At 47.7% G+C, this 71600-nt stretch overlaps 1 protein-coding gene and 1 long non-coding RNA gene across 3 annotated transcripts; both read right to left on the bottom strand.

The window, feature by feature from the left end:
• Positions 1–22217: 22217 nt before the first annotated feature.
• LOC144173302 (BBSome complex member BBS7-like) lies at positions 22218–70288 on the bottom strand. Of its 2 annotated transcripts, XM_077701783.1 has the most exons (19): positions 69868–70288; positions 69378–69446; positions 69207–69269; positions 48136–48311; positions 46396–46591; positions 44515–44578; positions 44166–44232; positions 42713–42762; positions 42518–42648; positions 40617–40701; positions 40425–40524; positions 38584–38779; positions 31821–31895; positions 31042–31250; positions 28042–28206; positions 26730–26839; positions 26335–26438; positions 25132–25255; positions 22218–22410 (listed from the first exon to the last, which is right to left on the bottom strand). In XM_077701783.1, exons 1-19 carry the CDS (start codon positions 69901–69903, stop codon positions 22274–22276), a joined length of 2157 nt encoding a protein of 718 aa, XP_077557909.1. In that variant the 5' UTR covers positions 69904–70288; the 3' UTR covers positions 22218–22273. The 2 variants fall into 2 exon arrangements, with proteins under 2 accessions (XP_077557909.1, XP_077557908.1); XM_077701782.1 differs by lacking the exons at positions 44166–44232; positions 44515–44578; positions 46396–46591.
• Positions 56729–60896, bottom strand: LOC144174671 (uncharacterized). The gene is made up of 4 exons (XR_013323507.1): positions 59708–60896; positions 59383–59519; positions 59173–59295; positions 56729–58684 (listed from the first exon to the last, which is right to left on the bottom strand). It is a non-coding gene; the product is annotated as an uncharacterized LOC144174671 (long non-coding RNA).
• Positions 70289–71600: the final 1312 nt, after the last annotated feature.

The raw sequence follows: 71600 nt of genomic DNA, 5'->3' as shown, positions 1-71600 counted from the left end.
TTGGCCAGATGCGCAACGTTCCCACAAGACATTCAAAGCAATGCTGACATATCTCCACAGCAGCGTCCTCGGAGCGATATTGTAGTTGAGGCCCGTCTGGCTGAACTTTTACACGTGTAATTTATACGTATAGGCATCTTTTATACATAGCCATTAATTAATTTCTCCGCCATCTTCATCTCTCTCATCCTTTATCCACGCTTGTTCTTCCCTTTCTACTTCACACACACAGAATAGCTGGCCAGGTCTACTGCCATCAGGCCGACCTTTCTGTGTTTTTTTTTTTTTCATTTCAATAAAATTCCTCCCTTTCTTTTTCTCGAGAAATAGGGCCTCTACCCCCTTCTTTAACTCCTACCTCATTGAAGCCATTAATATTTTATGAATTTTCCTAGTTCCCATAACCTTTCCTCTTTTTATTAGACACGCACGTAAAAATGGCGTCATTGTGCTCTCTGTAAATAATCAAACGGGTTGCCACCATCCCCAAAAATTTCCCCCGCCCCCTTCGCAACAGCGGATTTACTTTTTTTTTGTTCGCGGGCCATACCCAATTCTTGTCGGTGTACATGTTACTCTTTGACCTGGAAGCATCATCATCAGAAGGAGCATGCAGCTGAAGAAGAAAGACTCGAAAGTATGGCCAGCTTCACGGCGCCCGTTGTCGCTGATCCCAACGACGCGGCAACTTCCAGGAGCCCGACGCTACCTGGGCTTGCTCCTTCCTCGCTTTCATCAGCCCCGAACCAAGATGCCAGTTCTGAGCCTGAGCTTTGTCGCAAAAAGAAAAAGTCACACCGAGAAAACTGCACTTCACCGCGTTCAAAGATCGGAGTATCACTACCAAGAGAAAAAAATGCCGACCACAGCAGGATGTCCATCAACTGGCGGAGCCTGGAGGCTACTGCTAACCCGCCGAAAGCCACGGAGACAACAACTACGAAGAGAACGGCCACTGAGCGGAAAAACAACAGCCCGTTCGCCACACCACATTGCCAGCCCAACACAGCTTCCCTCGGACTCATGGCAGTTGAAAAAAAAGAGGAATCGAATACCGGTACCACCCGCCTATCGTTTACGATGAACACAGTGCCGAGGGGAGAGCCTCAGACTTCGGGACAATACTTTGATATTTCGGACGTGACGCCAGTGCACGATTTGTCACATGCGGACGGCCAGCCATCTCCGGACTTGGAAACGACCTACTCGTCAAAGCCAAGCGACCCTGGAGCCGAAAAGACCACGACAAGAGGTGCGGGAAAGGCAGACTCAGGTAGATCACAGCGGAAGCAAGTAGTCCGGTTCGGCTCGACGACGGTTTACGAGTTTACGGCACTCTCACAGTCCACACCGCCGCCGCGGACGAATCATCTACACCACGTGACGGTCACAGCGATTGCCTCCACCGCCGTTTCATTGACAGTTTTGGTGCTTTACATTGCCACGAGAAAGCGAACGACTGTGAGTAAATGGTTGTCGTGTGACTCAGATGAATGCAGAAGAGCGATCACCGATCTAGAAGACATGATAGACCAGGCGACACACCCGTGCGTGGACTTCTACCACCATGTCTGCGACAAGTGGACGATGAGGTACAACGTAGATACCATAGGCATAAGCAAGAGGAACGCCTTCAAGACGGTAACTAATGCGTTACTGCTTACATCTGCGAAGTCTACGGTAACCCTCCCAAGGTCTTTCCGCGAGTTCTACACGGCTTGCTACAGCTTCCTGGAATCGAAGCCGCGATCGTCGCTCTCCGCGCTGTTGCAGCCGCTAAGAGGGCACGCCGACATCCTAAGCATGGGAAACTTCTCCCTCTTTCTTGAACACGCCATCTTTCTCTCCCTGGAATGGGGCATCGACGTTGTCTTCACTCTAGGCCTGGTCGGCAGCATGGACTCAACGCATCTGCGAATTTCCCCTGCCAGGAACCTTTTAGGAAAGCTCGATCCAAATGGAGACAGCCCGAACTTGATGGACCAGCTACGGCCGCTGCTAGACTTTGCCTTGGCTGGAACTACACTCACGACATCTGCAGCCACCATCCTTGAGTTGGACAAAGCTCTGAAGCACGATGCCGCGGATGAGCCCGCAGCCTTCTCACCGGTCACAATACTGAACAGACTGGAGAATTTCCTACATATAACGCGATGGCTGATATGCATTAACTCCCTTCTCCCTACGGAAGCTCATGTAAACGCGCAGTCAATGCTGGTCACCGACTACTTTAACGCGATCGAGCGTGGCATCGCTACCATATACTCGGCTAGCTCCGATGGGCTTGTCTACGCCTTCTTGCAGGTCCTGGCAGAACTGGCTCGCTTCAATTACCACAGGAGTGTGCATAGTGACGATGCACCGAGTGCTTCAGCGTGTTTCTTTGCCGGTGCCGAAGTGTTCGGCCACTCGTGGGCGAGGATGTTCATCGAGCTTACTTCCTCAGGAAGTTCTTGTAAGCGCACTGAGACTATCTTTAGGCAACTGGTCACGCTGACCACGAGCAGTCGTGCGTTTGCTTGGACGGACGAGACGTCCAGAAACAGGTACCGAATTCTCCTGTCAGGTGTACGACTGTACTTGTACGGTGATACGGATGCCGCTGGTTCGGACGCCACGTGGGGGCCAAGCTTCGTTCGCTGGGAAGCGTTTCCGGAGGATTTCCTGCTAGCCAAAAGGGAGGCACAGAAACGGTCTCTGCGTAATCCACGCCCGCTGTTGACAAACGTCAAGGACTCCCTGCTGTACTCCGGCAGAGTCTCTTATTCCGGCTCCTTGAGGGCCGTGGTCGTGCCACCAATTTCATCCTCTTGGCCCTTCTGTACATCAGAGGAAGTACCAGTTGAGTTCGACCTGGGCATGCTGGGCGTTCTCATGGCCACCGAGATGTCCCGCGCCGCTTTTGCTCATTTCCGGAGCGGAGCTCGCCTCCTTGAAAACCGGAGCGAGCTTGGCGGGTTTTCGGACTGCATCAGGCCCATAGCTGAAGCTGTACTTGGGGCGCCACTCGGCGAACTGTCCGGGCGGGTTACGACGGAAGCGTTCTTATGGGTTCGGGGCGTCAGACTGGCGCAGCAGCTCCTCAGTGAAGCACTCTCCAAGGCTGCCACTGTAGACGCACAGGGCTGGCGAAACGCTCACGCAACTTTTTTCAGGCGCTTCTGCCGTCTGACATGCGGAACACGGACTGAGCCTGGTGGCCTGTCGGCAGAGGCCCGGTGTCTTTTGCCGCTGGCTAATATCCCGGAATTTCCCATTGCGTTTCAATGCCCAGTGCCTTCTAGAATGACACACAAATCTTGTGAGGTCCTCTGATGAGTGTTTGACGGTAATTTCGTTTGTTTTAACCCTTGTTTATATAGGAAACGCTGCCCTCGTCGGCCATTCGGAATCCCTTTCACTTCTCGCCTTCAACACCGGATCTAGGTCCTGGTTACCGTTTTAAATCGTTCTGTTTATATATTTATGTTTTTTGCTTAACAATATTAACTGTTCTTTAACGAGTATTCTCGTTGCTGCTTGGCGTTTCAATTCTCGTCATGGAACTTATGGCCCAGCAACGGCAAGCGAGGCAACCGTGCAGAGGCGGCCGCCCGTGCGGCCTACAGTTCTTTTGACGAAACACATGGGACTGGGATGAAAATACTGTCAATGTAATCTGAACAGAAGCTATCTAGTTGCAAACGTCATTGTTTACCTCAAAACGCATACAGCACAAATTGTGGCTGATTGGATTGCACCTTAATTTCAGTTGTAGGTAGTTATTGCATGTGGGCGTTGCTCAATCATATTGTGTCGTGTGGTATATATAATTTTATCATAAAATAGTACGGTTGTAATCTTGCAGCTATGCCTGGCACTGAACCTTTCATTTCGAATGCCGACATAATAGTTTCGGTTTACATGTATAAGATGATTTATTTATAAATATATCATCGAGCTTTAAGTAGAGGAGGGACCCCACTGTGAAGGAGCCATCCATATATATATTCCAGGATTCCTTGGTTCTGGCTGGATGTTCTGGCTAGCTACCCCCGAAAAAAAGAAGAAGAAAAAACAATACTGCTGGTTTTTTTTTATTTGTTTCAATTCCAATATCTGGAATTTTTTTTTGTTCATCTCCAAGGCCACAGTGATCACAGCACCCGTCCCCGCCGATGGTTATAGTACCAGTCCGAAAGTACCCAGCTTTCTGAAGCAATATTTTGCGGTGTGGAAGCAATCCAGACCGAACGGCCCTCCAACTCCATACCTCCTAACGACACCATAGGCCTTTACGACTCACTTGTCTTAACTGGATGCGGCCCTCTTGCACCGGAAGCTGTATACGGAATCCTGTGTATAACTTCGCTGTGCGCAGTGCGCATGCCTATAACGCACCGCTTAAAGGCCAACCTTACCGCGATCGCTATCTTTACAGCAAAATCGGCAGAGCTTATCGATGCAAATGAGGATGTAATTTGCACATTTGTGCCGATGTGTCCGTAAGCGACACAGACATGCTCATCACATGACCCCACAACCACGTGACCATCACGTGGACCCACCGTAAAACGCTGCAAGATTACTGGGTGGATAAGACTCCCTTTGGATAAAAAAGGACCGATAACCTGAAGTGCCGTCGCGGTGTCACCGGTAGTGGATTGACAAAAGTAGTGATCTCACTTCTGGTGACGTCATATATTGTGACGTCATCGAAGTGCAGTGAATCAGTAGCTTGTGCGGAGTCAGATGACTACGATTCAGTTGGCACGAAACGCGCTGCAATTTGCACCGACTGTTAAAGGGGCACTGACACAAAAATTTTGCATCTTGTTTTTTTTTGTTGCGATAAGTAGCTAGTGACCTACTTATAACCTGTAGAAACCTCATTTGCTTCAGCGTGCGACGGTTGTTTAATTAGAGGCCTTTTCAATGCGGCCAGTCGCAGTTTCGGTTTCAGCGAGTGCCGCGAAACGATGGATTTTGTGGATTTTGTGTGAACAAAGCTGACCACGTGACCGTCGGAGGGATATCACAGAGCAGAGCCGCCGTAGCACTGTCGAATCCGCATCGACGGCAGTTTCTGCGAATGCCCTCACGTACTGATCTAGTGAGGCGCTTAATTAAAAAGCGACCGTGGATGTGACGCAGGCGCTGCGAGTGCAAATGCTACCGCGGCTAAAGAACGACGCGCGACGCTCGAGACGGTGGGTGGCAAGACCCGCGCTGGGAGCAGCCGGCCGGTCTGCCTACAGGTCCGCCTACAGATGTGTTCGGCTTAGCACTGCGGCGGATATTCGAGTGCCGCAATCGTAAGCGGTACATATGACAATTTTTAATGCAACCCGCCATCGCATCATTAATTCCTTTCTCATGTAAGCCACCATGGTCGGGACTTGGAAACAATTTCGAGCAGCGGTAACAAGCTATCACTCGAGCTACCTGCGCCGGCCTGGGCCACTTCGCGGTCGTGGCCGCCGCCTGCACAGCGACCGTGCGGCTAGCTCAGTGGGCTTTTCGTGCCTCCGGCGCGTTTTCGCATCCACTGGTAATAAACAGTAATAGAAACAGAGTGCCTGGAATCGCTGTAGAACTTTGGTCGCGGCCAGCTGCCCGATTAGCTGACGAAATCACGGCGCCTCCGCCGCCAACAATCGGGTTGTTCGTTCTCGAGAGCAGAAGCTCCGCACTCCGGCCCTCCGATTGGAGCGGCGAGCCGGGCGAGCCGGCGAAAAACGCCGGCAGTGCGGAAGCGGCAAACACAAACTCGTGACGTGTTTGGATGTTGTTTATTTACAAAATATCTGCGGGATGTCGATTGCGCGTGGTCCTCTGCTGGCTGCTCGGTTGCGTTCCGCACACTTTAAAATTGATTTTAAACATGTTCTAGGCTGTATTCGCCGCTGATATTTTGCAGATGATGTATATGTGTTCCCACCAACCTATCTCAGAAGTTATCTCGCCTTCAAAATTTTGTGTCAGTGCCCCTTTAAGGTTTCCGCCGATCACTGAGACGACCTCAGGCGAACAGTCGTCCAACACTTCACGTCCTTGGGAGATCCCTATCATCAGCCTTGCGTCACAAAGGGACTTACGAGATCGGAGGCAACATGCTGTACCGCATCCGAACGGGCTCAGCGAAGACCCCAGCATGGCTATTCAAGGTGGGCCTCGTGCGATCGCCTCTGTGTTCATCATGTGCTGTGATAGGGGATTTATACATCACTATGTAATGTGTTGCCCAGAGCATGATGTCGAGCGGCCTGCAATGCTCTCAGCAGTTCGAAAGTTGGCAGCCCCACACAACACCCTGGACCACATCCTCTTCCCTAGGGGTCAATGGATACTGCGCAGGGATGTGTCGCGCCTTCTACTAAGCTTTCTTCAAGAGACGGAACTGGCAAACTCGTGGTGAAAGGACCCTGAAATAGACTAATTAGGAGGAGCTTGGGCGGAGCATTTGCCGGCATATCCAGCCAGGCTAACCCCGCCTGATCCCACACAACAAACACCACCACCACCACGATTAGGAGTGAAAACAGCCGGGAATAAGCAGAAGAGGTGCTAAATGAATAAAAATATTAATATGTAAACATTCAGCTTATGCTTAACTCGTGATGTGCTTTGCAACGTCTGTCAGCCATTTTGAAATGACATTTATTAAATGGCCATTTTTTAAAACGACGTGCAATATCTTTCAGCTGTTTTTGAAAGCCCCAGCGCAGGATCTGATTAAGGCAACTCTGTGTTCTTCAATTATGCTCTAACTTTTCCCCTTAAACGATAATGACGGAAATGTTTAGTACAGAAATCAAACGCTGCAATCCTCCTTTGACCATCGAGTCTTTTAAGACTCGACACTATAAGAGTATCGCCAGAATTGAAGGACTCTGGTATCGCGTAGTTCAGCGTCACAGCAATGCACTCGAGTGACTAGTCGATGCCGCGAAAAAAGCAAACTGTGCGAATTACCACAGCGTGCATACCATTTAGTCAAAAGTGTGATCTGCGCTGGGGTATTGCACAAAGCAGAAAGTCATTGCGCGGCTCCACAGCGCAGACCAAACTATCATCATTCGCCGAAATTTTATTGCTGGCTGCGTGGATTGGTCAACCATACGCGTCGTGATGAAGATGAACCACGCTATTGCCTCAAAGTAGACGTTCTAAATACCGCGAGCAAGGATACCCGCCAGAATGTAATTGAAAAGGCTTCTGCAGTTTTCAAGCGTAACCATAACCACGCTGACACAACTTCTTTTCCGATATGAAAATGACATTCCAGCGTTTTAAACGCAACTTTGATGTCATGTGATGTCCATGGCAAAATTGAAATTCATTATAATTCAGGAGATCTGCTTCGACTGTTACCAGAAATGCAGAAATAGAGACCGCTGCTAGATAAATCTGGGAAAAAAACAGACCCTTTTGTTTTACGGGAAATACCTGGGTGGAAATTGACCAAGAACATTCGGAGAATGCAGTGGCCATTCCGTGGACCATGACCACAGGATAATGTGCCGCATTAGGTAATGGACCAAACCACAGGTCGATATTCCGCTTTATTCTGTGGACCATACAACGGCATGCTTGAGCTTTATTCATCTAAACAGACCCAAAAGACACCAAACGATCCTTATTTACAAAAGTAATGAGTAGAATTCACTAAAAAGGACTTACAATTTGACTTGAAAAAAAAAAAAAAAAAACACTTTGAGCTGTTGGGGAATTGGAGGTTCCGCCTGCGGTTTCTTACCTTGGGACCTCCTCTTGTCTACTTACACTATGCAGCACATACCATTGTACTTCTGAAATGAACTTTAAAACTTTGAAATAAGGTCGTTAGCGTCAAAACCCATGAATCTTCCCCTGCGTCACGGAAGCCGACGAGCGTGGGGGGCCCTATTAACACTAGCTCAAAACAGAACATCGCCCTGTTGTTTGGTCCACAGAATAAAGCCGAACATTATTTTGTAATCTGGTCCACAGAATAAGCAGTGCGTTCGCATAACAGATTTAGAGAGCCACATAGTGCCCCAAAATTTCTCGATTTACTAAAGTCTGCTCACGTCCTTCTAAGGGGAAAGCATTCCGGCTTCCCCTGACGACATCGTGTTCGCGTCTGTCTATCCGCTTTCGTATCTCCCCCCCCCCCCCTTTTTTTTTGGCCCGAATTAGTACTTCGACAGACACACTGGCGACACTTCCCCCCCTCCTTAGCTTTCAAGATATCCTAGCTTACTACAAGGACGCCAGACGCATTTACCCACACCCGCACGCCTCACTCACTCGATACGAAACGACCACACTACGTCAAATCCAGACGAACACCCTTCCTTCCTCAGCACTGTACAGCAGAATACACCCTAGCTTATACAGCCCGTTCTGTCCATCCTGCGGAGTCTGGGCCAACATGCAACACATGTTATGGCAGTGCCCCGCTATGCAGACCGACAATTTTATTCACAACGAATCAGACTGGAAGGCCGCGCTGCTCAGCCCCAATAAGGACATTCAGAAGGCGCTTGTGGCTCTAGCGATCCGTGCGGGACCTCCAGTGCTCCAGCGAGATCCGCCACAGCAACCACCTCTATGAACAGCCCGGCCACAGGGGGCCATCGTCGGGTCCAAGCTGGGCTCAACCGCTGACCCTCTGAACACTATCGGGCCACTAAATAAAGTATCTCTCTCTCTCTCTCTCTCTCTCTCTCTCTCTCTCTCTCTCTCTCTCTCTCTCTCTCTCTCTCTCTCTCTCTCTCTCTCTCTCTCTCTCTCTCTCTCTCTCTCTCTCTTCCCACCATACCTGCCCCGAAATCACAGCTCTCTGCGACTGGATTGCACTAGTTCTACTCACGGGCCATCAGTTTGCCCTTTCACGTGATATGACATCAGCGCCGACTCTCCGACCGCGGGAAACGTGCTGATTTAGCGTGGTGTCAACGCGCTCGGCTCGTACTCTGGCGACTCGGCCGAGTTCGCTTTCCACACCAATTCCAAAGTATTGGGCTACTTAAACGCAGAAATTTTGTTCTGTCTGTGTGTCTGTCTGTCTGTCTGTGTGTCTGTCTGTCTGTCTGTCTGTGTTTCAGGCATTGTCAGTTTTATTTATTTCTTTTCCAAGTATTTTTCTTTCACTTTCATATTACTTTTATTTCTGTTTATTTATTTTTAACTTCTTTATTTTTACTGTTTTTTTAACCGGTTGTACTTAGGTGGTACCTGTTGGCAGCTTTGCCACTTTACTCCATGTCTGTCTGTCTGTCTGTCTGTCTGTCTGTCTGTCTGTCTGTCTGTCTGTCTGTCTGTCTGTCTGTGACTCGATTCAGCCACCCGGCCAAAGCGAAACAAAGGCTGCGCAATAGTCTTATATACTCACAGACAAATCAATCTAAACGTCGAATTCCGGTTTTAATGTTCATACTTCTCAACAGTGTTGAACAAGAACAAGACATTACGCAAATATAAGGCAGCAAATCAATACGTAAGTAATATCTGCAGTGTTCCTTTATAAAAAAATTAATGACTGCTTGGTTATTGCAATAGCAAATGAAATACTACATCAACGACAGGTAACCATGCCTGCTGTTGCCCGCGTCACCTCCTGGCGGCATTTAAGAAATCAAAGGCTATAGCAACGAAAGGTTCCACTCGATTGGATCCCCGTTGGATTTCACTAGAAAGGTTCCACTAGATTGGATCCACTAGTTTGGATCCAGCATGAGAGCTGAGCGGGAAAGAGAACGGAGGCATTTACATGGCAGGGGAACCAGTCGACTATCGTCTTTCGTCGACATTTGCAACGAAAGGACCAGATACGGGGCCGTTTTTTTTCTTCAAACTAATTCACGAACTTCATCCACATTAATGCACATGCGCAATTTGACCCAAATTCCGGCATTTTTGGAAGCGTTTTTCACAACTCTTTAGAGCCAAGGCCATTTTCTGTACAGCCCCGTATCGCTTCGTGACGCTACCGCCTTAGGCTTCACGGCGCATTATAGTGATACTTTTCCTTTCTTTTTCCTACCTTGCCACTGACCCCGAGTCCAGAGTTACATGAATGACAGTGTGCGCATTCCATTCCCGACATCGCGCTCGTCCTTCGACTTACACCGGCTATCAGTCACAAGCGAGCGATTTAGTCAAACGCGGCACTGGCGTGCGGAACAGAGCTCCGTGTCCTTTACCTTCCCCTCCGACATCACCCGTCCGATCGTACAACGCCGGCGCCCCTGGCCTACTGCACGCAGCGGGCACCGCGCGTCGGACAGTGCAACGCGACCCACATGCATCACAAGCGGGGCCCTCTAGCAAGCCCACTGCAGCTAACAGTGCATGCCGGCGGTTTATTTTTAGCGCGTGAAGCAACAGCGAGGGACGTAGTAGTAAAGCGCGAGACGCTGCGCACGCGTCTTCGGCGGAAGGAAGAAGGGTTAAAAGCGGGCCGTGCGCAATGTATGCGCGCCCGCGAAGGCCGCGGGGAAAGAGCGGCCTGCTGCAGCACGGCACGCTGCACTGTGCGGCGGCGGCGGCGTCCTGCCGAGGTGTGGACGGGCCCCTGTGCAGAGAAGCCCCGCGTCAGCGGCCGCCTGCCTACTGGGGCAACGTCACCCGCGGCGCGTGACCCTGAACGCCATCCTTGACGTCCTCGCTTTCCGCGCCGTACGCGCCGGCTGCGGGATGGGACCTGCCGCGTCTTTCTTCGCAGCTCCCCTTCCGGTAGATACATAAACCTCGTTATAGCGAAGTCATTTTAATCGAAGAATTTCATGGTCACCACCACAGTGTATAGAAAGAAAATCGTTCCCCCTTTAACGAAGTAATGCTTCTAACGAAGCCAAACAACTGTACAGAATACTTCATGGTAACGAGGGTTTACTGTTCGTCTGCCTCGGGATACTATACCACCTCGGGGTACTTCCCGAAGTCAGCAGCGCCCTGTTGCAAAATTAGTGAATTAAGCCTGGGATTGTGATGGGAGGGGAGAGAATAAATCGAGTGAAAGACAACTGAAAGGTCGGTCTGTGGCCTACTCTACAATGTCTCGCACCAGAAACGGAAACGTCTGGAAAGGGAACAAGACAGAAAGACGAAGGGTGATGATTAGGGAGCAGGTCAGCTGGATTATCACGTGGTCTGAGGGTACTGTATCTTGCGCTCCCATTTCACGAAATTCAGCTTGCGGGCGTGACAGCCGCCCGCAGAAAAAATAAATGAATACAAATATCGATGTGCACATGCTATATTTCTTTCTCGTGTATATCACATTACCTGAGCTACACTTTAAGTCGAGTTAGCAGTCCGGACGCTCTAAAGCAGTCGAGCGCCCGGACTTCGGCAAGAAAATTCGACGCGGAACTTCAACCAGTACTGCTGTATGTGAAGATGCTACAGAAAAAAAAAAGGGCTCCAATCCACGCTGTGAAGGTGGTCGTAAAGCAAAGCTTTAAGCGACACCCAGAACAATTGCCCATGCGATATCACTTGAACTCGCACACGTGGCTCTACAAAGACTAAAACCAGAGTCTGCCAGCCGTTACCTGGAATTCGCGGGGGCGGCGCCCCGAACGCAGCAGCAGAGTCGGCCACGGCTGGGCTAGAGCGGCGGACGCCGCCTCTGTAGCCCGGCCGCGAGCCGGGAGAAAGAAAACGGAGAGGGCGTCTTTCGAAGGGTGGGACAGCGGAACCTAGACATCCTGATGTGCTAGCTTGGTGCTACACCACCGCTCGATACAAGCGCAGACACCAAAACAATTCGGCATGTGAGATTAGTGATTCCCATTTATACCGATTTAAACTAGTTAGTTTACTAAGTTTGAGAACTGCGAGAAAGCTGAGGGAACTTTTATAGTCACTATTAATCAGAACCAGTTGCTACTTTCGCCTTTTGTAATAACTTTTAAAACACAACAGAATTGGTATTCACCAATTTAGAAAACGGAGTCCTATTCGTGGCAAGCGGTGCGCGAAAGGTAGCGTTTCTCTGACGGACAGATGTGGTTTGTACATTTTGTTTTCCCGCCCTGCAAACCAATACTTAACGTATGTTTGCTGTAAGACCACTTAATTTTGTCGGGTGCGGGTTACCCTGGAGGTGCTGTCGAACAAGTTAATCAAGCCGTGCGAAGGCAGCGCGCAATGGACGCGAAGCTGCACCAAAACAGGCCCAAAACAACCGTCACTAAAGCAGACGACAAAGCCGTACCGCCGACGCCACCGCCGGCGAGCAGGCACTTCCGCGCGGGGAACGCTGAGTAAATTCCCAGCGCCATCTACAGTGTGCTCCGTGAGCGAAACCTTCCCCCCCCCCTTCCCCCCGCCGCCGCCTCCGCCGCGTTGGGAGTTTGTTGTCCTGCACGCCGCGAAAGAACCGTTGGCTGGTAGAACTAGAAAGCTTTTCTTTAAAAATGGCGCAGCTTGCACCAGTGGTGCAAGGCTGGAGAAACAGCAGAGCTGGCGGTCCCTCTTCCTTCGCCAGAGAGACCCGGCTGTCGCACCTCCTCACGTGGATTTTTGAACTTGCTGCCGAAAGTTCTGCATGACTGGCAGGCCCAGATCGTTTTTCCCGCAGCCTTTCTTCAGATCAGGCTCTCCCAAAGTGGACCGCGTTAGCACGCGCTATAGAGCCGGCGGCAACTGGCTTCGCGAACTAGTCATCAGTGATGTTCCGAGTGGGGAATTCTCCCTTTTTCGGGGAATTTTCGTCTGTAAATTTGGCCAAAAGGGAAAAAGGGAATCTTTAATAGATGGAGATAATTTTAGGAGTCGTGGAGTAAAAAAGAAAAAAAATAATGTCGGTAACCGGACTTCGGATCATTTGAAACTGTTTTCTTTTAAGAAGTTTTCCTAAAACTTCGTCGGATTTATGTTCAAATATTCGCAGTCGTGCTCCCGCAAGCCACAAGCACCCAAGGCCGCTTCCAATACAGTTCATAAAACAGGAGTGAGCATAGAGGAAAGAACACTCCACGAGGAAGAGCTAGTAAAGCGTGAAGCGGCGGCGGATGAAGGGCTGCGCAATATACAAAAAAGTATCTCGAGTGCGCCTTAGTCCGCGTGCTCACCGCCAACGAGAGATGGCGCCAAAGTACCAACGCTGAGCTAAAATTACTTGATTACCCAACAATGTCTTGTTCTTTTTCATACGGGCAGTTTATACTTAGATCTTTAGCATGAAAAGTAAGCATGCTGTTTGGCACAAAACGTGATATGCATAGTCAAAGGGTGCTGAGCGGCAGATGTGCAGGAATTTAGTTAACGTTGAAACTCTCATTCTCTGAATGGCATCTTCGTCCGGTGGGCTACGTAAAGAAGACCTAGGTGTCTCTGGCTAACGCCGAAAACCGAACGGGAATCCACCTAAAGAGCTGTCAGCTGAAGAAAGAGAACGCAGGGAATTTGGCAGGGAACTCTTGAGAAACCCGTGGGGAAAATATGCTAATGAAATTTCTGAACCGAGAAATGGGAATTTTTCGCTTCAGTACGGAAAATCCCTCTCTGTAGTATGAAATCGGTGCCTGTGCGCCCCACTTTGGGTGCTAAAGAACGGGAACAGACGAGGAAAAAAGCCCGCGAGCACGAACGCTGACCATGGGCGGAGTGTTCTCGAAAGTCGAGCTGGCCGACATCGGGCGCTCCTCACGTGCGCTCGGTATTGCAGTCAATTACCAACGTTAGGTGTCAAACAAGCATGCATGCGAGTAAGAAGGCATCAAGCAAACAAGCGAAGGGATGAGCGCGACCAGAAAGATGCGAGGGAGTACGGGCGTACGACGACGTGAGAGGTCACTGAGCAAGCAAGGGATCGAATATGTGCCCTCATTTCTTGGTCGACCCTGGTCGGCAAGCCGCGCACAAAAACGCACATGTGCAGAAACAAAAAATATGTGTCCCTCTGGAGGAATTTCAGTATAAAAAAAAAACGGCTAAAAAGCATTTACCCTCCAAAAGGCTCCCTGACATAGGTGGTGCATTACCAAGCTGTCTCTGTACTTATGAAAGTGAAAACTGTTAGCAAGACCGCACTAACCGTGAATGTCAAGTGGCTAGGGAACTCCCCATTTACACGTAATAGCAACTTACCCCAAGCAAACGTTCTCAACATGCTTTTTAGGCAATTTCACATTTACCTTCTGTGCATTTCTTGCCTGCAATGAATGCACTGCATAAATTCCAAGTCTCTGGGTGTAGTAGTTAGGCTGGCTGTTTGAGTGAGTGAGTGAGTGAGTGAGTGAGTGAGTGAGTGAGTGAGTGAGTGAGTGAGTGAGTGAGTGAGTGAGTGAGTGAGTGAGTGAGTGAGTGAGTGAGTGAGTGAGCGATTCAGTCGGTCGGTCGGTCGGTCGGTCGGTCGGTCGGTCGGTCTCTATGTGTACATATTTCAGTGCGCCTATGTGCTTTTTCTCAGCTCCCCAGTTTCACAATAGTTAAACAAACTATGGGTGCGCTCAGAGGTCTTACTCTTTGAGACTAGGCCCATTCTTTGCAATGTACGTTGAAACAGCTTTGGAGACGTCTGGCGACGCTTCATCGCTTCAGCTTTATGCTTGATGAAATTTCACTTGCAGCTCCCTCGGGTTTCGTAAATCGCGTCAGCGTTGCGCTGGCTATATCTGTCTTGTAGCTTTTGCATATTCCTACGCCTACTTTTCATTTTATTGCTACTTGTTTGAATAAAATATCCTCTGGTGCAGGTAGATATTTCTCTAAATTTGCTCTAGGTCATGATTTATTAATCAACAGTGCTGAAAATAATTACACGTTTTCCTGTTAACTCTACTCGTTTTCTCATCGTTGTGCGCTAATTTCACCATGGCAAGGCAAGAAATGAGTCGGTTATTTAAAGTTGAGTAAGCAAAGATATTTATGGGCTCATGTTAAGGAAATACATTTTTTAGTGAGCCGATCATGCCTCAATGATTCACCGACTACGACGACCAACACGGTGATCCAATTCATTTAGTAATGAATTCATTGAATAAGGCACTCAGCCAGTGGATAGAAGAAGAAGAAGAAAAAAAAAAAGGAAAGGCCGGGAGGTCAACCAGGTGTAGAGCCCGGTTTGCTACCCTGCACTGGGGGAATGGGGCTCAGGGAATAAAAAGGGGGGGAGAAGAGGAAGAGATAGGAGTTGGAAAGCGCGCACTCTAGTCCCGCTTCGGGCACTATAGTCTTTCACGCAAGTTCGTTTCACTCAGGAAACGTAAAAGGGTTTTCGTCGCCTTCTGCGAGGTCGATGGTAAAGACCGATGACTTAGAATAGTTTCCACCGTAAATGGTCGATTGTCCAATCGGCTCAGCGCGGTGGCAAGCACGCTCCTCTCCGACGAGTATTCGGGGCAGCGACACAGCACATGTTCTATAGTCTCTTCCGCCCCGCAGGCGTCACAGTGGGCGCTGCTGGCCATCCCGATGAGGAAGGAGTAGGCTTTCGTGAAGGTCACTCCCAACCACAGTCTACAAAGTAAAGTTGACTGGGGTCGAGACAGCCCATACGGAATACGGCGCTGAAGAGGATCCTGAATATACAGACGGGGATTCGAAAAGTCCGGTGTGTTCCATTGCTGCATGGTAATCTTGCGTGCAAGGAAGCGAAGCGTCCTGGCGGCATCGGTCCTTGAAAACGGAAGCAGAATGGTGCGGTCGCTCTCATGGCCTGTACGGGCAGCTTCATCCGCCAGCACGTTACCGATGACTCCGCAGTGACCTGGAAGCCACTGGAAACTTACGTCATGGCTGGCTGTGATGGATTGATGGAATTTTTCTCTTATCTCTGTCACCAGTTGGTGTAGGGGGCCGTAGCGCAGGGCTGCGCGTAAGCTCTGTAAGGCAGCCTTGGAATCCGAAAAGATCGCCCAATTTTGAGGCGTAGCTCCGATGACATGATCAAGAGCCTCACGAATGGCTGCAAGTTCTGTAGCTGTCGAGCTCGTGGTATGGCCAATACGGAATCGAGTTGTTGCAAAATCTGCTGGCACAAACACTGCACCTGCCGAACTGGATTACGTTACTGAGCCATCTGTGTACACATGTTTCCGGTCGTTGTACCGCTCATGCAGTAACAGCAGCGTAAGCTGTTGAAGGGCCAATGATGACAAGTCGGATTTTTTTCGAATTCCCGGAACACTGAGACGAATCTCAGGTTGTGCCAGGCACCACAACGGGGAGGTCGGTGTTGCCGCAGGGGCGTACCTTGAAGGGATTTCAGCCCTGTGCGTTGTGATAATGGCTGCAAAAGTAGATCGTGGTCTACTTTGAGGAAGCTGCGCCAGATGGTGAGAAGGCAGCCTCGTGAGGAGCCTGATGTACAGGCGTAGCGTTTCAGTAGCCACGTACGTTGCTATTGGGTGCTCCTGAGCGATGCAAATGGTGCCCACTGTTGATGCACAACGCGGCAAACCAAGACACGTGCGCAGAGCCTGCGCTTGGACGCTCTGTATTACCCGCAGGTTAGTGGTACAAGTGTTGGAAATTGCTGGCAAGCTGTAACGCAAGGCGCCTAAAAAAAGTGCGGAGTACAGTTGCAGCATTCCTCTTACCGATGTTCCCCACGTCTTTCCAGCAAGAAATCTGAATATCTGGGCAATGGTGTTAAGTTTCTTCTTAAGGAAAGACACATGTGCGCTCCAGGAAATGTCCCTGTCGATGATGACGCCAAGAAATTTGTGATGCCTGGAGTAGGGAATCAACCTCCCATTGATCTTGATGGAATATCGAAACATGGGCTTGCGAGTAAATGCAACCAACGCGCACTTGTCACCCGAGATACTCAGACCTTGTTGCCGCAGGTAAGATGGCGTTACATTGGCCGCCTTTTGAAGTCGTGCCCGTAGCTGTGGTTGGGGCACGACTCGGGGCACGACCCCCGAAGCCCAGAGGCAAATGTCGTCGGCATAAATGGAGACGCAGACATTCTTGGGGAGAGCGTGCACAAGTCTGACGGTCGCTAGGTTGAAAAGCGTTGGACTTAGCACCGCACCTTGAGGAACACCACGTTGAATAAAGTGCTGTGATGTCGGGCCATCCTCCGTCATGACATAAATAGATCTTTCGGACAAGAAGCTTTCTATCCATCGGTAAACTCGCCCACCAAGTCCGAAGTGCTCCAGGGCGTCTAGAATAGTTTCATGAACGACGTTGTCATAGGCGCCCTTAACGTCGATGAAGAGGGCTGCTGAAATGCGTTTGCGACTTTTTTCTTGCTGTGCAAACGTTACCAAGTCCACCACGCAGTCTATGGAGGAACGCCCGCGCCGAAACCAGCCATAACTTCAGGGTATATATTGTTATGTTCGAGGTACCACTGCAGCCGCGTGAGTATCATTTTTTCCATGAGCTTGCATAGGCAGCTGGCCAGGGCAATTGGACGGTATGATGGAAGGTCGAGCGGAGATTTGCCAGGCTTGAGTAAGGGGACCAGACGGCTTACTTTCCACTCCGGTGGAACGATGCCATCCATCCACGCCTTGTTAAAGATGTCCAAAAGCGTTTGACGTGCTTGAGGACCGAGGTGGCATAGTGTGGAGTAGGAGATTTCATCGGGACCTGGGGATGAGCTACGCCGGCAGGTTGCCAGAGCCGCCTCTAACTCTTCCATGGAAAAGAGCACGTCCATGCGTTGATCGCGTGACGTGGGGACTTCACGGATCCTTGCAGATCGATTGCCATCAGTTCTAGAGGCAATCTTCACGCAGAAATCTGCGACTTCTATCTCCCGACGGTTTTCATGTAGTGCCAAAGCCTTGAATGGGTAGCGCTGCTGCACAGGTGTCGCCAGGCCACGCAGTACTCTCCATATAGAAGACAAAGGCTTCCGAGGGTCGAGGGTCTCGCAAAATGATTTCCACCGTTGTGCCTGAACCTGAGCGATGCGGCGCGGTATCTTCTTCTGTGTGCTTCTGGCTACCCTTAGGTCGTGTACAGCTTTTGTACGCCGGTACCGTCGCTCCGGAGGCGTTTAAGTTCGGTATCAAACACTGTCACTTTGGGCGGAATTGTGACAGTACGCGTGGAAGCCTGGGTTGCACTGCCGATAGCAGTTTCAAAGCTTGTGGAAAGGCCCTCACAGCAGGCGTCCTCCATAAGGGATTCAAATTTCGTCCAGTCAGTACGTCTGGACACGTTGGGAAATATAGGGTGCCGGAATCCCTTAATTTTGATGTATGTTGGAATGTGATCACTTCCGCGGGTTTCAATGTCCGTAAACCATTGGAGATGTCCTGCGAATTGCCTTGAAGCCAAGGTCAGATCCAGGCAGCTCGCATAGGTCGGGCCGTGGAGAAATGTAGGGCTTCCATCATTCAGTACACAGAGCCCATATTCTGACGCGAATGATGCAAGTCTTCGACCCCTGAGGTTCATCTTGGAGCTTCCACAAAGCGGGTGGTGGGCATTAAAATCACCGGTGAGGATCCAAGGGCCTGGTGTTGTTTCGAAGATATGCTTTAGTCTCTGTCGATCAAGGATAGCTGATGGGGATATGTAGGCTCCTAGGAGTGTGAAAGAGAGCTGTCGTTTTTTAACAGTTAAGCATACGTATTGGTTGGTGTCGTGCGGGCGTATCGAATGAACAGTATATGTGAGTTCCCGGCGTATTAATACCATGACTTTGCTACTGGTCCCACCAGTAGATGATTCGATGCCTTCATAGCCGGACAGTCGTATTGCAGTTGGTAGGTTCTGTTCGCAGATCACGAGAATCGGGAACGGATTATTGAATACAAACTGGCGAATATCAGAAATTCGTGGTTTTAGACCTCTGGCATTCCACTGAAAAATGGACGCTCCACGGACTTCCTGGCGGAATGATGCGGTAGCACGGGCCATGCTATTACGCGAGGCCTGCCAGTAGTGGACCCAGGGCATCCAGAACTTCCAGGGCGCTCAAAGCGGTCGGCGTTTTTAAGGTATCCAGAAGCGTACGAATGGCGTTGATCAACGCCCTGAGAACCGCGACAATCTCTACGTCATCCTTCGACAAAGCAGTCGGAGTCTGTTTAGATCTCGAATCTGACCGTCGGGGCTCCACCGGAGTGAGAGGCGGCAGCCTTGGCCACAGTTCCACTGGTGGCGATGACTTCCTGGCTTCGTTTATCTTTGCAGATGAAGCAGTGGCCGCGCTGTTTGTTGATTCTGCTGGTAGTTCTGGTGGTGGTCGTGGAGGCGGGTCTACCGGCGGTGGTGGAGGCAGTGCCTGTGAACCCGTGGGATTCCCGCATGAGTGGTCCTGGCTGTCTTTGACACCAACAGCATTCGACGATCTTCGCCGTCGCGATCGTCGGCGGCGTCGAACTTTCGCAGATGCGTCTTTATGCGACGAGTGATTCTTGACCATCTGCTGCAGAACCTTTCGTTCCTGTATGAGGCGAGGACAGGTCTTCGGCGAGGCGTCGTGTGCGCCTCGACAGTTGGCACATTTTAGCACACCTTCGTTGCAGTCTTTGGCATCATGGGTCCCAGCGCTTTGGAGCACACAGTACCTCGTCCGCAAACGCTGCTAACATGTCCGATCCTTAGACATTTGCGACACTGGAGTGGTTTCGGAACGAAAGGTCGCACTGCGTGACGAAAGTGACCCACCTTCAAGTGTGCAGGAATACAATCACCTTGAAACACAAGTTTAACACAGCGTGATTTTCTCAGACGACTAACCTGATCGATGATCGCACCGCCCGTTGCCGGTTTAATGAGGATGGGCAAGTCGGCATCCGGGATAGCGAGGTTCACATCATAGATGACGCCCACAGAAGCGCCCTGGCCTGGAGATAAGTAAGCACGAGCCTTCATTTGTCCCAGCATCGTGAGTTGATGTAGTGTTTCAGCTGCGTCTCGATGCTCGACGTCAATAGCCAAAATGTTCTTACGGTGGTTAATTCTCACCTCCTTAATTTTCCCGGGCAGAATGGCTTCCAAGGAAACAGAAATTGCCTGCCGATTGAGCATCCTGAGGTTGTCATCCTTGGACTCCGGTACGAACGAGACGGTATGAACAGGGGGCCTTCTCGGGGTAGTTACAGTCGATGCGCTCGACGTTGCAATGCCGCTGCACGCAGCCTCCTCTTCGCCTTCTTCCCGAGCACCAACTCGAAGCCGTCATCAGTGCTGTCGTCGCTGGGTGCAGAGTACAGCTCGGTGTCCTCGGAGCCCGCCTCGCTCGGGAGGCAGATTCGCTTCTTTGGCGTGGCACTATCCGACGGCGCATTACCCGGCGGAGTGTCCGCAGGTTCCACTTCCATCATCTCCGCTAGAAGGGAGCGGCGTCCCGACGAGATAAACGCTAAAAAACGCAAAAAACCTTGAGGACTGACAGAACAGCGATCCGCTAGAGACACACTTCGTCGTCGTCTTCCCAGCCAGTGGATAAATACAGCCAGTGGATAAACGTATTCAAAGCATGTTGGATCGACGACCGTGCAGGGACGTACAGTCTAACAAACGACGAAAGTAGTATGCATTGCACAGAATCTTTTTTAATGGACTACTCACAGCGTGCGATACAGCAGTCAACTTTATTTTAAGAACCTCAAAGGAGGGCCACCCCGCATTCCCCTTTCGGGACATCCTATATTCCCAAACGGACACGTGATCCTTTTGCGAGACATCTCGCGCATTGTCCGGCTTAATTTTGTGAAGGTCACAAACCTTTCTGACCTTTGGCGACGTGCCGCGAATAGTTTTAAAAGGTGCTACACAGAGCAGTTGCTGGCCCGCCTCGCAAGGTTAAGCCCTCCCGTTCACTTACAACTGACTCACTCACTTCACCAGTTTGGTTCATGAAAGTAGAACGACGGAGATACACATACAAAGGGCAGCGATCACAATTCTTTGTTCGCTTGACTCGCTAAAAAAAAAGACGCCCGTTCCTGGTGCGACCCAGTCACAGGATGCCAATTTTCTTGGTGCTCGTACGGTAAACCCGTTTGTGCTGTTGTACTCACTACACAGGAGCCTCGCAGCCTGCGAGTGCGCGCCCCACGCTATCATGGGAGGCTTTTGCATGATGTGAGCGCGCACTTCTCTGCCGAGCAAGTCTCTGAGGAGAAGCACGCTGAACGTGATCAGGTGGCGATCATGAATTACTCCGTTCATCGCAGCAAATGGCTTGTTCAGCTTGTGCTTTTCAGTCTGTAAAGTTGGCGAGGGTATACGTGTGCACGTGGTATTGAGTCTGCTAAACAGGGTACGCTCAGACTTGAGCTTTCGCACTTTTCGCAGGAATAATTCCCAGAGACAGCTGAAATCTGCCGTTGTATTTCTTCGGTAAAATACGAGAGCTTGATTTCTATCTCCTTACGTAGCCTAACTTGCCGCACCGCTGGTCTTGCTACTGGATAAGAACAGCGGATTAATTTCCTGCTGGCCGCATTGCGTGCGCAGATTGCCGACCACATGCAAAGAAGAGGAGGGTCGCGGATAACCATTGAGTAATTCGCGTCCCACAAATGTGGGTTGACGGTCATCGTCGCTCACAGATTTCTGCGCATCTCTGGTGCGGCCTTGAATTCTCGCGGCTCTTGAATTTGGGCCAGTTCAAGTCGGCCCAAAACGCATTATCGTGCACTGCTTAATGAGTTGCCTTAGGAAGAAACATGTTAAAAAGCATTGCACACGTCGGTAGGTGATGTAGCCAACAGAGAGCAGATGGGTAAATCTCGCTGGATTGAGTTCCAATTTTTCGGCAATTACAAATGAGCAAAAAGCTAGAATTCAGGTTTACGTTTTCTGATATGATGGGCTTGGTCATTTTTAGATTGATTGACGCAAACCACTGTTGTTCGAGATAAAAGTTGGTCGCCGTTAATACGTTACATTACAATTGAGTAAATTTTCGCCAGCCTCGCATAGAAGTGCACTACACGATTTTGGTATTGCACCCTTGAGTACATTCTCCGTCGGATGTACCAGAAAAATAACTAAGCTGAACGGTGAATAAGTAGTGGTTGTCATTTAAGCAAGCGAAAAATCAGTAGAATCTTTGCTTCGGTATAGTACACGAGTTAGGAATAGAGCTTTCGTTGTGTTTAAAATTCTTTCCCGACGCGTACAGGCACTCGTCAATGTGGTCAGAATTTCGGCTTCGGAGGCCATGCGCTTATTTTTTCTGAAGTAAGACCTTTGGAACAAATGGAAGTCAAGACATGACATGCCGTATCACGGCGAAAGCAATGTTTATGCTTCTGTGACGAGTTTAGGTGTTCGTTTAAATGGAGCTGGAACCATATACTCTTGTTTTGTGCATGTTTTATTCGAAAAGTCACCGTAACAGTTGAAGAAGCTCGGAAGTCGGGCGAGAAAGTCACATGTTGTTCATGAAGAAGTCGGTCAGTGCCTTGAACTCGTAGTGGTCGAGCACTTGCAACAGAGCAGGCACTTTGCTCTTGACATTGGTCCCCTTAAATTTATACACGTCAATGTACAAGTCCGTGATCATGCCTGCAAAAAAAAATGTTTTTTTCTTAAGGACAGTTACCGCGCTGAGGTATGGGTACATGTACCTCCCGCACATTGATTGATTGATTAATTGTGGGCTTTTACGCGCCGACGCTACGCAGGCGATGAGGCGCGCCGAAGTGAGGGCTCCGGATTAATTTTGACCGCGTGGGGGATCTTTAACGCGCGCCAAAATCTTGTCTCACTCATAAGAGGTCTGAAATGCTAGACCAAACCTAATAAACGATATGTACCGCGTAATCTTACACTCGTAAAACTGCCCCGCTCACTTTCCCGTACTCTTTGCTCGGTTTTGCCATAAAACGCGCCACTGTAGCGCGCGATTTGGGTGTATTGATGGACGCAAAACTACTCTTCAACTCGCACGTGAACCATCTGGAGAACTCCTGTCTCCGAACACTTGGCATGATTTCCCGAGCCACCAGGGAATTCACGAACTCATCATGCTTCGCATCCCTTTACCGCGCCCTAATTTTGCCGAAGCTAGACTTTGCAAGCGCAATCTGGAATTGTTTAAGTCCTTCATCGTCTCTTTGACTAGAAAGGATTCAGAAGCGCTTCACCAGAACCGTATTTTATCGATACTCACCAGTGAGAAACTATCTGCACGTTGAGGTTCTCAAGCTCCTGAACCTTGATGAGCTATGTATCAGGCGTTCCAGGCGTGACCTGATTTTTCTTTTCAAGTGCATTCATTATAAGTTTGACTGGCGTTGCCTTGTGAGCTCTGTTCTCCTGCGAGTGCCAAGCAGGCCACTGCGGCCGCATGGCTGCTTTCATGTTGACGAAATTCTGAGCTTGGTACCAGCTAACCGATGCCAACATGCCTTTAACTGTCTTTTTTTTATCTGCCATTGACATTTTTTTCAACGACATGGTTCTTTTTAAACGCTCTTTGAAACATTTTCCATCTTGAATGCACATGTTCTATAGCGCGGTCACACATGCACTTCTCCCTGTGTTCTTGTGTGTCGGAGCGAAGAGAATCACCACGATTGTGCTTGTATTTGTCGTTTAGTGTACACACAATCTCCGTGCTCTTGTTGCTCAGAAAATGTCTCTGTCTCTTTGATAACTCTCCTTCTTTGTGTATATATACCCATATAATTGTACTGTTACTTCCCTTTTCATATTCTGTCTTTTGTATGCCTTATATGTCTGTATTCTATGCATCACCCCAGAAGGCCATTGCGCTGTTGGTGAGCATTTCAAAAAAATAAATAAATAAATAAATAAATAAATAAATAAATAAACAAATAAATAAAGCATGTACAATGCATAGAGCAATTTGCAAGAGATAAGGAGCAACAGGAATTGCCAACTTTGTACAAAACGAATGTATAGAGAGAGAGAGAGAGAGAGAGAGAGAGAGAGAGAGAGAGAGAGAGAGAGAGAGAGAGAGAGAGAGAGAGAGAGAGAGAGAGAGACGTTTTCGGAATTTCGACACTTACAAGCTACTCAATGGGAAAAGGGAAGAAAGAAAAGGCGCGAGAGATAAGAGGGCAGTAGAACTACTAAGGAAGAAGGAAAAGAAATAAAACAGGACGTTCAGTTCCTGTGAGCAATGCGATGAAGCAGTCCGATGATTCTATTCTAAATTTTAGATGATTTCAGTGAGGCCAGTATCATTGAGGTAATCACACAACCCCTCCAGAGCTTTCCGTTGAGCGAATGGGAACGGCCATCTGCTAAGACGTACTTTCAGGGACATCGGTCGTGGGCTGAGGAGCTCTAGTTTTTGCAAGAGACTGCTCATTGCTTGCAAATACGCGGAGCACTCCAACAGCGGGTGTTCCACGGTTTCCAGGGATTCGCAGTTATCACAGGACGGGTTTGGGGTCGCGCCAAGTCAAAAGAGGTATGGCTTCGTCAGCGCTGCGTTTAGACGTAATCGGTGGTATAACATTTCTAGTCCGCGTGAAGGTATCTCTGGCAGCTTCACCCTGAGCTCAGGGCCTATGTTGCATCAGACGGCAGGGTAGCGCTTCGGAAGGGACCAAAGCTCCATTCCCTTTTATTGAAGACAATGTAGGGTTAAGGTAAATAAGCTTCAGGATCCGAAACGCTGTATTGGTATGGAGAAAAAAGAGACATTTACTTTTGCTCGAGAGCAGTACGTGCCGGAGGAAGGGCTAAATAAAATGAGCTGAAAACAGGGGTAAAAAAATCCCAGGCGAACATTATCATCTGCATCATGTATTGCACGGCAATGACTAAAATACGTGACTTTTGTCGCAAAACAACAGTGCCCATAGGCATATCATATTTGAAAGATCACTCGAAATCACTAAGCTGGGGATATATGGGGACAACATGAGTACATTGTTCTCATTCAGCATCTATTTCCACTATCAATGACGCGAAGGGTATCAAAGTGAGTACAGCCATGAGTAGGGTCATGACTCCGCACATAACGAATGGCAGCGACGTATAATCCTGTTCCACACCATCGAGATATTGAAGGGAGTGGGGGCTGAGGGTTCCAGGTCCTCACTAACAAGAGGAGTGTAATAAAGGTTCGTGTGCTGATTTCGCGACCAATCATGCGCACGCAGGGCTCACAAGCAGTCTCACATTCCTCGCCTAGTGCCCAGCAAAGCTTCCCCTTTTTTGGAAATCCCCGTTAGCGGTGGCGGCGTTTACGACTTGAAGTGCTTAAACTTTGTGAACGTAGCTAAATATGCATTCTATGGATAAGCTCACCATAAAGTCTCTCAAGATGGCACGGTTGTCTTTTGAACTCTGCTTCCAGCTCGTCGCTTCGAGTCAGTATCTCCTGGTACTCGGGAGCCAAACAATCCACACTTTCTTCGTACACTTTGAGGTCCTGAAGAGGGAAAGGCGAAAACGCGTCGTAAAGTTCGTCAATATGGGGCAAAACATGCTCCGTAGGCAATGAATGAATATCATAAAATGGCTGATGCACCAGCCGTCTCTCTTCCCTGGATCTATTAGCTTTGCTGTTGCACCAAAATCAATTTATGACAAACTTGGCATTGCAATAATAGAACGTGAAAAGGAGGCAAGCGCTGCTTGAACAGTTCTCGGTTTACCTGGGAGTGCCCCTAACTTGAAGGCAGTGCCAGTAAACGCTATTTCGGCAGTAAAGAAAACCACAATGCTGCTTTTTATTTGTTTTATTTTTAATTTCGGGCAAATCAAAGTTTTTCTTACCTTACCTCACAATGCTAATCAGAATGCCGGACGATTTATACGGAACACTCACAATCAAAGTAAACAGACGCAGTTAACAAATTAAAGAAGATGAAAATCATTACAGTGAGGTGACGGCTAATGTAGCGCTCTTGCGGGAGTGGGCAGAGGGAAGGGTCGGGGGAGGGGAGGGGGGGGGGGGGCGGGAACGCTGTTTGGTTCTGTGCGGCAGCAGGCGACGCGCTTGAGAAGCTCCCGCGTGCAGCACTGCACACTCAGTCGCACTGACGCTCTTGGAGGTTGCGTAGCGACGGGTTTGCTTGCTCGCGCGGCTTTTCCCCCTATGACCTTGGTGCAGGGGCTTCGCAGTCCCAGAAATTCAATCGGAGGTAGCGACTGGCGGTGCGTGCTCAGGACAGGGACGTAATAAACGCGAGCTTATGACTCACAGTTACTGGGAATGTCTTGTTCAAGGGGAACAATCGCGCGCCCATATGACACAATCAAGAAGGAAGTTGGAACGACGTTGCGTATACAACGCTCTTTCCTTGTCAAGCGGCATTATTTTTCTCCTTGATCTTGACTGACAGGCTTCACACACGGCATACGCGATTTTAGGAGGTAAGTTATCCGACTCTCTCGCTCTAAAAGATGGGGAAGTCGGGGTCTCAATCGCTCACATGAAAATCACTTAGAAAGTGACTGCACACGCGAAGCCTTCTATGCACAGTTTTTGCAGGCAGGTGGGATTACCTTGAGCGCTTCCACGAGCTGGACCTTCTTCGCCAGAATGAGGTGATGTTCGAGTTTTGGGTGAATCAACTTGAGCGTGTGCGCGATGCTGTCGTCATTTATGTCTGGAATACGTAAACCAATCATCACCACGCATGCCATCACAAAGGGTACGGGTTTCTTGGCCTTGTAGGCAGCCCGTTTGACAATTAGGTTGTGAAGACAAGAGAGATTTTACGCACTAATGAAATCATTAAGCATAATGTTGCTGGCTGACTAGTAGCTAGTATCAGATGGCAAGAGATGTCTTTGCCACTTACAAATGACTTTGGCATGAAATAATGTAGCTTACCAGTACTGCTACATCACTTGAAAAAATTATAAAGAAAATGTGCTTCAATGGCGGCGGGACATACCACACGAGATGTCCAGGCTTATTTTCTTGCGGGTGGCCTGCTTAGTCAGGACGTCCTTCAAAATGGAGATTGTGGATATATTATCCGATTTGAATATCGCCTCGCCACGCCTGAAAGGAAAATAATAAGTAATATGTGGGGTTGGGTCAGGTAAGCACACTCGAGTTATTTGTAGTCTGCTTCCGCTTAATCACATTTTTGTTTTAATCATAATATGTTGTAATTCTAAAGGTTCAGTTGAGAAAACGCGCACGCACGCACGCACGCACGCAAGCACTCATGCATAAAACAAGTTAAATAATAGGGAGAGAGAGAGAGTGAGGGAGAGGGAGAGGGAGAGGGAGAGCAACAATTAATATTCTCGTTAACAGGAGAACATCTAAAACGAATTTCCCAGAAAGCGGCTTAACATATTTCGCTGTGAACGTGGGCTTGCATTGTTGGTTGGTGTGGATGCCGACTGAGAATTTCAGCCCGGTAAACAGACAGGCTTTTATCGATTAATTTATCGATTGGTCGGATGTGTTTATTTATAGATGCTAAATGTAAAAAAAAATAACAGCGAAATAATGAATATCTTATTCGGTGGCTGTATTTCCTGTCAAACAGAAACGATGAAGCTTAAGTCCTTTCAAGCATCCTTGGGTTGCTGAGAAAGTGAAGCTGGTTCACTTCTTTCTGCCGTTGTATGTTTATAAATTACGCGCTTGTCTCGCAGCTAGTCTCGGTGGACTAAACAGAACCGATTCTCACATGGCGTTCAGGTGCCCGGGAGGCGTGCATATGTGGCAATATTTTCTGATGGTGGCAACGCCATGCTGGCCACCATTGCAAAGGACTTCCTCGGTCAGGGCGATTTTATCCACCGCCCGAACACTGACGTTTATGATTGTGCCTTTTAAAATCTTCCAATGATTGTAGACGACTTTACAAGCCCCCCAACACACACACACACAAAATAGAATCAGTCTTTCCTTTCTTTTTTGTGTCGTTACAAGCTTCATAGCATCATTCTGCTAAAGTGCAAGACCAGCAAGAAGGACGAACCTTTCTCTTTCTTGGTGTCCCCCTCCCCCCCTAGGTATTCGCAAGGCAGAGGAGCAGCCCTGCGCATGCCAAAGCGTTGCCTAGCAACGGCGGCACTCGCTCTTCTTTCTTGCTGGTTCGGAGGAATTTCTCTCAGGTTGGCTTCACACACAAGAGGGTTCTTTTTTTTTTTTTTCGCAAATGACGCAACTTTCTCTCTCGCGTTAAAAACGCACGCTTCCGTAACGTCATCGAGGTGACACGAGCGGCTTCGGAGCACGCGTACCTGTACGAGCAGCTGAGCACGGTTCCGAGGAAAGTGGAGACGAAGTAGAGCGTGGCGGAGTCCGTGGCCGGGGGCCTCTGGGACACCTCTGGCAGGCTGAGCACGAGCCAGGCGTGCACCTCGGCCAGGCTGAAGGCGCCGCGCAGCTTGAGCGCGTTCAGGGGCCTGTCAGGGGGAACGGAGGAAGGGGACGAGAAAGGCTTTCTTCAGGCGAGCGTAAACAGTCGACCGTTCCGTTTCGCATCGCGTCCTTCAAAGGGACAAATGATGGGCACGAATTAAAACATATTGAGTAAGAATAGACTCTGTCAACAAAGCAAAGCTTTACCGAGTCGGTCTGAGCAGCCTAATGCAGCGCAATGTTTTTTTGTCAGAGTCAGAGTCAGGGTCAGAAAAGATTGTTTTAGGCAGTTGATAAATCATAAAATGTTTGCATACAGAAGGAGGTCCCATAGTCAGAGACTGAATCGGGACCTCCTATATTAGTGAACATAAAAAATCTAATTGAAGCAGCAAACAGTACTACCGAAAAACAAATATTCAAATTAATTGTGGCAGCACAAGGTAGACAACAGAACAACAACAAAAAAGAAAAATAGCGAAAATTATACAGGAAAAAAATACAAGGCTAATTCATCATTCCTAAGTAATTCTGAGATTGTTACAAGCTAGAAAATGCAAAATTGCGAACACAAAAAAGGAACCACATCTATTTGCAGCGATACACAACAAGCACCAATGAAGTGCTTCATCGGCAGACGGTTATGGAAAGGTTGGCATGAAAGAGAGAGGGAGAAAATTACGCCCATCTTCCCGCGAGGGAACCCTGATGTGATGTGACGCATCGGTGGGTTCAATTGGTCGTAACGTTGCCTTGAGCGTTTGCCCTGACGCTGGTATTGGATTGTGTCAGCCCACTCGCTGAAGGGACCGTCGCTTCCATCACGTCTTCATCGGAAGAATCAAGTCAAGCACGGAGTCGTCAAGCAAAGGCACGCGGCGGCGAACGAGAGCGAGCGCTGACGGAACCGCCGCAGCGCGCTACCCGCTTTATATTCAAAGCGCCTGAAGGAGAGGAGACAGCGGAGGAGAGTCGCGCATGCGCGCACTTGCGCGCCGGAGCAGACGCGAGCGGAGCGAAGAGCGCGCGCACGTAGCTGTTGTTTATGATAATGAGACGGAGTGAGAGATGCGCACAGCTGTCGGAGAGAAGAGCGGAGGAGAGGCGCGCATGCGCAGGTGGCGCGCGGACGCCACCGACGCCGACGCCGACGCAGGAGGGACATGCCTCAGAGCAAGAAATGCATCGCATTTAGAAAGTAGAAAGGTAAAAAACGCGAGGAAAAGTAAAACGGGATGATCTTGAACCTTTTCCATCACGCAGGGACGAATCGAGCAAGTTTCGCTAGCGGCTACGACTACTTGATAGTAGGTAAGGAAGGAAAAACTTTACTGCGCCAGTATAGTAGTGTCGTTTCTCCAAACCCGGCGTTGTTCATTGTTGCCAGTAGGTAGCCTCGGCGAAATTGGAAAGGAGGATAGTGGAGTGAGGACGGTGGAATGAATGGGGGAGGGGAAGAGAATTCAGCTCAACAAATCGGTCACCCAAACGGAACATCATCAATAGGAATGGGAATCCGTAATTTTTGGAAGAAATTTAAGCCTACGCTTAGTAATACCCGTTTCTTTCATTGACACTGATCAGGACAATTCGAAATTGAAGCTGCAAGTCTTCCTCGCGAACCCCTCGCGACGGAGTTCGTCCCCTTCGCTCTGCGTGAATGATGGAAAGCGACGACGATATACGGGCCGTGATTGATATATATTTTCCTCTTTTATAATTTTACATCAGTGCCTCAGAAAGAAGCGCACAATGGCCCAGTGGGTGGAGTCCATTTACTTCATACCCTACACTATTGAAAAACCCGTCAGTTGCTTCACTGCAATGCACTTGCCCATGACCAACCATCTCGGTCAAAGAGGTAAAGTAGATAAATGACCAGTCATTGCTAGAGCTTTGGTTCGAAAAACGTGGACTGCTCTGACTGTACGCAATGATTTTTTCGTGCTGCATAATGTCAGAGCGCAGATCAAATTTCAGATTCTAATGGAACATGGGGGCAGCGATATACTTCGAAATTGTGCCCTTGCGCGCAGCGACTGTTAATCGAGCGGCTTTTTTTTACAACCCCAGCAAAAACAGAGAGAGAGAGAGAGAGAGAGAGAGAGAGAGAGAGAGAGAGAGAGAGAGAGAGAGAGAGAGAGAGAGAGAGAGAGAGAGAGAAAGAGAGAGAGAGAGAAAAAGAGAGAGAGAGATAAAGAGAAATGGAGGGAGAGAGGGAGAAAGACAAAGCGAGAGAGAGGTAGAGAAATAGAGAGAGAGCGAGACAGAGGGAAAGAGAGAAATACAAAGCGAGAGAGCGATAGAGAGAGAGGGGGAGAGAGAGGGAGAAATACAAATCGAGAGGGAGATAGAGAGAGAGGGAGAGAGAAAGACAAAGACAGACAGAGAGAGAGAGAAGGGGAGGGAGAGAGGGAGAGAGAGATGAAGGCAAAGCGAGAGAGAGGTAGAGAGATAGAGAGAGAGCGAGAGAGAGTGAGAAAGAGAGAGAGGGAGATAGAGGGAGACAGAGTAAGAGATAGAGAGAGAGACAGAGAGAGAGTGGAGGGAGCTAGAGAGAGGGACAGAGAGAGAGACAGAGGGAGGGAGAGTGACAGAGAGAGAGCGACAGAAAGAGATAGAGATAGAGGGAGGGAAACAGAGGGAGGGAGGGAGGGAGAGAGATAGACAGAGAGACAGAGGGAGGGAGAGAGACAAACACAAGAAGAGATAGAGATAGAGGGAGAGAAACAGAGGGAAGGAGGGAGGGAGAGAGAGAGAAAAAGAGATAGAGAGAGACGGGCCCTATGTCATTCTGCACATGCACCTTGGTCAGCATGCATCGTTAGTCTCACCGACGTGTGCAGGTGTCGAAAAAATGACGACGGACACCATCCTACCTGTCCTCCTCGCTGAGGGTGTGTGTGCGTCGGTGCAGCGAGAGCGGCCGAATCTGGAACTCGCGCAGCCGGCAGCACTTGGGCTGCAGGTGGGGCGTCACGTAGGCGCGAAGCACGCCCTGCTGGCCCTCGATGGTGCGGATCTTCACCTCGAGGCGAGACGTGTTCGCCTGGCAGCGGAAGGTCGCCAGCAGGTAGTTGCCGCTGGCCTGCGCAGACGCGCGTTCAACCCCCAGAGCAGTGTCAGAGAGCACAGGCTGTCGACGTTGAGCAGGAACGATTGCCCATCACGCAGGCCAGGGTTAATGCGGCTGTTAAGAAATTAGTCTCGTTTGGCGCGCTCAAGCGTAGTGACTGCTTGTTAGAAGATTGGTTCGCACGCAAACCGTATTTGGCAGAGGCGTTTGCCGGTAGGTAATAAAATTATCAAGGTTCTGCAAAAATTGCTACTTTTTCGATGTAACCTTATCGCTGCCGTTGAAAGAATGCCCGTGACCTTATCAAATATATCAGATAATAAAATATTAGCGGACCTCTAGAATTACCTTTCCATGCATTTAATCCCCGTGATTTGTGCCCAATGAGCTGAAGATTGCGTCCGTGTCCAAGGGCTCCAACGAGCGAATCGATGAGTAGCAGCTTTGATTAGAGAAATTGTCATTAGCGAATTACGCTCTTTCCTGACGCCTGTCTCACGGTGAAAGAAAATTCGGCAGTAAACACCCAAATCCACTCAGATTGTCATTGTTGTAACATCTCTCGCGTGCGCGTATGCTTACCTGGGAATCGCACGACGTGTAACTGACAACGGCCGAGTTTTTGTGGCTGTCCAGGAGGTCGACCGGCACGTTAGACTGCGAGACCAGAAAGCAGCATCGATCAGTAGGCATGACGGACAGCTCAACTGAAACACTCGAAGGTTCTCACAAACATGGACTGCGCAAAAAAAAAGCAACAACAGAAAAAAGCTGCAAAGCCAACGACGGTAATCATTGCCCGGTGACTGAGCTGTATTCCCGCCCTTAGCCACCTTTTTGTACTTTATCAAGTACTTTGAAAGGACTCTTTTAGTTGGGGCTATTGTGTCGCCTTGTGCGGGTGCCCGTTGCGTAGTAGTTCTGTGGAGCTCATGTGAGGCGTACTTTTTTTTTTTTCGAAATGAGCCAGATCCAGAAACCAAAACTGATTTTGGCTTGAGTCTTCAGACTGTTTCGTGGGTGTTTTCGGAAGGTTTTTTTTTTTTTGCGTTTCGGACCTGGCTTATTATGTATTCAGACGGCAACTAGGAAATCGGCGCAGTATCTGTTCCCAGATGTGGACGACGAAGTGAACGGAAGAAGTGAACGAAATGAAACAGAGATGTGAAACAATGATTTCATTTTGTCTTCCCGTTCCTACGAAATAACTCTGGTTATATATTATTTTTATTTTTTCACCCCCATATTTACCATTTCAGTGCTTAACTAAATAGCCACCGCGTACAAGCTCTGGCAGTGATTTGATGAATAATGTGGTGGACAGAAGGGTGGGTGGACATGGGATGACAAAGTTCTTGGGGAGCTTCATATGAGTCTGTTAGGATGCGAAGGTTGGGGGGAATGGGGAGATGGTAATCGTACATAAAGTAGTCGAGAGAATCGTGGATAGCGATGAGCTCCGCGTCCGTTGAAGTAATATTGGGAATACGGTGATATTGGGCTCCCATGATGGATAAATTGTCCGGGCTGATCCATGCTGTGCCGACGTGTGGGTTTATGTGGCTAGCGTCGGTGTAGACGTCAGTTTCACCCGGTCGTTTAATTGAGGCAAGACGTCGGCAGCGTTGCTGTCGAAGCTCGGGCTTCCTGCGTGCGACGGGTTGAGAGGTGACGGATTGAGTGAAGTGGGGCCGCTGCCATGGGGGTATTGGGGCTGGAAAATTAGGTAAGGGAATATTGCTTCGTTGATCCCACGCGGTGAGGAGCACGCCTTGGTGGGTGAGTTGTCGTTTAAAATTGTATTGATCCGTTTGTTCCTGAATGATGCGGTCGATTGGTGGGAGGGTCGCTGCTTGTTGGAGGTTTGCAATTTTTGTATGACGTGGGAGGCCAGTGATGGTGCGTAGGGTGGAATTGTGAAGAACTTGTAGCGTGCGTCGTTGGGTACAGTTGAGGTCATAATGTGTCCCTCCGTACGAAAGAATGCCCACCGCTACTGCTCTGCCGAGGGTGGTGATAGCCTTTTGTTTGGCTCCCCCATGTTTGTTTGAGAGCCGTCGGAGGGTGTGCTGCACGAAGTTCCATTTCTGCTTAAGGCGATTAAGCCATATTGTGGGGCTGTTTCTGGTTCTAATGTAGACTCCGAGGAGTTTAATTGGTTCCAGTCTGGCTGACACAGAAATGGAGGCGACACTGACTTGAGGTGGCACGTAATCGGTGGGGGGTTGACGGCCGAAGATGGCGAGGAATTCTGTTTTGTGAGGTGCGAGGGACAGACCAAGGTCGGGGAGGACCTTTTCGAGTCCCGTCACTGCGCACTGGAGGTCGGTAATCATGGCGTCTTGATTTGGGTATTGGGCTGATTCGGTCCATATAGTAATATCGTCGGCGTAGATAGTAAAGCGCGCTGTGGACTCAGTGGTGATCCGTCTTGCTATTCTGGTCATGGCTAAGTTAAAAAGAGTTGGGCCAAGTATGGAGCCTTGTGGTACACCCCTATCAAGGTAAAAGACTCGGGGAGACCAGCCGGGGTAGGTTCCGTGTAATTGAATGGGGCGAGCTTCAAGGAAGTTTCGGATCCAGGTTTGAGCTTTCTGGCTGGGAAATGCCTCAGCAAGTTCTTCAAGGATCGCTTGTTGGCTAACGCAGTCGAAGGCTTTCTGTAAGTCTAGTGCGAGAAGGTAGTCGGGGGGTTGTCCGGAGTATTTCCGGTTAATCACCCGTCTGAGGAGCCAGAGGCTGTCAGCGGTGCTGAGATTAGGGCGAAAACCTGTTTGTGAGGGGTGAAAATAGGGCCTTACGAATTCAAGATAGTGGGCGATTCGGTTATGGATGAGCCGTTCTATTAGTTTGCAGATAACGGGAGTAAGGGATATCGGTCGGAGGTGCGAGAAGTCGTCGGGGGTTTGTTGCTTCTTGTTTGGTTTCGGTATTGGAAATATAAGCGACAGTTTCAGGTGGTTGGGGACGAGTCCGGTTTCCCACGAGTGATTGAGCTGTTCGAGGAGGTGCAGCTGGGCTGGTTCAGGTAGATTTCGTAGGTGAATCCATTGAATTCCATCGTGGCCAGGGGCGGATTTGGCCCTTCCTTGACGGAGCGCTGTAGTGAGTTCAGCAAACGAGAATGGGCTTTCAAATTCAGGCACTGGGTCGTGTATAGTAATATTTGGTAAAGGTTGCGGAGGAGTAAGTGAAGCGTGAGGAAAGAAGCTGCGAAGGAGAGTTTCTTCAGTTAGGGAGTAGTTTTTGCTGGTGAGCATTAGAGTTGCCACTATTGGTGTGCGGCTGCGTTTTTTTTCACCAAGGCTGCGATGAAGTTTCCACAAAGAACTGAGTCCAGGGAGTCTGCCGAGGTCGTTGCATAATGCCGCCCAGTTGTCGGCGGCCAGTTGTTTTTGGTAAGCCGTGATCGTTCTGTATTGGTCACGTATGCGACATAGAAGGGAATGTCTTTTGCCGGAAGTACGATAGAGTTGCGTGAGGTACTCCATGCGCTTCCATAAGTTGGCCAAGTGGTTGTCAAAAGGAGGGGAAGTTTCGTCGCAAGTTATGGTCTCTTTTGAGGCAAAGTACGAGTTCCTAATTATGCCAGTCATTTCCTCCAGTGAGGACGGGGGATCGTATTGTAGAAGCTTCTCTCGGAAAGTGGCCCAGTTCAAATGAATGCGAGTAGTCTGACGGTCTCGTATGCGTTTTCCTCTAAGAGTTATGAGTATAGGAAGGTGATCACTACCCCAAGTAGTGGAGTTGGGGGCCCAGGTTTTCACAAGGCCCGGGGAAGCCCATGTTAAGTCAGGGGTGGTATCGGTATGATTGGGATGGAGGGCGATCCGAGTAAAATAGGTGGTATCATTGATAAGATGAACATTGGCCACTTCGGTAGAGTCGAGGAGGTATTTTGCCCTACCGGAGTTGGTGGAATAGCCCCAGGTAGTGTGGGGGGCGTTAAAATCACCTGCGATGAGAATGGGGGTGGAAGGGTATTCATTTCTGATATGTTGGAGCCATGAGAAAGCATCTGAGCATGTTTTATATCTGGGTCTGTAGTAGGCGGAGACCAGGATGAGCTTCTTGGCCCTGGGAGGATAGGCGATGATTGCGACAACTTCGTAGAGGGGGGAGGAAGAAAGCGGCAAAGACAACTGAGTAGCTGGGACAGAGGAGTCAAGCAGGATAGCTGCGTGGCCAGGAACTTGGGAGTTGCGTGGAATAGAAGGATTGATGAAGACGTTGTATCCTGGCAGCTGAGGGGTGGTGAGGGTTTCTTGAAGTAGGAGGGCGATTGGTTTGATGTGTTTTACTTTGGCGTGTTCTGAGAGTACGAACCACTTCATGAAGGTGAAGAAGAAGATATGAGCAGCCTTCTTGTGAAGCGTTTTGGAAATCCATGGCAAAGCAATGAAGAGCTTTCTTTCTTGGTTAGTGCCTTGAGGCGTGCCCAAGATAAGTACCGTACTTACCCGATTCTAACGCGCACTTTTTTTCCGGAAAAATAGGTCGAAAAATCGCATGCGCGTTAGAATCGGATACGAAACCGAAACTGCCGAAACAGCGGAATTTCGTCCCACCAATCGCCATCGCCATCTCAAAATGACGCCAAAGCTTTTAGCAACGATTTTTAGGACGCAGAAAGCATAGGCGCCTAGGCTTTTCTATTGACGTTCACACAAATCGTCAAATCGTTCCACTTGCGCGCTTGATAACAGCAATGGCAGCAGCGGCTCTCACGCGTTCAAAACGAGCGGTCGGCTGAAGCGTGCCCCTCTGGAGAAGCCCGCGGGATGGGCGTGCGAGGCGTGGGCCACGATCCCATCAACTATGGTTGAACGTTCGTTCAGAAGTGTGGCATCGCGAACGCGCTTGACGGCACCAAGGACGAGATGTTGTGGTCAGCGGAGAGCGACAAGGAGTGAGATGAGTGAGATTACTTCGAGAAATAAATCGCCGGTGTCTCTCGCATTCGTTTTTCTTGCTCACAAAGTTCCGTGCGCGTTACAATCGGAGGTGCAAGTTTTTTCGTGCGCGTTAGAATCGGGGGCGCGTTAGAATCGGGTAATTACGGTATACGAAGGAAGAATTCGAAAAGAACAGCTAATGGTGCCAAGAGGACTCACCTGCTCTCCATGTATAATTCTGGTGTTCTTGAAGCCCTGTAGCATATTTTTAATGACGTTTCCACCAAAACTCAATCGCACAATGCTTGCAAGTAAATTTAAATAAAGTTTTCATAAGAATGCAGCATCTACTTGAGTGTTTCCATTTAATATTAGCAGAATCCAAACTTATCATCCCAATATTGCTCAAATTCATGGCATAGTTTTTAATTACTTGTGGCCATGAGCTTCCCCTTCCCCAGCTGACATGTAAAATATATCATTTAATAGTTTTGATGGCGCTGCATTTAGGTTCGGCAACAAACTTACACTTGTTTCTCAAATTCGCGTTAGGCGGATCTGGCTCATTTAGAAAAAAAAATGCCTCATGTGTCTCCCGTCGGAAATTATTTTGGAAAAAAAAAAATTGGAACGTTGCGTTTCCATGCAACGTTCTTTAGGGCCTATGTTGACCGTTGCAATTCGTAAAGAATTGTTACGAGTGCCCCGCAAAACTGAACGCCAGAATGGGAGGTGTGTGTGTGTGTGTGGGGGGGGGGGGGTGTTGATGTTCAACAGATGCGCTGAGTGGTCACACTGGCGCGAGCAATAAGCCCCTGCATCAAATGTTTTCGCAGTAAAATCAGTCAGGTTGTTTGGCCGTCAGGTCGGGGCGTGCCCGTTTACCACAAGGACATTGTGTCACCCAACAAAGTGTCACCATCCTTGCAAATTTGTAGTTTGAGCTAGCTTGGTTCAGGAGCGCCTACCCGCAGAAAATTTATTCACCCTAGCCATTCAGTAGATAACCCGGTTGCGTATTCACACTCTATATACCGTAGAGGCCCACGTCTGCTTGGGGCACGTTTGACAGCAGAAACGTGCCTAAAGCAGCTAAGAAGCATGTTAAGTGAAATAATAGCAGGGAACAACTTTAAACGAAAGAAAAAATGCCACCCAGAAAGAACTTGCACATATGCTTACCGCAGCTAGCCTTTGCTCAGGTAACAACGGGACAGCTGAAACCGATTTAAAAGGGATAAAACCACCCAACTTTCAAAAACTTCTGAACCAACGCCCACCTAACCCCGGGTAAAATCACGCTAAGGCCAAAAAACATTCATGAAAATTATCCGACACCGACGTAAAACGGGCCACACCACTGAACGTACAAAACAAGAACTGCAACTGACGTGAAGGGAACAAAACTGTACCAAAAATATTGATCTACATACACAAACGTGCCGTAAATAGACAACCTGAGTGAAAAAAAAAAAGGAATTTTTTTCAAGTTAAATAAACATTTAAAAAAAGAACCGGCACCTGCGCAATTTTAGCCTGGTTTATTCTATTGCTATATATACCCACAAGCAGAACCTCTGCAACACGGGATATAGCCTGCCAAAGTTGTTTCTTTTAGGGTTAGGTATATTGAACCCATTAGTTGATCATTTCGGGTCGTTAGTTGACCGTTTGGGCCGTTGGTTGACCGTTCTGACGCATGAATACGAAATATCTGTTCACGTGCAGTGTCCAGTACATCACAAAGAAGGCATTCACGTTACTTGCGAACTCACAGAAACCCAAGATAAAAATGGCAGCGTCTCCCCTCCGTGGATGATGGCGAGGGTGCGGAGTACGGGGACTCTAAACGACATCCAAGTTGCGCCCCGATTGTCATTCGATGTGAGCCGTGAGTTGCACCTTGATTATACCCTAAATGAAACAGCAACTCACGGCTCAAATCGAATTTCGCTTGATTTTCGCTTGATGGTGGTGTGCGCAAGGATGGACGCGGACGGACAATGTGTGGTCCTAAGGTACTCTGCACCTAATAATATTTAAAGCAAGTTATGACAGCTGCATATTGAATGTTTGCCTTTTCTCTAACGAAAATGTACTAACCTCATAGTTGCTGTTCCCCGCTACACATTGGCGTGTGAACTGCATGCCGCGTTGTTTGACTGCGGGGCGGCTAACGCGCCGAAGCTACTCCTTAACTATGAGGCACGCCGTAGTGGAGGGCTCCGGATTAATTTTGACCACCTAGGGGTATTTAACGTGAGCCGAAATCTGGACACACGGGTGTTTTCGCTTTTCGCCTCCATCTGAAGAGCGGCCTACGCTGCCGAGAATCGAACCCGCGTCCTTGGTCTCAGCAGCACAACGCCTTAGCCACCGAGTCATCGCGGCGGGTGCATGCAGCGCTATCGCGGGCGCACTGACATCGTCGCTAACGCCGGCGGCGTCACCTGCAGAACGACGACGTCGATGGGGGTCTGCAGCTGGATGGCGAGCGTGTACGAGGCGTCCTGGTGGTGCAGCACGAACGAGTCCTCGACCGCAAAGAAGGGCACGGCAGACACGGCGCCCTTCTCCGAGTACGTGGCCAGCTGGTAGTACTCCCGCTCCCGCGCCACCTTCTGCTCCAGCTCCTCGACCTCCTCCCTGCGCAAAAAAGATGGTGGAACGGGAGCCGCCTCACTACCCAGCAGAAACGACACGGAGACGTCACACCTTTACACCTACATGGCCATCGCGACAACGTGCTGGCACCCCATACCACGCACACACGACGCCTGCTTTAGTTTAGGACATTTACGACAGAACGGGGGTGCGACAGAAGGGCAGCGGTAGGCGGAGGGACGTGGAGGGATGAGAGGTCGAGCGTTGAAGGGAGAGAGGTCGATCGTCAGCTGGTCCACTGACGTGTGAGGCACCATATGAAGGAAGTTAGAGACGCATGTAAAGCTCCATTTTACGTTCTGGCAATCTGAAGTCACGAGCTTATTTGATGACTGTAGTTAAGACTATGCAGTAACCAGTACGGAGACGAGACACGCGTTTGCATAGAACATGGCATTGACGCTTGCCGTTTCTCCCGTACGGCGGCCATTCTTAAATACTTCTACTGAAAGGGAACGTGTGCCCTGTTAATCTCCAGCCGAACTTTGATATACGGGATGTTCTTTTTCCTTTTGGTAAACTCCTCATGGTAAACGAGGGCCCTTGACAGAAGCCATAAAAATGAGCCTCGCATCTCGTGCGTCCTTGTTTCGAATTGAGTCTAGGGGGACCAACGACGTCAGATATTTTTAGGGGCGAAGCATTTTAGGGGCTGTGCCTGTTGGCGTCTCCTGTAGTCGTCGAAATCGTCGTCTCATGTAGTGACGGTACTAAAACACCGAGAAATTCGCTTACGCCTCGCTCTAGAACCTAACTCTGTGAAGGAAAGTTTGACATCCACCTAAATGCAGCCATACGGCTACAAAGGAAAGCTATACAGCTTTCTCAGAAACCTCGCAGTTGAAGAAAAATTCGTCCTGGTCCAGGATTTTTTTTTTCTTCAACTGCGAGGTTTCTGAGAAAGCTGCATAGCTTTCCTTTGTAGCCGTATGGCTGCATTTAGGTGGATGTCAAACTTTCCTTCACAGAAAATTACTCCACCTTGGGGATTTCCTCTAAATCTGGTCGATTAGAACCTAACTCGTACTTAAAAAAAAACACTGGGGCACTCGCTTATGCCTCGCGCGGGAGCACATTATAATGCGTACTAAAAAAAACACCTGGAAACTGGTTTACGCCTCGCTCTAGGACGCAACGCGTACTAAAAAAAAAAGGAAAACACCGGGACACTCGTTTACGCCTCGCGCTGGAGCACTTCGTGCTTCATAGACAAGAGACTTTTACAGCAAAGCTGCATACTCTACCTTCCAACAATTTCATCCCTGCCGGCAAAAGCGCCAACGCGCCAAGAATACACGTATGCACTGCATGCGTCGCCCCTCCCCCGGTTTCACGTCAGTGGAGGTGGCTCGGGATTTTTTTTTTTTTAATGTGAGGCCCAATTTACCATCGTCGGAGGTGCAGCGCCACAAGAAAGCACGCGCGCCCGCATGCGCACTCGCACGCGCACGCACACTCACATATTGCCTTACGCGTGCTTCTTTGGTTGCCTTCACCTCATCACAGGCGTCATTGAGTCAAAGCCAACCTCAAGGTAAACATTCCTCAGTGTTTTTTTTTTATCTTCGCTATTGTAGTTATTAGGGTTACGAGGAACTCGCGTAACGGTCGTTTGCATGACACCTACTTTAACTTTAGTATCTTCTGCGCCGACTCGGGAGAGATGAGGAGGTAGTTTGGGTCAAGCCTTTTCTCTGCGTGTTCTGCGGAAAGACCGAATACCCAGCCTAAGGGACAAAAAGAGAAAAGAGAAATTGGCATAAAAAATTACTCACACACCGCTGTTCGCAAAATATAAGGAATATTTCGAACAGCTCACCGCTGTATGTCGTGACCAAGACTTCATCGTAGCGCGCGTTCCCGACAACCCCGCCTTGCACCGAGGTAACGCTTTCGCCGCAATTCTGCGCAAAAAGGTAATGAAGCAAGAACGGATTACCTCGTGGTTTTTGCCATGCGAATGATGCGTGAGTAGAATGCACTTATTATAAGTTTACTATAACTACCTTATGTGCCTACTCAAAGCGGGGAAACCAAGGGAATTTCGCACCAGAACGTCTACTGTTGTGGCGTCACCGCCATTGAAGCTGTCGTCGGATATCGCAAGCACGCTGTCATTTTTTATGCCGCTGGTTTTTGGCACACTTTATTTAGATTATAGAGTTCATATTTCCTTCCTTACGAGATTTTTGTTATTTTAGAGGAAAGTGCTATTAAATATGTCCAGCGAGTTACAGAGTTCCGCACTACTATACAGGGTCAACAGGCTTTTTTAAAAATAGGCGCTTAGATGTACGTGAAGACCACTTCTACAGTGAGGTTATGCGCCCAGGGGGGCACAGAATGATGTGGTAACTATTAATTTCGGTAGATTAATTAACTAAAATTGAATAATTTAATTTTTAGTGGCTGCAGTAAGCAGGCTTGTCTGTATCGAAAAGTTGGGCGCAATCGTGTTTCTACGCAGTTTCATTTGGCGGAATTCTTTTAGCGCATCCGTACTCCGAGATATCGAAGTGCGAAGTTGAATTGCCGTTCGCATGATTACGCATGCAAGACGGTGAGGACATGGGCGAAGCTCCTCCCTTTTGTGACGTGCCAGCTGCGTATGACGTTTAGTTTGACAGCGGGGTGGACGCATAGAAAATGGTGATAACCGGCACCCTTTCACTCTTGGCTGGCGTCATCCCAACCTGCAGTACTCGGAACCGCTGTTGAAATACAGAACAAAAGGGAGGAGCTTTGCCCAGGTCCTCACCGTATTGCATGCGTAATCATGTGAGCAACAATTTAACTTCGCACTTCGGTATCTCGGAGTACGGATGCGCTAGAAGAATTCCGCCAAATAAAACTGCGTAAAAAATTCCTCCATCTCCATGAAGTGAATGATGATGAGAGGGGCGAAGCAAAAATGCTTATCGGTAAAACCGTGAAACATTCCCCCGCACATCATATAAAGACTCGACACGTCAAGCTTTCCATCGCTCCGTTGGCAAGCCCGTCGACGACGTCGATGTTTGTGGTGGTTATGTAGGGGTTGTTTTGGACGTTGAGAATCTCCATGGGTAAGTTGGCGAATTCGGTGTGTGACATTTTGGCCACCTTGGCCGTCGCCTTCTGCAGAGCATCTTGTGTCATGTACCCCCGGTACGTGTCTTGAGCTCGCAGGCGACGAACAACAACCTCTTCTTCTTCCTCTTCTCCTTGTTGGGTAGCAACGAACGCGTTGAACGTTTTGTCCTCTTCGGCCAATCTTTGGTTGGCCAATCCCTAGGGGGATCCTGCCACAATCATCATTAATGTGCCGTGCCGTATACAGCAGCAACGAGGGACGGCACAGGGCCCGAGCAAGAGAAGCTTCGCCCCTAAAACACGATTGTGCCCAACTTTTCGATACAGACATGCCTGCTTACTGCAGCCACTAAAAAGTCAATAATTCAATTTTAGTTAATTAAGCCACCGACATCAATAGTTAGCACCTCATTCTGTGACCCCCTGGGCACATAACCTCGCTGTAGAGGTGGTCTTCACGTAGATCTAAGCACCTATTAAAAAAAAAAAAAACTGTAGAGATAACTTTGATCACCCTGTATACTAGAGGATAATCCGTCACTGCAGTCCCTTATAGTATAGTATAGTATAGTATAGTATAGTATAGTATAGTATAGTATAGTATAGTATAGTATAGTATAGTATAGTATAGTAATGTATGTGCTTTACGTATGAAAAGCGTAGCACTGGTTCGTCGAGGTCGTTGAAAGAGTAAACTTCAATCTGGCCGTCGTTTCGCCCCACGAGAAGATCCAACAAGCCGTCTCCAGTGATGTCGTAAGAACCCAGGCATGTCACACCTGCGCGAATCCAGCAGTAGTGGTTACTTGGAGGAAGCGTTTTCCTCGGGGGTGGTGTACTCACTTCCCTCGTTGTTGCTGCTGTCGATTTCCCAGACCGGAGATGCCGGAGCCCTGCAAAAGAGACCGCAGAGATAGATTTATTGACAATAAAATTGGGATCCGGCAATTTTCCCAGGCTTCTTCCAGTATGTGAATTCCACGATGAATGTATAAAAAATGATTCCATTAGGTTTCATCGCATCAAAAAGAAGGAAGAAAGGGGGGGGGGGGGCGCTGGAGGCCTGGCACAGCTAACAGAAGAAGCATACTGTATGCATAACTCCTAAAGAAATCCCGTTGTAGCTGACACAACCTAACAAAACGGTAACTCAAAACGGTTGCTAACGGAGAAATACGAGGCTCCGCAAAGTATACCTGTAATCCTACAAGAAGACACCCACATATGTATAGCAAAGGGTATCTCCGAGGCCGTATGTACCGCCAACGGAACCCAGGAGGATTAATACTGTGAGGATACAAACTTGATGTGTTTAGGAAACGTAACTAAAGTAGGCTAAGCAGCTGTCATCGGCGACGAGACGTCCCAGAAGCCGATAATCTTTTTCAAGGCAGAAACGAGCGGCCGATTTTGCGCACAAAAAAGCAGACAGCCGTATTCTTTTTGTTATTATTATTACAAAACGAGACGTTCGCCAGGCTCTAAGTAAAAGTACGTCCCTCCGTTTGTGCTTCATGACGCACCGTCATCGTCATCGTAATAATGACCTACTGCAAGCTCACGCGAGGGGTATAATTGAGATGATCGTGGTCCGGCTTTTTCATTAGAGAAAGGCATCCCTCACAGTGGCGTAGTAGGAGGCGGTATCATGATCGCTCTCCTCACCATGAGAGACATTCAAGAGTGCAGTGACACAACATCGACTCACGATCATGATCATGGAATTTATTACGATCTTTCTCCTAATGGAGGATAAGACAGTATTAAAAGACAAAAAGAATTATGGTTTGTTTCTTCTAGAAAAGACGTGGGCATGCCGTTTTGGCGAGGACGGTGCCGAAACCGGTGTTCGCCCAGGTGGAAGACACAAACACGGACGTCGGGGTAACCACGCGCAAAGGCGATATAACTTTCTTTCACAAATACTTCAGTAATGCTCCGAGCACTAAAGCACCAGAATGAACGATTTGGCGAGTTGGTGCAGGGCTGCATAAATACAACTTGATATCCTGCTCTTAACTTGCAATATTTAGTTGGTGATTGTCGCTGATACCCAATAATGAGAAAAAAAAGGCACGGTATTGCCCACGTGTGAACGGTCTTCTTCCATGCGCAACTCGGCCTTTGTTAGTTTATATTTAATGTGCTCTTCAATGAAATTTCGTCCTGTTGCTTCTTTCTTCGTACCTCGTCTTTGCGCTCTGTTAGTATTCATGGGCATTAAAAAACCCCAACTTAAAATTGCGAGTTCCACTTCAGCAAGAACTGCATATTTTTCTCGTTGAGAGCCTCTTACTTGTCGACAGAGATGAGGCCAACTTTCCCGTCACTCGTACCGTACAAGACGTCCTTGCCGGTTGGCCCTAAGGAGGCAGAGAGAGAGAGAGAGAGAGAGAGAGAGAGAGAGAGAGAGAGAGAGAGAGAGAGAGAGAGAGAGAGAGAGAGAGAGAGAAGGGAGGGGGAGGGAGGGAGAGAGAGAGGGGGGAGGGGGAGAGAGAGAGAAGGGAGGGAGGGAGAAAGAGATGGAGACAACATCGGACTTAAATTCAGACTCGCAGTATGCTATAAACTCCGTGTGAACTGGATGCGATAAATGCGCACTATTATGTCCTTATATATCTTCGTTTGCGTGTTTAAAAGCCTACCTCCGTCCCCTTGGAAAAGCGCTAGGGCCGTTGCAGGTCCTGACACTTCGATTTCAAGCTGACACTGGAGTCCTGCGGGAGAAAGACGGAAGTACTTGCATTCATAAAGTCACACCAACGGCAGTTAATTATGATTTAAAGGACAGGAGTCATGTAGCTTTCTCTTGCCTACCTGCTCATTATTATTTTCTCGATTTGGTAAGTCGTCGTGAGAATGATGCTAAGAAATCGAACCGCTCGCAGATGTCGCAGATTAGACAATGAGTATGACAGCTGTTAATGACGAAGTGTCGAATACTTTCACGGCATGCCCGTACCACCTCCGTAGCGATGAGTGGCAGTTGTAATTTTCCGCATTTGCCATTTCCGAAATTCCAGAGACAGATAGATAGATAGAGTGAGAGAGAGAGAAAGAAGGATATATTTTTGAAGGATATATATATATATATATATATATATATATATATAGTAAGGAAATGAGGGGCTCGTTGAGGAAATACAGAAAGATAGGTCGGCAGTCTACAATGCCAAAGGAGGCATAGGGGTGTGGTTAGGCTCTTTTCTGTTTCACTACGGTTAATTAAGTAAACATTTTTTTCGCTCATGACAGGCTGTAGACGTTCGAGTCACGCCCCGGGGGTTGAAAAGAAGGTCCCCTTCTCCCCGTGTAGTCAGAGTGGCGCTGGCTACCACCCTCAAGCGTCAGATACACTTCTAGTAAATATAAATAGCCCAGAAAGTGAAGGAGAACACAGTCGCCCAGATAGCCGAATTGGTAAGGCATTCGACATGTAATCGAAAGGCGTGGGTTCGGTCCCCACTCTGGGCGCGTGTTTTTCTTTCTTTCTTTCTTCTGTACATTTAAAAAAAATGTTTACTTAATTAACCGTAGTGAAACAGAAAAGAGCCTAACCACACCCCTATGCCTCCTTTGGCATTGTAGACTGCCGACCTATCTTTCTATATATATATATATATATATATATATATATATATATATATATATATATATATATATATATATATATATATATATATATATATATATATATATATATATATATATATATATATATATATATATATATATATGTGTGTGTGGGTGTGGGTGTATAATGCGTATCGAAACTGCTTTGTGAATCCTGCCCCAGATTACTGCCTTAGAGCAGGCAAAACACTGTCGTCGCACAAAACTACAACAGTCACTATTACCAAGGTCGAATTTGATAGTATTGTAATGAAGCCAAAGACGATGCAGTTGTCTACAAGGGAAATAAGTTTATTGGAGCGAACTTGTCCCTAAAAACTCAAAGAATACACAGGCGGCGAAGCAGCAGTCAACAAAGTGACGTGCGCTAACGAGCGTCGGCGAGTCTAACGCCGCGACGTCTGCTCTGCAGGCTTTTTATCTTTCGGCGCGCGTGGTTCTCGAACCGTCGATTCACATCCAGAACATTGTAGATCAAGGAAGATTATTCTACGCTAGTGACGTTAGGTCTAAACAGTCTCCTTATCTGAATGAGATAGCCTGTGCAGCATAAAAATAAAGAATGGAATACGCGCTTCGCTCGGGACACAGATAAAAGAGACGGGCGCGGCCGGGCGGTAAAAGCAAATAATAAATAAACAAACCCGTACATGGTTTGCGGCAGTATGTGAATTCTATCATATGCCCCAGCTCATAAGCATGATGTCGAAACGATAAGGTTTCAAGTTGTTAAACCCTCTTCAATAAGCTTTCTTCCAGCGTTTGGTAAGGCCAGGTGTTCTTTCTATTTGCGGCGTAGCACATGATCGACTAACAGTGAGTCCTCCCTAAGCCAGCATTTCAAGCCAGTAGGTATCCTATACAGCCGCATCCTTGCGGCTCTGAACTAAAGCAGCCGATACCTTGAGCACCCTGAGGAGCCTGTCCTGGCAGGCGAGCACAGGCACCAGGGTGCGGAGCTTCTCCACGGGGAGCAGGATCATGTCGTTGATCCTGCCGCTGGACAGGAAGTAGTTCTTGTCCTGGCACTCGAAGTAGTGGTTGTACACGTACTCCCCGCACACCATCAGGTCGTTTCCGCAAACGCTCCTGCAGGGAGCACCGCCAGGGGACCGTTTAGCGGATACGTGAACTCGCGAGCTCGACGGCAATTCAAAAGTTTAGAGAGAGAGAGAGAGAGAGAGAGAGAGAGAGAGAGAGAGAGAGAGAGAGAGAGAGAGAGAGAGAGAGAGAGAGAGAGAGAGAGAGAGAGAGAGAGAGAGAGAGAGAGAGAGAGAGAGAGAGAGAGGTATACTCGGGAAGAAGTGAGCGGCAATAGCTCATGTACGGTATCGCTCCGCCTAAGCGACGGACCCGGATGTCAACGGGCGCGCGCGCTTTGAAAGGACATTGCTATGAATGCGTGATATCGTCTGCCTTTGTTTGCCGTCGCTGCAGTAATTTAAAAGCATATTAAGTCCACAAAATCCTGCAAATGACTCGTGCCGTGTTCAAAATATTCCCAGTGACACACTACTTGCGCCGCGCCGAGTAACATCCGGCTGCGGTGATGAGGCACAGCGGCAGCTTCCGTTGCCGCTCTTAACTTGTACCCGAGTATAACAGCGGTTCAGTCTACCTTAATACAGGTCGTTTCCATCAATGCTAAACTCTGCGCTAGGGTGTTTTTAACGCACCGCACTAAAGCTAGCTGTTGCTCGAATGAGCAGGTGGGAGTCAGCCGGGTCGGGTCAATGGGATATGACAGCTGCGTCGGAGTGCGTTAGTCAGGTACGCTTGGAGTATTGTAAGTACATTCCCATATGGCATGTGACTGATTTGGATATCCCTTACAGTGTTTGCCCGTACTTTAAACGTCAGTGGTAATACGATTAGCCTAGACCTGGTATTAGTCTTCAAAGCTATAGGCTTTGATTCGAAGGCTTGTGCGACTCGTGGGGTTCTCGAAATGGGCCCTCTGGGACCCCGCGCCAATCTTCGGCTGGTGGAAAGGGCTGTTGCAGCGGTAACCTCCAACAGCGTTTTGAGCTAAGGATTGCCTTTTGACGTTCTCAATGCACTTTAAACTGTCTCCGTTAACAATAGCGGGGACTGTTTTGATGTGTACAAGGCCAAAACGTTGGGGACACCAGACACCACAACTGGGGAAAAAAGCTACCGCGTTCGGCTAAACCCTCTTTATATGACTTTTGAAACAAAATAAACGCATGAAATCTGGCGCGAGGTCGTTCAGAACTGCTATCCTCGATCCCAAAATGAGCGGGAGAGGTGGCCCCTGTCTTCGCATGTTCTACACACTTCGATAAAAGCGAGCCCCCGCCGAAGAACTTCCATTTACACACTAAACATTTTTGCACCCTTACGGGTGCTCGAAGGGTGCATTCAACATTTGACACCCTTTTTTTACCTCTTAAGCACCCAAATTTCAATCTGGCACCCTAACATGAGGGTGCTTCAGAATAAAGGGTGTAAACAACCGTTTAAAAGGGTTCAACAGCAGCCCAAATGGGGCTGATTGGTATTTATGCCCGATTAGGGTGTTCACCACAGCACTCTATGGTTTGGGTATTAAACAAAGGGTGCAAATATGCTGGTATAGGAGGCAGCCGGAAGCTGCGCAATACATATCTCACATGCAGCGTATCGTGTCGGTGATGTTGGTGTCGAACTTTAGGAACTGCTTTCCCTTGCGGGTGTAGCCGGTGACTTCGTTGCCAGACGCCACGAAAATCTTGTCCTGGGCGCTTCCCACGGCTCCGCCCAATTGGACACAGCCGACGCTCTTTCCCGGAAGTGTCTTGAACACCGTCTGCGCGAGAAACGTCCAGTGGAGGAAACCGTGTGATTGGCGTTGCTATGGACAGGATGCCTAGATACTGCGCACTCGCATTCTGGACACGCCGGGGTGGAGAGATGACGCGCCCGCAGGAGGCTTGCATCCGTCACATCTTAATTCTCTACAGTCTTGGTGTTTCCGCGCAGATGATTGAGCCCAGCGGTGTACAAAAGAAATGTGAAGTCGAGGGTTTTACGGAAGCCCGTCTGGTCGGGAGACATGTTGAAGTACAAACGGAGACACCAACAAAAAGAAACTGCTAAAAACATTAAAAACTTTAAAAACAACAAACAAGACGTTTAGGCTTCGCTGCGGAAGCGTTGTTCACAAAACTGTTGTGAACAAGGCTTCCGCAGCGAAGCCTAAGCATCTTGTTGGTTGTTTTTTTAAGTTATTAAAGTTTTTCTGAGTTTATTTTGGTTGGTGTCTCCGTTTGTACGTCATCAAACGAAATGTGGACGTTCAGTTTCCGTTTCAGTTTACTTTTTTTTTTGTTACTTCCAACAGTGTTAGAACACAAGTTAATACACAGACGATGGTACCTTAAGAAGACTGCAACGGGACTGCCGAATTATTATTACAAAATACAAAAAATTCGCCGAACGCAGCAAAAACTAAACCACAAGTAACTAAAAACAAGTGAAAGATAAAAACTCCGCTTAACGGAATATAAAGTAAAAAAATCTGTGGCACATTACTAGCACAACCCTAATTCAATGATACAAAGATATACACAGCTATGGGCAGAAAAGGAAAGATCAAATGGACACATGCACTACACATACAAACTAGCTCAAAACACATAAAACAGATAATATATAAAATGCAGAGTAACAGAATAGTACAGATTACGGAAGCAATACAGTCATCTATGCAACAAAAAATCTTTCAGAGTGTGTACAGGGGCATTAGCATAGTTGGCGTATTTCAGGCCCCATATTGCTATCGCGGTGAGATTTCTGACGTTGTGTGAGCTGGACAGAAGAGCGGATTGATATTATTTTTATAAAAATAATTTTAATTCCTGCTACAGGCGTCTCCTTAACTAGGTGCCGCTCATGATTTATTTTAAAGCTCAGAACCACTCTACTTTTCTCATTTCTTTCTATGTAAAGTTCTGCAAATACGGAAGCCAGGTACCACCAGCTTTCTCCTCACCTCAGATCTCTTAAAATCCCAAGCCATTTGCTCTGAAAAATCGCCCCATGACTCTAGAATTTGGTATCAGAAGTGGAAACCTCGTGTACCAAGCTTCTTGTTGTTTTTTTGTGTCAGGTACATTGATTTAACAAAAATAATTTTTTGATTGCTTCTACTTAATTATGCGCTGAAAGTTTTGACGAAATCAGGTACCAACCTACATACGTGGTAGTTTTACGCAGCACACGTTTTTTTTTGCATTCGTTTCACAAAGGTGTCATGGTACTAATTCGTGCTCACATAAAAGCCCTCGGTGTTGCACGTTTACAAAAAGGGCATTCACGTCGCGAAATATGCAACGGAAGTGCGTGGGATTCCTTAAGCCGTTAATCCCTCCGAAAGGATTAATTTCATGCCACGTGTCAGGCTTCATCTGTCACCGTCCAGGCTTTCCCGTCCCCAACCTCATCTCATTCGCAACTGATTGTAAAATCAACTACCCCTCCATCGAAACGACAACGATGGTGGAACGCTAAGCTTTCCAAAACCAAGTCCAACACCAAACGAACCTGTTGACCCAGAAGCGAGTTGTATATTGCGCAATGTTTATTGCTAAGTATGACCAGAGTCCTTCAATGCTTTACTGGTCACGAAACTGCTCCGTAACTCAATGGGAGAGCTTCATATGCTGCATTTGGCCGCCGCGCGGTGGCGCCACCCTCTCACTGAGGTCACTCCTCGGGCGGCGTTGCGCTGGCTCGAACGGCGGAGCCGCGGCGAGTTGTGTTTGTTTTGTGCGGGAAAAAAATGTAACGTGCATATCGCGCTCTTGTGATGCAACTTAAGTAGTGCAACGACGATGCCGAACATGTGTTGCGTCCCGGGCTGTCGTTCCTTGTACAACGATACCACAGAAAATGTTTCCTTCTTCTGTTGACCGAGCAACGGGCAGCTGTGTGAGAAATGGAGGGGTGCCATTCCAAGGCAAGCAACGGGAGATTTCAGCTTCGATTATAAGTGTGCGACAGTGTGTGGAAATGCACTGTGTGTGAGAATGGAAAAAGCAATGTACCCTTTTGAGAGCATTGTGGGCCTAGAATTGTACAAGTCTAACTTAAAGCCGGATTTTTGTCATATCAGTCAGGTTGTAGCGGTGCTTCATTACCTGTTTGCAAACTTGTATTACCTTGCGCTCAGGCTCGCGTGGAAAAAAGCTTTGGGACATCCTTGTGCTTTTACTTTTCATATTTCCGCGAATTATCCCTTAGGGTTCGTTTTGTTTGTTTTGTAACCGCGCGTGGCCGATTCCGGTTTCTTATCTGGCGTTTCAACCGGAGCGCCCGTGTGCTCTTTTTGTCATACGTCCCATCGGGCAATATTGTTTGATATGGAAAGGGTACCACCTTGTCGCTAACTTGATTTTTTGTTTCTTCAACAATGTTCTCGATCCTATTTCCATGGATCTGAAATTAATAACGTTCCAAGAGTTCCAATGCATGCATAACGTTCCAATGCATGCAATAACATTCCAATGCATGCATAGGAAACGCCGCGCAACTCACTTTATCGACGTTCATCTGTTCACGTCACACTGCGGACTGCTTCTTAGACGTTTGTGTTTCATTCTAGTCTTTTGTAGTACAGGAGATCGCTAGCTCGCTGCGTTCAGAAAAGCTTTGCGTCGTTCTTGGCTACGTGGGAATATTCTGTTTCCTCCGTGTGCTGCACATCGCAGCGCGAAAAAATAAATTTTTGTACGCTGGACCACGCCATATCCACGGAATGAATGATGATAAGTGGGGCGAAGCGATCGAGAGGGGGAGATCATCGGCAACCGTAACTCTCCCGTGAAAGTTCGCCCATTACATCATTAAGAAAGACGTAAGACTGTGTGCGTACATTGTACAAATCAACTTTTATTTTCGGAGTCAATGCTCCCAGGCCCAGACCTGGTGAAAGACCCCGCGCCATCGAGGACTACCCCGCACCTCCACCACAATTTGTCACGTAGGATGGGACACAACGGTAAAGAAAGAACTTTTATTTAGGGCGAACTTGTGCCCGAACAAGACGAGAGGAAACGAGCAAAGGTCCTTGCGTCTCGTTCGATCTCCGAGAACGACTGCCTGCGTTCGTGGCGTGATCTCTTGCGTGATCTCCCCCTCGCAGTGCACGTGCGCTCGCGCCTCCGTTGGCGAACACAGACAAGCTCGCGCTCCCGGTGCCGAGTTTGCGCTGCCGGTTGCAGCCGGTTCTTGCGCGTGCAACGCGGCCCACTTTGACATCTCCGAACGTATGCGGCGGTCACGTACCACGAGACACAAGGGATGGACATACCCATGACTTAAGGAGCTTCGCCCCTAAAATAAATTTTTGTACGCTGGACCACGCTCTTTTGTCTCCCTTCGTAACATAGAAATTTTTTGTTGCGTGTGATAAAATCAGTTTCATTGTCCTTTTTTCGCTTCCTGTTTTTGCAAGGATTGCAAAGCGTGGAAGCAGAGAGATACATGGAGTAACATATATCTCTTCGTGTTTTGATCCTTCGCGTTTCTGCAGAGTTTTTAGATGTTCTCAAGTATGTACCCACTCACCGAAACGACAATACCATTGGGCTATTTCTTTTAGCGTTCTGTGCATTACAGAGCAATCAACGGATTCATTAAGCGTAGTCTGAACGACGCGTACTTGGTTTCTTTCAGTTTTTTATTGTATTATCGATAGGCCCGCAGCAGTCCGTCACTACAAAGCTACCGTATGTGTGGTATTTACAACTTTGCTTTAAGAAAAGAAGCAATATAGATTTAAAAATCCGTAAACACGACAGCGCAGCGCTTGTGCCAGAGCACACAGAAGCCGTTGCCGTTCGCGGCCGACGTCTACGGTAACTTACTTCGAAAAATAAAACCCCATTGGAGGCAGGTGATAAACACAATTATTGGACTATTCATCGCTAACTACTACGAAAAAAAAAACACTTAATCAGCGCGCAGACACCAAAAGCAGCGAACGCTTGCACGCCAAGAGCTGGCAAATACGCCGCACGCGCGGCGGCTGGATTACCTTCGAGCGGCGGTGGCGCCTGTAGTGGCGGGCGCGGTCCCTATATGAAGCGAGCGCCGAAGTTTCGTGACCAGTAAAGCATTGAAGGACTCTGGTATGACTTAAGACTGTGCACTCTTTATGCGAACACGTGTTATCTATCGTGGCCGTTCACTGCACTGCGATTGTGCTGTTTTAGTGTTTACCGATACGGGCATTCCATGGCAAGTTCCCCAGCGTTCAACCATCGTTGTCGTTTGAGGGAGGGGTGTATTTCCTGTCTAATTTTGCACTTCCACGCACCCCTGTCCAAATCCAAACTGCTTCGACCGTGCCGGAATGGCACATTAGCGTCTTGTAAAGTCGCGTCCTCGCCTACGCAGATGATATTGCTCTGTTTTGGCAGGACACAAGTATCCATGAAAGCGTAAGCGATAATTCTTACAAGGTTTTGCCGCTACACAGGCAGCAGCGCCAATTCGGAAAAGTGTCTCGGTTTCTGGCACGGCAGCTGGTTGTGGAAGCCGTGTATATATTCGCAGAAGTTAGCTGGGTAGACACGCCAGTGAAATACTTAGGTGTCCCCGACGAGGAGAAGGAGGAAAACTTTATTGGCGGCCAAAAATAGATCTTCGTCTTCCCAAGTGAGAGGAGCTTTCATTCAAGAGACCCTGTAGCTATGGCAGTCGCCCGGTCCCTCTCGACCAGTCTGCGCTGATCTTCCAGGGTCGAGCTGGACAGCACGGATTTTACTGTTCGATCGTTGGATTGTCATTCACGGGCACTGTCTTAGTTTCGGGACAGGTCCGTGTGACGTGGTAAATTATCGCGACAGTGATCCGTTCTGGCGGAGGCAGGCACATTGAAATCCTCAATAAACTAGAAAAGGGGGCAGGGATGCAGCTGTCTGTGTTCGCATGTGCGACTATATATAGTTCTTTGTGTCAAAAACTTGGTGCGCGATGCAGGCTTTGCATTGTCCGCGTGCCAACGCGCAAAGTTTACCGAGGGAGTTTGCTGTTCTTACTGGGAAGCAGTATATGTCTAACCCCTCAAGTTTTTTATTCTAGCGAAGCCGCTTTGCATGGCGCCGCTACTGGTGTCTTCCTTGCCACTGCCGACCCCTCTTTCACAAGTGTTATGTCTCTTTCACAATGTCTCGTTCACAAATTGCACAATCGGCTGGCAACGGTGGTATAGCGCCGTTATCAGATGACTGCGGATAATCAACGCAAGCCCGAATTGGCGCAAAAAGGATCGAAAACCGCCGCCGGCCCCCTTGCCACCTCAAATTTCACGTCCCCGAGTGATGCGAATTCTTCGTGGTTGAAGATAAACTTTCCCGGTTGGAACGCCGGCGTGAGCCCACAGTTCTTCTACAGCTTGAAAGGCCCATAGTTCTTCTACAGCTTGAAAGGTTTTCCGCGCGACATTTTCCCCGGTGTAATTCACGCCTAAGTATGCTCCCCTCACCGGTTGCCGGTTTATGCTTGCACTGGGTGGGGGTGGATGGAGGGGGGCGTGCAGGCACGGCTGGGCTTCATGCCGCCGCCCATAACCTGCCCGTTTCGCTAGTGGGAGATTGAAGCGCGGAAGTCTCATGGCTCGATGCGCCCTGTCAGCTGCCATCAGTGATGGAGCGGTTTGAGTCTTGATTGGTGGGTTGCACCGACAGTAACATGCTTACGATGGGGGAGCGAAACGGACATTCACATCTTTGTGTGCTGAAATAAAGCTCGACGCCTTAGGGGTTTTAACTCGTTGTGGGACGGACGCATGTCGTTCGCTTGGAGGAAGAAGAGTGGTAATTGAAGGAGCGTCGGCCCGAACAGAAACGCGAATGGGCACGAAAACACCGGAAAAGGCTGACGCCGCCATTACTGCCTCAAGTTCCAGCTCCTAGAGTAGCTGCGAATCCCTCCCGGATGAACCGCAACTTTCCCGGTTGGAACGCTGACGTGGGTCATTATTACTTGTTCAGCGTAAAGAGCTTTCAGAGCGACATTTTCGACGGTGTCTTTCACTTCTAAGCACGCACACATACCCGGTTGCCGGTTTATGTGAGCACTGGTTTGCAAAGTGGCGTTCGATAGCAGCTATAGCTTTCATGCCCTGACTTATGAAATGTCCGTTGCGCTGGCGGGTGCTTTAAACGTGGACGTCAAACGGTCCGATACGACCTGTCCGGTGAACTTTCAGTGGTCTAGCGGTTTGGGTGGGTGTGTTACAAAAACAGTAAAATGCCTACGACGCTGCATGCAGCCAAACAGACAGCTCCATGTTTGTCCGAAAGAATAAAGCTGGTGTTATTTCAAGTTTCATTCCGCTAATTTGCTAACAAGTATGCTCAATCGCAAATTACACGAGAACGTGCTTTGTTTCGTGCACTCGGTGGACTGCGTCCAGCTTTCCAAGTCATACTTTTTCACAGAGTGAAAGGGCACACATTTTTTTATTTGGTGCAGCACCTGGGAGTGCACGAGTCGAGCAAACCTTTGCAGTTGAGTGTGCCTAGGCGGTATTTCTCTGGCACATCTTTTTCTGCGTCAGGTGGTGAACCGCTTTCTTCTTCTGCGTGATGTGCGCGACTTTTTAGTGCGGGGCACTCTGGCGCCCCGTACAGTAATTTAGCGGCGGCAGCGGCGAAGATGTCCGCGTAACCGAGGGAGCGAACAAGACAACCAAAGCAAAAAAAAAAAAAAAAGAGAAGAGGAGGAGCGGCTGGCGAAAGTTTAAGGGGAAGGGCGGAACGCGCTGCTATGGCGTCATCTCCCAGCGCGTCGCCACGGCTCAGTATGTCTTAATCTATGCCCCTGACACTTCCCCATGCGTCGCCTCTGAGGAGCGCCCTCCCCCTTCACACTTTCGCCAGACGTTCCTCCTTTGCTGTGGCTCAGCTGAAATAAGTGACATTTGCGCGGGAGGTTTGAACACTACTTGCCACAACATGCTCGGCGCGGCGCCACCGCCGTCGAGCATGTTGCTGCAAATTGTGTTGTTGCAAATCGCGTCTATCAAATTTTTCAAAATTTTTTTTTTTGCGAATCGTGCTGCAGGCGCGCGTCACCATGCGTTCACTGATCACGCGATCACTTTTTGAGACGCAGCAACTTTGCGCCGTGACCGAGAAGAGGCAGTTCGTGCGGCGCACAAATTTTAGTGTTAGGGATTATAGTAATCGCCAGCTGCGTTTTTGAAAGCGAAAGCTTTCTCAGCGATACCGATGGCGTCCTGTCAAAAACTCATACATTTCTCCGTAGACAGGTTTGTCGACCGAAAAGCTCTGATAAGATCTCTGGACCCACGGCACATGCATGACACCGGGCTTCCACTGTGTCAAAACGGCTACTTGAAAATTGCGAAAAAGGAACGGTTCTAGATAAGACAATACACGCATCGATCGCGAAGGAGTACAAGTGTGTACCTGTATCTTAGAAACCACGTACCGGTATACATTTAGATCGTTCGCAGATGCGTTTACATAGAGCGTGAAAAATCGTCGGATGGCTTCGTTCTACGTTTGCTATTTTGGTAGTCGAAGGTTCAACGATCGATGGTACGAACTTTCAGCGCTGGTTGGACGAAGGTGTTTACGTACTTTTATGTCAGAAAGCTTGCGTGCGTTTCTCGACTTATTCAAGAAGGAATGGTAAGGTTTTTTTTTTTGCGCACCGTGTGACAAGTGCGCCTGGGTATAGTTTTTTTTTCCGAATTCGTTGTTACCTCTTGTGTTCATGACGGTGGCATTCATGGCTACACTCTTAATCTGGATCCACATAAGATCCACTTAGTAACTGGAACTTTTTTGCAAAAAAGTTCCACTTATATATTTGGAACCGTGTTCCACATATCCTGAAAATGTAAGTGGAACAGTGCACCACATATTTTTGCAGCTATATTACCTGGATCGGCGTTCCAAATAAAAATATACGGATCACTGTTCCAAATAAACTGGTGGTGTAAGTTACTGGAACACTGATCCAGGTAAAATGATTATGGATTTATCTGGTGCGCCGTTCCAGGTGCCTTCAGACCAGCTGTTTATATAAAACGGTGTTCCGATAGACGTTGAGAAGCTGTCTATGGGACTCCACTTTTCCAACATGTCTGCTTTCCTGTTGGTATAAACTGAGGTCATTTGCCAGGCTGGCGGATGCATTGGTATCAGAAGGAAACCGCAAGCACCATTCTAACGCAGCCTTGACATATGGCCCACAGTGATACCAACAATTGGAAAACAGAAACCGCCGCAGCAGTGTGGTCCCTGACAGTTCCCAACAGTTGCCTATCGGAGCACAGTTCTATATAAAAGTTGGTCTGAGATACCTGGAGCGGCACACAGAGACTTTGGCTTCATCCGCCGAATCCTGTTCTGGGTTTTGGCTGCATGTAAAAGAAACAAGACTCGCATTAAAATACACACCAAACCAACTATTAGCACTGATACAATGCTTTTAAAAACACTAAGGACATTTTATTCGCTCGTAGTATTGCGTACATTTGAGATACGGAGACATATCTGTTTCCACTTGGGCAGAAAATGACCAGCGTACAGGATCAAATACCAAAACGATATCAAGTGGCCAAAACGATCTAAGTGGCATTTTCCTATTTTTGCTAATATTTACCATTCTTTTTTGCTAAAAACACGTGGGTAATAAAGATGGCTTTAAGCGCAACCGCGTCACAAACAGACTTGTACATCTACCCTCGCAGTAACTCAAAAAGCATTACACAACAGTGAGCATAAAATATGCTGTTTTATGACATGAAATCAGGTACCGCAAATGCGGAAGTACCCACAGCGCTTGCCATACCATGTTTACGCATCCCGGTTCCAAAAAATGCAGTTTGCTATTAAATTGTAGGGAAAAGCCAAAAATACAAGCCATACACGGTTGGATTATCACAAGACCTGCAAGAATGTAGGAACAGAACACCGGAGCCAATACTAACAATTTAACATTTGCACAGAAAAAATTACCGGAAGCATGTGGCACTATTGCACAACTAAAACATACACCATATATCAATATCAAGCTAACTGTAGCCAAAACCGACTATATACGCGCCCTGAAAAAGCCTTTCACTGAAGCCGCGTTCTTTCCCCGACAATTTGTAGCTATTTAAAATAACTTATCCAAAAAAAAGCTCATAGCACCCAGTGTGAATCTTACAAAATTTTACAAACCAGATAGCTCGGAGCATGTTACGCATTTTAAAATTTATCAAGCAGCCTAACTCTAAAGACGTTATTAGTTCCCTCAAGAACAATTCAGACATCCCAAATAACCAAGCCAGGTAGCGTTGAAACATACAGGTGACCAATTTTACCAAGCGAACTTGGAAGCATTTTTCCAGCCGAAACATTTATCTGAGGTAAAATTGAGTTGCGTGCTATACAAACCCTGCTATCATGACGACAGTATGCTTGTGACCAAAGCACTGCCTCTAACAAGCGAGAAATGCAACTTTGTCCAAAGTAAACAACTTTTTACAAGCCAAATATGTATATTTCGCATTCTTCTAGGGCTTAGGTGTCAGCTAAGATACAGTACAAAAATTGATTAATAAAACCCCAAACCGTCTGTGTAAATAATTATTCTCACGTTTGCATCCATCAACAGCAGCACTGCCATGGAAAAAATTTCGAGCTGCACTTGAATAATAAAAACGTTACAGTGCAGTGCCATTAGCTACATTAACAGAGTAACAGTGCAGCGGCAAAGGCAGCCTGCGCTTTGTGCCAATAATGAAAAATTGCAAAGGAAAGCACGACTTCACTTTTGCAGTTGACATGCCGCTTGCATCTACCAATCATTTGAACCACGACATATCTTTCCGAATAGGCTTAAACGTCTAACAATAATTTAAAACCCCAAGTAGAGTGACCACATCAAGTCTTTCAACAGAGCTTTAAACTTAAATGACACCAGGCCACTGTTAAATGGCCAAGAACTCTCTGCAAAAGTCCCAAGAACTCTCCAAAGTCGCATAAGTTTCAGGAGATTAAGATGAAATATACGGCGAGGAGGATGACCACATCTTGATGCGAGAATGCAGGCGGAAAATCCATGACGTGTTTCTTGCAGACAATATTTACGCTGCCATTCTCTTCTCTCAAAATAACTGGACGTCGAGAATAACTGGACCACGTCATGTACCTTTAAGGAAGGAACAAGAAAACTTTGTTAGACGATGGCTTTAAATGAGTGAGTTGCCTAGGATACCCCTTTTATAGCACAGTAATTGATTGAAATATCAGCGATTTCTTGGTTTCTTTTCTGGGAATGCTGCTAACAATGTACACAAAATATTAGCACAGACTGTCAATGGCAGTTCTCTAATTTTGGAAAGCAGCCGCATTGGGCGTGGCCGTGGCGCCGTATTGTCAAAGCAGCAACTCTCAATGTGAAAGCAAAATGTTTGCAAAACTTGAATGTAAAATAATAGTCTTTTTGTCCACATGTTGCAGCATCCGAAACAGGCTGAATGTGAAGGTATTTCCCAATTTGGAGTTCACGATTTATTCTTAACAGTAAGATTTTGCTACAAAGAAAACTACCACAAATTCAGTCCCGCAAAAATAAAATACCAGCTTCAATAAACACTACCATAAATTGAGTCCCACAAAAATAAAATGCCAACTTACCCAACTAAAATTAAGATGCAGGCGTTCCTGGCAGGGCCTCCTCGGAGTGATTTTCCAGGAAAGTTTTGCCAACGTGTTCCCAAAAGCTCTTACTGTTGTTTTCACCTACAGGTCAAGTTGTCACTGAAATGGTGTTCCCAAGCCATTACGTATAATGCAACTACCTAAAAAGGGACCATCAAAGTTCCAGAACTGGGAGTGCGTACTTACTTGTAGAATGCAATGATTTCATCCCGTACAACGGCTTTCACGTGTTTCCTTTTTGTGAACACACGCCTTCAAGAACCAGGAAAATGGCAGTACGCATTCCTTGTTCCATTGTTTTAAGTCCCGGTCCGCCCTATTTCCTAGAAATAAAAACAGTATAAAAATATCGAAGCATAAATTTACGCTTCCCTCTAAGAAGGGAGTACTACAAGATCTCGTACAAGGCCTGATTAGTTGTGCTAAAATTTATTTTGCATCACGAGCCCTGGTAACGTTTTCAGGCGAAACAATTATAAATATAAAAATATTTGAACATTTTTAGGCTCACCTGTCATTGCTCCATGCGGAGTGGTGAACGTCTGTATAATACGCAACACTCAAGAGGCACTCTTTCGTGGCTTTATGACTTCCACAATGCATTCACAATGTCACACTTGTCACGACGACGCCTCGGCGTGCCGAAGATGTCTTCAGCCACAGTGAATGCCACAGCCATGATTTCACAGGTATATGTAAGGAGTGGAAATAATTCGTTTTAATTTCTGTTCTTCAGACAAAGGAAAACAATTGTCGCAAACTACCAGTGTAGAGACAAATTTCTCCACAGTCAGCCATAGTCTGCATCTGGACAGGTTACACAGATCGAATACAGAATGTAGCAATCTGCTTTCGCAGTATATTTTCTAAGTTCAAGGAAGCACAGAAATGGGTTAATGTTGGGTGCACATAGTGATGCAAGAACTTATCACCGGAGCGTTGTCGGAAATTATTTCGACTCTCGGGTTGCCACCGACATGGACGGCATAAAAATGCAAGAGTGGCTTATTTCTAACGCGGTTCCTGAAGTAGCAACCACTAATTATGGAAATTGGATAATTATCCTGAAGTCTCAAGTTACCACTGACATTAACAGCATAGAAACGGCAGCACACTTTCTATATACCCGCTGCGTGTTTCCACATATTTCTTCCCCTCTACAAAAGAAACGTTTGTTACTGCGGTACTGCTAAGACAACCACTGTCCCTTCCATTTCTCTACACTTCAGGCAATGTAAAATAGATCATCTCAATTGGTCAAAGGAATTGGAAGAAACATGGAATTGCATAACACACTGCACAGATAAACGTAAGCTGACGCCTTGAAAGCACATCAACACAACTCGAAATAGCGTCTACCTTGCGCGCAACGGGCAAGGTCGAAGACTCCCGGTCTGGTAAGCACAGTAAATGGCATTCTACTCATCAGACTAACACAACGCCGCAATTACCAGGCAAGTTTTAAAAACACCAATAAATCTAAGGACGGGCGCTCCGACAAACTTGCTTGGAAGTTGTACACGTGTGCACGGGCGATTATCGCGAGCGACTAACCCGAGAAGATTCGCTACCGCAGACATACACAGCTACCGTCAATATACAACTAAGCAAAGCCACACAGTAAGGGAACATCCACTCATGAAACGCGCAAACCAGGAACTTCTGACGTACGCAGTCAGAAATTTCCAGCCGACTGTGACCCACGAACACGGGAGTTTTGGTAAATTACGGCTGCAAACGTTTTACAACACAAAATGTTACACGCCGCGACCACAAGCATGAACGACACACGAACAACGGGCACAGACGCGGTATGTTTATCGGACGCAGTTAACAAGGATGTCACTGAACAACAACAGTTACCAGCACATAAATAAGCAGCACTGACCTTTTTTGCGCCTCCTGGAAAAACTCCACATCATCGAGCAGGAAATACAGCCCAGGGATATGAAAAAATTCGCAGTTGCACGCGGCAATCAACCCAATTTAAACTGCTAACGGCGCTAACGGTTCTCGCCAGCGTGACCGAGAATTTCTTTAGTAAATATCAGGCGCATCGCGCGAGCAATTGAGAAACCCGCTTGGGAGTGCCACTGGTGGCGCTGCATGCGGAAGACCGTAAAATTAGCGGAGGGAATCCTGGAAGATGGGAGCGCTGCTGTCGTTTAAAGTGTTGACGCAGTCCCGATTTTCATCCGTCGTCATCGTACCCGTTGCAGCCCCACTGTACCGTGAATCAACGCAAAAACAGCTCTGCCGTGCTGCTGCTGACGCATGCGCATTGAATGCGCTACTGGAGTGGCGGTCTTTTCCTCATGGCTTCGGCGTACTTTCCTTCTCGCGGAGGCTTTTGCGATGCGCCCGCATAAGAACTCATACTAACTCGGCACACGTGATGGCTTTTATTGGATTCGGAAAACGGGCGTATGCGTCTAAGCGGACGTTTACGCCCGCTGAGGCCGAAACAAAGCTCAGATAATAGCCGCGTTAGCGCGTTAGTACTGGCTAAAGTTGTTTCTCGCGGAGGGTCGTGAGTGCGTGCGATATCCGAGCTTAACTTTGGATGACAATTTCTCCGTTACTGTTTACAATGAATGCAAAAGGGCGTGGCTTCATTTACTGCTTTTCTTGACAACAAGCCTTTCCGTAGTCAATAAAATATACTGCGACGCTCTTAGATACCCACGTTATATAAAGCTACTTACAGCTAATTAGTAAGTAATAATACATCGGCTCGTTTCCCAGCCCTTTTCCCTCCTGAACACCAATACTACAGGAAAACAGCAACTGGGGAAGCAGCTGGAGAAGGCGGGTCATTCAATGAACTTCAATTACTATGACAAGACACAACAACACCAAGTTAACTCTGCGTATTTTTGCCGTTATTGCACAGCATAATTAGGAATTACAATGTCATTTCAGCATTAATACATACAAAATAATGCAGGTATCACGTGGTATATCTAGGTTTAGTTCCGTTCACCCAGTCAACCGCTCTTTGCAAAGAGGCTCTTGTTTTTGCTTGTGGAAATTAAAAGGGACTCACATGTTAGCATTCCTATCGGACTTACTAAGTCATGACCAACGGACTTAAAAACCATCGTGCACCAATACGAATAGTTTTACAAATACATACCGATATTCACAACGGCCTAGTTTGCTTATTTTAGATATATGTCGCTTCTCTACTGAAACAAAGAAATAAAACTCTCGCATGGTGAGACCGCTAGCACCTTCCAGTGAAGACTGGATAAACCAAAATGCGTTTCTAGTTTTTTTTTTTATCTCTGCGAAGAAATGATATACAGCAGACTCCCGTTAAGACGAACCCGAACGGACCGTAAAAATGTATGCGTATTATCCGAAATTCGTCTTAAGCGGAGGTGTATTGCATTGTGGACGTTACAAGAGAAAAATGTTGTGGTTCTTAATCAGTGTTCGTTTTAACCAAGTTCGTCTTAACGTGGGTCTACTGTATTTCTAGAAGAAGCAAACCAGGTTGTTAGTGTCATTTCTGTGAATTTGTAAAACTTCTTGTATCGGTACATGGTGCTTTTGAATTAGTAAGTCTCATGAATTTGCGTCATGAATTAGTGAGTCCCATATGAATTGGATCAGGTGAGTCACCCTTAATAGCATGCACGAGACGAAAAATGCTAACGAACATCCAAGCATATATAACTGCATTCGTGACATGCTGCGTGCAGTGTAAAATGCGGCACAGTCGGTTAACACTATGTATATACCGCATAAGGGCATAAATAAAGTGGACTAAGTACCTATTTTACAGCAGATTGTAGCCATTCATACGTTCCTGTAAAGCACTTAAAATTGTGCACGTACTACAACAGAGCGAGCTGATGGCTGAGCATTGAGCAAAAAACAATGTTTCTGCGACGCTTTGTGAACCAAATGCAGAACTTGCAATAGTCTCAACAACTATATATATTTCTTTATGAGGTATCCACAAAAGCCCAATGAATTCTTCAGCACTACCACAGCTCTATCCCAAACGCAGAAGGAGAACCTGGGGACATCTGGTCCTTCTCAAATTCAAGTCATTGGTGATTTCAGACGTACTGCGCGTCTGCAATTAGCAAAAGATGATATTCACTAAAGCGGTTTGAGCGCCGCAGGCAACCTGAGAGGGGTTCGTGGAATTTCTATTTTCGCTAAGATACCCTTTTCTCGCACCTGTCATGCTTTGTACGGTGTTGTTATAGCAGTGCACATATTTTTTTCTGTCAAATAACGTCACTAAAAATACGTCTTAGCCGTCTTATATAAGTAAACTGCTCTAAGATAATTCCATAGATATCGACGAAGTTTATTAAATTTTATGTGGTGCGTGCGTGTGTGCGTGTGTGACTGCATGCATGTGTGCGTGTATGTGTGGGTGCGCGGGTGTGCGTTCGTGTCTGTATCTATGTCTGTGGGCGTGTGCGTGCAAGTGCTTGTGCGTGCGCTTGTGCGCCAAAGCTTGTCAAATATATATGTGGTTCATTGTTCCAGTTAATGCACGATTCAGTGCATACTTCACTGCAGCGCACAAGTTATGTGGAACAAGACACGAGCAAAAAATATACAAAAGCACTGTCCAAAATTTTTACTGGGACATAAGTGGAACAGTAACTGGAACGGCCGACAGCGCATCCCCTCATTTATTCGGTTCCACATAATAAACACAAACCTAAAGAAAACAAATGGACAGTTCCAGATAAGATCCACTTATATCTCTCGTTCCAGTTATTCTTCGTTTGGATCCAGATAAAAATATGTGGATCGCCCCATTTAACTGGAACTTACATGGAACGAGATTAAGAGTGTACCTACGTGAGGTTGTACTTGCGGTAAGATTTTTGTTTCCCCGGTTTTCTTTCGGATATTCGGCAAACGGGCTCTGAAAGAAGCTGAATAGAGATATTTATGACGCAACACTGCCGGTTTATTTTTACACATCCATATACAGAGCAGGACCAGGGCAATATGCATGTCAGCGTGCCGCCGCATGTCAAATCCTTTTTAAGTTCCACGCAGGAGTATCGCATGTTAAAATTTGGATGACCGGAAAAGGTTTGTTTGCCACTTGGGGTCCTGTCAGTTTACTGGGAAGGAAGCCAGAGACACGCGTTTATAGACTGTTGCGACGAGGTGTTCCTTTTGGACGTTTTGCAGAGAACACATAAAAGGATTTCCCGTTGAATTGCCACAAAATTAAGCTCTTGGCCGTTGAAAACGACGGCAGCGTCCCGTATGGCCTTTTGATATAGCTGGCCCTGCATAGCCTATAGAAATTTCGAATGGCAGTTCGCCATAATGATGGTGATGTGAGGCCGAGAAAAGAGTTGTTCTGCCTGCCAAAGTGTACTGCTCATATTAGGAGTGTGTAAGGCCCACTTAACTGGTTGAACGATTTGTAAAGTGTGTCAAGGCTTGGGTCTTTTTAACAATGGCACACCAGCAAGTGACGTGCTGGTCCCGACCGGCTTTATAGATGGCGCCCTTCCCATGCTCGCCGATTCTGCCTGCCGAATGTGGCATTGCTTTCTTGGCTTTTTTCAGTTCTTCCGACGCCACTGCACCGGCTGACGCTGCATTTTATCCCCCTTTCACCGCTGTATACACGTTTGCTCGGCCTTCCATCGTTGCTCTTATGTATTTATCTTGGTTGGCTATGCTCAATCTTTTGCCGATTCACACTGGGGGAAGTGCACACATTCGGTGGGCTCGACGGTGTGCTCAAATAGGAGTTTCGTAACGCGAAATTGTTACTTGGTATCACAGAAAAAGAAATAAAAACGAACGTGCGTCAGAAATTTCCCCGCGCAGTTTTGGCTGGCCTTCAGCTTCTGTGCAGGCTGTGTAGCAGCAGCATGAATGGTTATTGAAAAGAAGCTGAAAAAGGTCTTATGCGAGGTTGTAGGTTATCTTTGGCAGGAGCTAGGCTTGGTGACAGACCTAGCCAAATGAAACGCTTTCGAGATAGAAAATGCTGCAAGATCCTGCAACATTTTTGCATCGTACTTTCAAGGAACATATCGTACGCAATGGGATTTGTTGCGTAGAGGCGCGCGGTATATCCGATTTGGTTTTAACAGGTTCAGATCGCCTCGGCTTGGGCGGCAGTGGCTCAAAAGGATATCCCGAAGGTAAGTGTGGTTATCACCGCACGCATTGATGGGGGACGGCTGCCATTCCCAGTTTTGACATTTGTTGGGATTGTAAGCTCGCTCCAAGGAGGTTGTATAAAATTACAACCTCGTTGGCTTGCTCCTACAAGCGTGGCGCTCCAGTTATGGTGAGAACGCCGCACCCGCTGAAATGGTTTGCCGTCGATTAGTGCTCCATTAGTTGAAAAAAAAAACTGTTTTCCTGCAATAATGACGGTGCTTTTGGCCCTGTTGGTTTGGTTAAACAAATTCGAGCCTTCCCTGTGAACGTTTGCACGTGCATAGACGAGCTTCACATCAAAAGAGAGCTCCTCGACGTAAAGTGTAAGTCAACAAATTTTCCGCATGTATAAATGAACGAGAGTTCTAGAAAATAAAAGAACGATTATTAAGTTGACTTGTATATATAGATGCTACAAGCGTTTTATAGGTAGCCCTTAAGGTTACGGCGCTTCGAAGCTAGAGAACGGGTGTAGACTTAAACATGAATTTTCGTTGCTGGCCGGTAATATTGGTAGAGATTGGTACGACCGCTACATTTTATGCGAGCAGTCGCAGGCCCCACTGCGAGTGACGCAAAGAATTGAACTTAGCCCCAACTGACGGAGCGCCGTCCCTACGCGGTCATTTTTTTGGCACGCTGGCTACCATTGTCGCAAGCTGCGATGGGCAGATCGCTATCTATAAAGCCCGTCGTGGCGATGGTGTCTTTCCGCACTTTGTAATCGTTTTTTTTTGTTTTTGTTACTTGTGTGCCAAATAGAGGCAATAAAGGACAAAAGTGCCGGAATAGCGCAATCAGATAGACGCTGGCTTCATAACGCGAGGGACCCATGGTTTCGATTCCGACCTCGAAAAGCGTTCGAATTTTTCTTCACTTCAGCCACAATCATCGCCAGAGAAAGTTGGCCTTCCTGCAGTGCGTTTTTGGGTGGACTGCAGACGACACCAGTGAGTGGCTGAAAGATTCGCTTTAAAAATAACACCATCGGAATCAAGCTGACAAAGACCGGGCAGAAGAGAATGCGAGATCATTAGACAATGAGGACGGTGTTGAGCCGAGTTCAGCAGCCGGTAACTACAGCATCATGGGCCACGTCACCGGGGCGCCCATGAGCGGCCAGCAAAATCATGAGCCGCCAGCCGAATTTGCCACACGACATAGAGCGGTTTATTGCGTGAGCTTAAAATGCCCAAGAAGAGGAGAAGCCAGTTACTCAAGTTTTCTCTTGCTATCAAGCAGACGGCGCAGCCCATTTGAGGCTTGTGTTAGTGATGAGTGTGGGGCGGTATGGCATGTTGGTTGCCGCCTGGAAGCGCAGGTATGGTCACACTCTGCGTTAAAACCCTCGTGCGGTCTCCGATTCCCTCCATTTCACCCTGTTCAGCTCGAGGAGGAGGAGGAGGTAAACTTTATTTAGCCAAGCTCTGTTACGGGGACGTCTCGACACGACCACCGCCAGGTGTTTACTGACCTTCGGCTTGCGGCGTTCACAAGCACTTGCCTATAGGCAGGTTTTCGTCGCGACGAGGCAGAAGAGGATTGCATTTCGTGTTACAACATCCCCTATGCGGTAAGTTATGTGCTCAAGCCGGTTGAGTTGAAGTTCGGCATGTACGGCTCAGCGCACACTCCGGTCGGCGGGCACTTCAAAAAGAACGGGCGTCGCGCACGCACACGGTGCACATTTCTTTCTTTGTCGTAGTTATAGATTCTGCTGCAACCCCGCCGTTAACTCCGGCCGGCTGTCATATTAATTCGCGCTATGTTGGCCCATTCTCGGGTTTATGCAAAATGGCATAAGCGCGCCGGTGGAGCGCGCTTAGAGCGAAGACGTGTCATCCATAGAAATGCTTCCTATAAGGTGCACGCCATGGCAGCGTTCTGAGCTTGAGGCTATGAAAGTTGCCTGTTTAGTTAGCAATATGATATTCATAGAAAATGCGTAGCCAGTTAACCTGTGCAAATGCAACGTTATGTAACACATAAATAATTCAACGTTACGACGGCCCTGGCTTAAATGGACAGACAACCGATTTTTTTCGAGTATTCAGTAGACTGCCGATAAACGGAGCTTCAAGGGACCGAAAAGATTAGTTCCGTTTAACAGGAGTTTTGCTTACTGAGATAGATGTGTGAAAGTGCAAATTTATGTGCGTGCACACTGTTAATACCATTGCATGTAACTCTAAGCACTAGAAGGTGAATGTAGCTAATAGTTTTTTTAGAACGCAAGAAAACTACAAGAGGTTTAGGCACAGCATTCACGGAGTTGATTTGGCAACAATGAGTCGCTGTGCACTACAAAATGCGTCAATTATTTTTGTTTGAGTCCTTGCAACTGCATCTTCACGGAGGCTAGGGGCCTCGAGTACGCGAGTGCTTACGAAGCTCCGAATTCAGAAGACGGCAACGCGGTAATAAAGTGCGAATAGCACCACGATGACACGTACGAGGCGGCAGGAGCTGAGCCCTATAGCTTCGGCGTCTTGAATCGAGACTGAACGACTGGAACAAGAACTGCGATGTTGCATTCGTTGCGCTAACACGGCTGACCAGCAACGAGACGAGGCTTACGAGGCCAAAGAGGCTAAACAAACATGGAGAAAAAAAAACAAAAAACGAAACGGCCGGAACCATAAAAAGCTGATTCTCATGCCAACGGGTTTCACAACAAGTTCAATTTCTGGTTCCGTTTACACGGTGGCGCGTAAATTTTAGTTCCGATTACCGATAGTTTTTTTTTTTTTGCATTATCTGAATACAAAACCAACCAACTTACAGGCTACTGTTCCGTTTAAGCGGCAGTTCCGTTTAAGCGATTTCCGTTTATCGAGATCCTACTGTATTTTCTTTATTAAAAATGAAAGGGCGTCATTTAAAACGTCTTCACCTGAAACAGTCTTGCTGATAGCCCCTAGAACTTTTAAAATCAGAATGTCGAGATCGACCAGCCGTACGTGTCCCGCGGTAACCATGAAAATGTGCCGTGTGGCAACGCACTTTTAACTGCACGTGAGATAAAAACAGGTATTTAAAAACTTGTCCCCAGCTAAAACAACGGCAATGTGCGACCTGCCCGATTCCTTCATGCGGTGTTGAAATGGACGGCGTTCTTTGGACACGTAAGGTAGTGTCACGTGTAGTGACGACGTGTCGCCACCTGTCAGACTTCAGAAATGTTAGGGCAAAAATGACAGTTATTTTCGCCTGTTTATTTAGAAATTCCTAGCTGTTACCCCAGCATATAAACCGCTGGCTTTCATATGCTCTAGAGGACATGCACTCCACAAAAATCGGTTGTCTGTCCCTGCAAACAGTAATGAAAACAAGCAGCAAATTTTACCTTCGTCTTTGTTCAGTCTGCCGTCTTACCCCCCCCCCCCCCCTTCTCTCTCTCTCTCTCTCTCTCTTGCATGTAGGTGGTAATATCCGACCTGGCGGTTAACGCAGTATTTGTACGAATTATTCCAACGCAGCAGGCGAGTGAACTCCCCCCCCCCCCCCGCCCCCGCCACACACACGCACGCACGCACGCACAAACGAGGAACAACATATTGTAAACATGTTACAGTTACAGAATAAGAGGGAAGTAAGCACAGGGAAACAACCGAAAAGAAGAAAGATGAACACCGTTTCTCAAGCGCGCACAAATGGGCTAGAGAATTCCGGCCGTAACAACGGCGCGTATATTCCGGCCGCGCATACGAGACATCCACTTACGTTAAAACTCTTCAGTTCCATTAATTGGGAACGCATTGCGGCGTGCTCATAGCCCAGGTGGTGTTTGGTCGCGTTAAACAGTGCCATTTCCAATACAATATACGCTGAACACCAACCTCTATCTGGCCCCGGTTCACTCCAAAGCAGTGCAGAACGCCGGACTGGCTGCCGATGACAACCTGGGAAGACGATACTCTTTGAAAAAATCAATGCGAACCTGAATCTGGAAGAAGGGCAGAAAGTGTGAGAAGTTGAGAGGGGGCTAGAATCTGTGCGGAACGACGTACCTTCTGGCTTCCTTTAGGATCCGAAGAGGGGGGAAGTACTTTAGCAGCATTGGCACAGGTCCCGTCAACCTTCAGTGCGAGAAAAAAGCCGCGCGACTTCACACACTTTTTGATTTGGAAGCGCTACCTAACGGGAAAGCGTATTCACTTGAAATGTGTTCCGACCGACTTGCGAACAGCGACAACTTCCACAAATAGCTAAGGAACTTATGCACCGTCTAAATGTATCGGATGCGTTTATTCAACTTATAAATAATCAAATAATCTCCGAAATTGACGCAAAAGTAAAGCCATTAACTGGTACTACTAACAAGAACGTCACAGCGAATGCGAAATACATAAATTAATACTTAAAATTATTGACTAAGGATAGAGTAGATTTAATTCATGTTAATAAGAAAACTGTCAGCTACGTGAACTGCTTTACTGATTACATTTCAACTGACCAGCGCGGGCTGATTAGCGCAGCCAGCAAGAACCCGATACTCACCTGAATGTAGTCCATACGATTAAGCTCCAAGTCCATGATGAAGTTTCAGCCCCCGCCTGGGATAACTGTCTTCGTTAGTTTTAAGTGCTCACCTACTCTCTGAGAAGAGAAAGTGTATCTTTCTAGAACCTGCTGTGTGTAGTGAGCGAATGTGTCAGAGAGCTTCCATCTGCTCTCCGAAACTCCGAGTTGGCGCCGGAAGCATTGCGACAGCAAGCCGTCTGTTGCCACAACGCAACGGCGTCGCGGTTGCTAGGCAGGCGCTTTTCGGCCTGATTCCATTGGCGGCCATGATTTGGCGGGTAATTCGAGTTGATCGATTCGACCTCCCTTTATTATGCCGCGCAGGACACAGCACGCCACAGCGGGACTATAGGCCCCGCATAAACAGCGAACAGGGACATGTAACTTTGAAAAGACACATCTTAAAACTTTGGTCAATGAAGGAAAAACGGGGATCTTGGTCCGGTGCGCGATAATTGTGAATAATTGATAAATGAACCGTGGCAATAGATAATGTAATTAAAATGTTTACGTCCGTGCGTTCAAGCTCATCTTTGTTTACATTTCTTTCGTCCACGGCTGTACAGTACGTGACTAACAGTTGTTAAAGGTATCCATTACATAGCGGAAAGAATCGAAGCAAAGTGTAGACAGATCCCGTCCAGTGAGCTGTATCGATCGGTTGTCTGCTCGTATACATTTCAGGCAGACAAGTTTAAGAGCTAATGAAAGCGAAGCCTATTCCCGGCAGGGCGTAGACTATACAATACACACCTTCCAGAGACTCCATGTTTAGACAAGGCGGCTTCCTGGTAACATAAGCAATGACGTAAACTATGACTGCAGGCTGAACCGAGGATGTACGTGGGCGTGCTTGCACGCGTTAATGCGCGCGGGGCAGAAGTAAGGGACATGCATGTGTCAAAGTGTAAGAGCGTACATTAAAAAAAGCTAATTCACAAACACGCAGAATTGTGGTGTTCGACTGTCTCCAATTATTGACATTGGGTTTTACACTCGGGTGGCAGGGCGGCGCCACTAATCATGTAATAAATAGGTAGGCTTACTTACAATGCGAGCTAGGTGATGGTCTCCACTGTGCCCGTAGCAACGCCTTTAGAAACGTCGAGAGGCGTCGTGTGGAATGCCTGTTCATACTTAAGAATGAAATGTGAACGATAGAGCGATACAGCTCGTGCGAAACAATTTATTCCACGAACGAAGTCAGAGCGTATTTTGATTGATCAGTTCGTCAGATAAATATCCCACGAATGCAACTTCATTGTATATTGAGGCGTCATACTTGCAGCATATTAAATGTAGCCTATTAAAAAGGAATCATTCTAAACTTTAAGAAACGTGTTTAATAACAAAGAAAAAATTATTGTAAGGTGTTCAAGATCGCTGCTGAATTTTACTTCAGCATAATCTGTACGGCACGTAAATGTCTAAGCCACTTGGCATTTGCGGATGACATTGCATTATTCAGTTTCAAGATATGCCGGACTTAGAAAATATACCCGGACTTCAAAATATGCCGGACTTACAGAATTACCCGGTCTTACAAAATATGTCTGTCTTGCAAATATTGCCGGACTTACCAAATGTGCTTCAATAATTCCATCTGTAAAACTCCGGGGCTAAAAAACTGCTCAAAGAACACAAAAAAAGTTGAAAAGACATGCTGAGAATCGAGCGTTAATTGAAGTAGGTAACAAAATGCTATGGTT

This window comes from Haemaphysalis longicornis, unplaced genomic scaffold (genome assembly GCF_048455015.1).
Source record: "Haemaphysalis longicornis isolate Haplotype H1 unplaced genomic scaffold, Haemaphysalis longicornis Haplotype H1 scaffold_3, whole genome shotgun sequence".
Lineage (NCBI taxonomy): Eukaryota > Metazoa > Arthropoda > Arachnida > Ixodida > Ixodidae > Haemaphysalis > Haemaphysalis longicornis.
This window is presented reverse-complemented; position numbering and strand designations above follow the sequence as displayed.

Bases quoted from the DNA above. Each gene is read 5' to 3' on its own strand.
- LOC144173302 (XM_077701783.1), bottom strand. From the start codon at position 69,903: ATGGACTTGGAGCTTAATCGTATGGACTACATTCAG. The intron at 69,270-69,377 runs GTACGTCGTTCC...TCGTCTTCCCAG, and splicing joins ATCCTAAAGGAAGCCAGAAG to GTTGTCATCGGCAGCCAGTC. The intron at 46,592-48,135 runs GTGAGATATGTA...TGCTCCCTGCAG, and splicing joins ACCGACACGATACGCTGCAT to GAGCGTTTGCGGAAACGACC.